General features: G+C 43.5%; 2 long non-coding RNA genes across 2 annotated transcripts; both read right to left on the bottom strand.

Annotated features, from left to right (window-relative positions):
- Positions 1-22,524: 22,524 nt before the first annotated feature.
- LOC144095032 (uncharacterized) lies at positions 22,525-23,291 on the bottom strand. Its single transcript, XR_013306674.1, has 2 exons — positions 23,244-23,291; positions 22,525-22,792 (listed from the first exon to the last, which is right to left on the bottom strand). It is a non-coding gene; the product is annotated as an uncharacterized LOC144095032 (long non-coding RNA).
- A 3,827-nt stretch (positions 23,292-27,118) lies between these two features.
- LOC144094137 (uncharacterized) lies at positions 27,119-49,038 on the bottom strand. The gene is made up of 4 exons (XR_013306427.1): positions 48,707-49,038; positions 47,570-47,692; positions 33,667-36,400; positions 27,119-27,272 (listed from the first exon to the last, which is right to left on the bottom strand). It is a non-coding gene; the product is annotated as an uncharacterized LOC144094137 (long non-coding RNA).
- Between the last annotated feature and the right edge of the window lie 23,051 nt (positions 49,039-72,089).

The following is a 72,089-nucleotide window of genomic DNA, read 5'->3' on the forward strand; positions in this document are numbered from 1 at the left end:
TGGATAAACTCCACTTTGTAAAAGCTCCCTGAAAGAGAAACTGCATGTTGGAGAACCTCCCTGTTGCAGAAACTCCCTTTTGAAGAAAGTTCTTTTTGGAAGAACACTATGTTGGAGAAAATTCCTGTTGGGAAATCTCTATGTTGGAGAAAATTCCTAGTGCAGAAACGTGCTGTTGGTGATCTATATTTTGAAGAAACTCCATGTTGGATAGGCTCCCTGATGGTGAAAATCCAGGTTGGAGACTTTTTCAGAAAACTGTGTTGAAAATTTCCCGATTGAGAATTTCCTTGTTGGGGAAACTCCAGATCCCTGTTTGAGAAACTCCCTGTTGAGGAACTTCATGCTGGAGAAATTCCATGTTGGAGAAACTGTCTGCTTGAGAAATTTCATGATTGAGAAACTCGATGTCGCAGAATCTCCCTGTTGGACAAAACTCTCTCTGAAGAAACTCTCTATTGGTTATACTCTATGTTGGAAAAAATTCCTGTTGGAGGAACTCCATGTTGGAGAAAAGTTTTGGCGCAGAATCTTCCTGTTGGTGAAACTATGTTGAAGAATCTCCATGTTGGGGAGACTGCCTGTTGGAGAAAATTCCTGTTGAGAAACTTCATGTTGGAGAAACTCTAGGTTGGAGACTTTGTTGGCGAAACTGTGTTGCAGAAGTTCGCTTTGAAGATTCTCCATGTTGGAGAAAATCCAGGTTAGAGAATATGTCGGAGAAACTACCTGTTGACGAAAATTCATGTTACAGAGACTGCTTGTTGGAGAAACACACTTTTCGAGAAACTTTCTTTTAGAGAAACTATCTTCTAGAAACTTTTGGAGGAATTCGCTGTTGGAGAAACTCCATAGTGGAGAAACTCCCTATTGGAGAAACTTCATGTTGAATAAACACCACGTTGGAGAGATTCCCTTTTGGAGAAACTTCATGCGGGAGAATCTCCCCGTTAGAAAAACTCCAATTTGGAGAAGCTTCATGTTGCTGAAGATCCCGGTTGGAGAAACGTTATGCTGTAGATATTCCCTGTTTGAGACACTTCATATTTGAAAAACTTTCTATTGAAGAAAGTTCCTGTTGAGAAACACCATCTGAAAAAATTCCCGTTTGGAGAAACTCCCTGTTGGAGAAAATCCATGTTGGAGAAACTCCATTTTGCAGAAACACCCTGCTGGAGAAAATCCCTGTTGAGGGACTCCATGCTGGAGAGGCTTCAGGTTCGAGAAACTCCCTGTTGGAGAAACACTCTGCTGGAGACACTCCATGCATGATAAATTCTCTGTTCGAGACCCTTCATGTATGAGAAACTCCCTGTTGAAGAAACTGCCTGTTGAGAAACTCCGTGCTGGAGTAACTGTAGGTTTGAGAAATTCATGTTGTAGAATCTACCTGTTGCGAATCTTCCTGTTAGAGGGACTCCCTGTTGAGGAACTCCATGCTGACGAATCTCCAGGTTGGAGAAACTCTGTTGTAGGAGCTCCCTGTTTAGAAACTACTGTTGGAAAAACACCCTGTTGGAGGAACTCCATGCTGGAGCAAATCCTTGTAGCAACTCCTTGCTGGAGAAACCTCTGTTCGTGACACTTAATGTTTCACAAACTCTATTTTTGTAGGAACATCCTGTTGAGAAAATCTGTGCTTTAGAAACTCCAGTTTGGGGAGTTTCTTGTTGAAGAAATTCGATGTTGGAAAACTCTGTGTTGAAGCCACTCAATGTTGGAGAAACTGCATGTTGTAGAATCTTCCTTTTGCGGAATCTCCCTTTCGAATAAACTCCCTGTTGAGGAACTCCATATTGGAGAAACTCTCTGGTGAAGAAACTCCCTGTTGGATAAACTCAATGTTGGAAAAGCTCCCTGTTGAACACCCTTTTCGGGAAACTTCCGGTTAGAGAACCCCTATGTTGGAGAAAATTCCTATTGGAGAACGTCGCTGTGGGAGCAACTCCTTTTTGGAGGAAATTCGTGCTGTAGAAGCACCCTGTTAGAGAAACTATGTTCTAGAGACTCCATGCCGGAGAAGCTAAAGGTTGGAGAAAGTCCCTGTTGGAGAAACTTTCTGCTGGAGAAACTAGATGTTGGGGAGACTCCGTGTTGGAGATTTAATCTGTTGGAGAAACAATGTTTCAGTAACTCCCTGTTGGAGAAACTCTCTTTTTTGAAATTCTAAGTTGGAGAAACTTCTCGTTGGAGAAACACCCCGTTGGAAAAACTCCATGCTGGAGAAATTTCTTTTTCGAGACACTCCTTGTTGGATAAACTCCATGCCGGAGAAATTCCTTGTTCGAGGCACTTCATGTTTGAGAAACTTCCTGTTGCGAAACTCTATGATCGAGAAACTCCATGTTGAAGAAAGTCCATGTTGGAGAAATTTCCTGTTCGAGACACTCCATGTTTGAGAAACTCCCTGTTGCGAAACTCTATGAAGGAGAAACTCCAAGATGAAGAAACTCCATGTTGAAGGAAATCCATGCTGGAGAAATTTCCTGTTCGAGGCACTTCATGTTTGAGACGCACCCTGTTGAAGTAACTGCCTGTTCAGAGACTGCATGTTGGAGAAACTGATGTAGAATCTCCCTGTTGGAGAGACTCCCTGTTGTAGAAGTTCTTTATTGGAGAAACTCTCTGTTGAAGAAACTTTATGTTAGATAAATTCCACGTTAGAGAAGCTCCCTGTTAGAGTAACTTCATGTTTGAGAAACTCCCTGTTGAAGAAACTCCCTGCTTGAGAAATTGCATTTTGGGGAAATTCCATGTCGCAGAATCTCCCTGTTGGAGAAACTCCGTTTTGAAGAAAATTCCTGTTGGAAAACTTTATGTTGGCGAAAATTCCTCTTGGAGAAACTCCAAGTTGGAGAAAATTCTAGGTGCAGAAACTTCAGTTGGTGGAACTCCATTTTGGAGAAAATCGCTGTTGAGAAACTAGACATTAAAGAATCTCCAGGTTGGCGATTTTGTTGGAGAAACTCTCGGTTGGAGAAACTCTGTTGGAGAATTTTTGTTGAGAAGCTTCATGTTGAAGAAGCTCCAGGTTAGAGACTATGTTGGAGAAACTCCCTGTTGACGAAAATTCATGTTGGAGAAACTCCCTCTTTGAATTACACTTATCTAGAAAATTCCGGTTAGAGAAACTTTGTTGGAGAATCTTCCTGTTGGAGAATTTCGCTGAAACTCCATATTAGAGAAATTCCCGGTTCGAGACACTCCATGGTTCACAAACTTCCTTTTCTAGAAAATTCCTGTTGAGAAACTCTATGCTGGAGAAACTCTAGGTTGGAGAAACTCCCTGTTGGAGAAATGCTATGTTGGAGCTACTTCCTGTTGGAGAAACTAGATGTGCGATAAACTCCGTGTTGGAAATTCTCTGTTGAAGAAACTATGTTGCAGAAACTATCTGTTAGAGAAACTTCATGTTGGAGAAACTTCATGTAGAAGATCCCTGTTTTAGAAACACCCTGTTGGAAAATCTCCCCGTTGAGAACATTCATGCTGGAGAAGATCCAGGTTGAAGAAACTCTAGGTAGGAGAAACTCCCTGTTGGACAAACACCCTTTTCGAGAAACTTCCTGTTAGAGAAACTATATGTTAGAGAAATTCTTTGTTGGAGATTCTCGCTGTTGGAGAAACTCCTTATTGGAGAAACTCCATGTTGGATAAACACCACGTTGGAGAAACTCCTTTTTGAAGAAACTTCATGCTGGAGAAGCTCCCTGTTAGACAAACTCTACGATGGAGAAACTTCATGTTGCAGAAGCTCCCTGTTGGAGAAACTCCCTGTTGAGGAACTCCTAGCTGGAGAAGCTCCAGGTTGGAGAAACTCCCTGTTAGGAAACTTTATGCTGGAGAAATTCTCTGTTTCAGAATTTTCATGTTTGTGAAACCACCTGTTGATGAAACTCCCTGTTGAGATATCCCATGCAGGAGTAACTCCAGGATAAAGAAACTCGCTGTTGGAGAAACTTCATGTCGGATAAACTCCATGTTGTAGAATATCCCTGTAGGAGTATCTCCCTGTTGGAGAAATTCCATATTGAAGAATCTTCATGTGGTATAAACTGCACCTTAGAGAAGCTCCCTTTTGGCGAAACTCTATGTTGGAGAAGCTCACTGTTAGAGAAACTCCATGTTGAAGAATCTCCATTTTGCAGAAACTCCCTGTTGGAGAAAAACCCTATTGAGGAACTCCATCCTTGAGAATCTCTAGGTCGGAGAAACTACCTGTTGGAGAAACTCGCTGATTCAGAAACTCAATGCTAGATTAATTCTCTACTCGAGACACTTCATGTTTTTGAAGCTCCCTGTTGATGAAACTGCCTGTTGAGAAACTCCATGCTAGAGAAAATCCAGGTTCGAGAAACCCGCTGTTGGAAAAACTCCATATTGGTGAAACATCCTTTTGAAGAAACACCATGTTGGAGAAATTCCATGTTGTAGAATCTCCCTGTTGGAGAAACTCCCTTTAGAAGAAATTTTCTGTTGGAAAAAATCTATTTTGAAGAAAACTCCTGTTGGAAAACTCTATGATGGAGAAAATTCTTGGTGCAGAATCTTCTTGTTGGTGAAATTCCAGGTTGAAGAAACTCCATGTTGGACAAACACCCTTTTCAAGAAACTTCCTGTTAGAGAAACTCTATCTTGGAGTAATTCATTTGGAGCAAATCGCTGTTGGAGAAACTGCATAGTGGAGAAACCCCCTATAGGAGAAACTCCATTTTGAATAAACACCACGTTGGCAAAACTCCCTTTTGGAGAAACTTCATGCGGGAGAATCTCGCTGATAGTAAAACTCCAAGTTGGAGAAGCTTCATGTTGCAGAAGCTCTCTGCTGGAGAAGTTCCCTGTTTAGGAACTCCATGCTGGCGAATATCCAGGTAGGAGAAACTCTCTGTTGGAGGAACTCGCTGTTGGAGAAACTCCAAATAGAGGAACTCCCTGTTAGAGGAACTTTATGTTGGAGCACATCCTTTCAGGAGAAACTGCATGCCGGAGAAATTTTCTGTTCGATACACTTCATGTTTTAGAAAGTCTCTTTTGAAGAAAATTCCTGTTGAGAAACTCAATGCTGGAGAAGCTCCAGGTTGGAGAATTTCCCTATTGGAGAAACTTTAGGTTGAATAAACACAACGTTGGCGAAACTCCCTTTTGGAGAAACTTCATGCGGGAGAATCTTTCTGTTAGAAAAACTCCAATTTGGAGAAGCTCAATGTTGCTGAAGCTCCCGGTTGGAGAAACGTTATGCTGTAAATTTTTGCTGTTTGAGACACTTCATATTTGAGAAACTTTCTATTGAATAAACTTCCTGTTGAGAAACACCATGCTGGAGAAACTCCAGGCTGGAGAAACTCTCTGTTGGAGAAACTCCGTTTTGAAGAAACTCTCTGTTGGAGAAACTCCATGTTGGAGAAGCTCCCTGTTAGAGAATCTCCATGTTGGAGAAACTCCATTTTGCAGAAAAACCCTGTTTAGAAATTCCCTGCTGAGGAACATTATGCTGGAGAGGCTTAAGGTTGGAGCAACTCCCCGTTAGAGAAAAGCTCTGCTGGAGACACTCCATGCTTGAGAAATTCTCTGTTCGAGACACTTCATGTTTGAGAAACTCCCTGTTGAAGAAACTGCCTGTTGAGAAACTCCGTGCTGGAGTAAGTCTAGGTTTGAGAAATTCATGTTGTAGAATCTACCTGTTGCGAATCTTCCTGTTGGAGAGACTCCCTGTTGAGGAACTCGATGCTGACGGATCTCCAGGTTGAAGAAACTCTGTTGTAGGAGCTCCCTGTTTAGAAACTCCTCTTGGAGAAACACCCTGTTGGAGGAACTCCATGCTGGAGCAAATCCTTGTAGGAACTCCTTGCTGGAGAAATTCTCTGTTCGAGACACTTCACGTTTCACAAACTTTCTCTTTGAAGGAACTTCCTGTTGAGAAACTATGCTGGAGAAACTCCAGTTTGGGGAACTCCTTCTTGAAGAAATTCGATGTTGGAAAACTCCGTGTTGGAGAAACTCCATGTTTAGAATCTTCCTGTTGTGGAATCTGCCTTTCGAAGAAACTCCCTGTTGAGGAACTCCAAATTGGAGAAACTCTCTGGTGAAGAAACTCCCTGTTGAATAAACTCAATGTTGGAAAAACTCCCTGCTGAAGAAACACCCTTTTGGGGAAACTTCCGGTTAGAGAAACTATGCTGGAGAAAATTCCTGTTGAAGAACCTCGCTTTGGGAGGAACTCCTTTTTTGGAGAAAATTCTTGCTGTAGAAGCACCCTGTTAGAGAAACTCTATGTTTTAGAGACTCCATGCCGGAGTTAGCTCAAGGTTGGAGAAAGTCCCTGTAAACTTTCTGCTGCAGAAACTAGATGTTGGGGAGACCCCGTGTTGGAGATTTATTCTGTTGGAGAAACAATGTTTCAGAAACTCTCTGTTGGAGAAACTCCTTTTTTTAAACTCCAAGTTGGAGAAACTTCACGTTGGAGAAACACCCTGTTGGAAAAACTTCATGCTGGAGAAATTTTTTTTTCGAGACACTCCTTGTTGGATAAACTCTGTGCTGGAGAAATTCCCTGTTCGAGACACTCATGTTTGAGAAACTCCCTGTTGCGAAACTCTATGATTGAGAAACTCCATGTTGAAGAAAGTATATGTTGGAGGAAATTCATGCTGGAGAAATTTCCTGTTCGAGGCAATTCATGTTTGAGAAACTCCATGTTGAAGAAACTCCCTTCTTGAGAAATTTCATTTTGGGAAATTCCATGTCGCATACTCTCCCTGTTTGAAAACTTTATGTTGGCGAAAATTCCGCTTGGAGAAACACCAAGTTGGAGAAAATTCCAGGTGCAGAAACTTCCAGTTGGCGAAACTCCATGTTGAAGAAACTCCATGTTGGAGACACTCCCTGTTGGAGAAAATCCCTGTTGAGAAACTAGACATTGAGAATCTCCAGGTTGGCGAATTTGTTGGAGAAACTCTCGGTTGGAGAAACTCTGTTGCATAATTTCTCTGTTGAGAAGCTTCACGTTGAAGAAGCTCCAGGTTAGAGACTATGTTAGATAAACTCCCTGTTGACGAAAATTCATGTTGGAAAAACTCCCTGTTTAAATAACACTTTTCTAGAAAATTCTGGTTAGAGAAACTATGTTCGAGAAACTTTCTGTTGGAGAATTTCGCTCTGGAGAAACTACATAATAGAGAAATTCCCTGTTCGAGACACTCCATGTTTGACAAACTTCCTTTTGAAGAAAATTTCTGTTGAAAAACTCTATGCTGGAGAAACTCCAGGTTGGAGAAACCCCTGTTGGAGAAACGCTATTTTAGAGCAACTTTCTTTTGGAGAAACTAGATGTGGGATAAACTCCGCGTTGGAAATTCTCTGTTGGAGAAACTCATCATTCATTCATCATTCATCATCAGCCTTACTACACCCACTGCAGGGCAAAGGCCTCTCCCATGTATCTCCAATTGACCCTATCCTTTGCCAGCTGCATCCACCCTTTGCCTGCAAACTTCTTAATCTCATCCGCCCACCTAACTTTCTGCCGCCCCCTGCTACGCTTACTTTCTCTTGGAACCCACTCCGTTACCCTTAAAGACCAGCGGTTATCCTGCCTTCGCATTACATGCCCTGCCCAAGCCCATTTCTTTCTCTTGATTTCGACCAGGATGTCATTAACCCGTGTTTGTTCCCTCACCCACTCTGCCCGCTTCCGATCTCTTAACGTTACACCTATCATTTTTCTTTCCATGGCTCGCTGCGTTGTCCTTAACTTAAGCTGAACTCTTTTCGTTAGCCTCCACGTTTCTGCCCCGTAGGTGAGTACCGGTAAGATTATGCTGTTGTACACTTTCCTCTTGAGGGAAATTGGTAAACTGCCACTCATGATCTGCGAGAATTTGCCATATGCGCTCCACCCCATTCTAATCCTTCTAGTTATCTCCCTCTCATGATCCGGATCAGCTGTCACTACCTGCCCTAAGTAGACGTATTCCGGCACAATTTCTAGGCTCTCGCTGCCAATTGTGAACTGTTGTTCAATTGCTAGGCTGTTGAACATTGCTAGGTTGTTGGAGAAACTATGTTGCAGAAACTCTCTGTTAGAGAAACTTCATGTTGGAGAAACTTCTTGTTGTAGAAATTCCCTGTTTTAGAAACACCCTGTTGGAAAAACTCCCTGTTGAGGAATTTCATGCTGGAGAAGATCCAGGTTGAAGAAACTCTCTGTTGGAGAAACTCCCTGTTGGCCAAACACTCTTTTCGAGAAACTTCCTGTTAGAGAAACTATATGTTAGAGAATATCCCTGTTGGAGAAACTCGCTGTTGGAGAAACTCCTTATTGGAGAAACACCATGTTAGATAAACACAACGTTGGAGAAACTCCTTTTTGAAGAAATTTCATGCTAGAGAAGCTCCCTCTTAGAGAAACTCTACGTTGGAGAAACTTCGTGTTGCAGAAGCTCCCTGTTGGAGAAACTCCCTTTTGAGGAACTCCTAGCTGGAGAAGATCCTGGTTGAAGAAACTCTCTGTTGGAGAATCTCCGGGTTGGATTAAAACGAAGTGGATAAACTTGATGCTGGAGAAGCTACAGGTTGGAGAATCTCCCTGTTGGAGAAACTCCATGCTGGCGAAATTCTCTGTTCGAGATACTTCATGTTTGAGAAACTCTCTGTTGAAGAAAATGCTTGTTGAGAAACCCCATGGTGGAAAAACTTCCTGTTGGAGAAACTCCATGTTGGAGAAAATCATGTTGTAGAATCTTCCTGTTGACGAATCTTCCTGTTGGTGAGACTCCCTGTTGGAAAAATTCTATATAAAGAAAATATGTTGAAGAAACTCCATGTTGGATAAATTCCACGTTGGAGAAGCTCCCTGTTCGGGAAAATAGAGCAGCGCGTAACAAAACAGGACACAAAGGAGAGACACGGAACGACACGAGCGCTAACTATCAACTGTTTATTTCTTGCTGTCGCTGCGTATAAATACATGAGCCTCAACTCGAAACGAAAAACAAAAAAAATTGATGACACTCCTTTGTATCCTGTTTTGTTACGCGCTGCTCTATTTTCATGGATCACCAACTCGCCCAACAAGCAACACCCCTGTTAGGGAAAGTCCATGTTAGAAAAACTCCCTCTTGAAGAAACTTCCTGTTGGAAAAACTCTATGTTGGAGAAAATTTCTTTTGGAGAAACTCCATGATGGAGTAAATCCCTGGTGCAGAAACTTCCTGTTGGTGAAACTGCATGTTGAAGAAACTCCATGTTGGAGACAATCCATGTTGGACAAACTTCCTGTTGGACAAACACTCTTTCGAGAAACTTCGTCTTCGAGAAACTCTATGTTGGCGAAACACTCTGTTATATAAACTTGGTGCTGGAGAAATTCCATATCGGAGAAACTCCCTATTGGAGAAACTCCATGTCAAATAAACACCACGTTGGAGAAACTCCCTTTTGAAGAAATTTCATGCGGGAGAATAACGCTCTTAGAAAAAGTCGAAGTTGAAGAAACTCCTTGTTGCGGAACTCCCTGCTGACGAACCTCCAGGTTAGAGAAACTCGGTTGGAGGAACACCCTCTTGGAGACACTCCAGTTCAAGAAACTTCGTGCTGGAAGAACTCCATGCTGGAGAAAATACTTGTAGGAGAAACTACTTGCCGGCGAAATTCCCTGTTCGAGATACTTCATGTTTTAGAAACTCCCATTTGAAGAAAATTTCTGCTGAGAAACTCTATGTTGGAGAAACTCCAGGTTGGAGAAGCTTCCTGTTGGAGAAACTAGTGTTAGAGATTATCTCTGTCGGAGAAACTGTTGCAGAAACTCTCTGTTGGAGAAACCCTCTGTTTTAGAAACTCCAAGTTAGAGAAACTTCATGTTGGAGAAACACCCTGTTGGAAAAACTCCCTATTGAGGAATTCCATGCTGGAGAAGCTCCAGGTTGGAGAAACTCTATGTTGGGGAACTCTCTGCTTGAGAAATTCGATGTTGGAGAACTTCATGTCCCAGAATCTCCCGGTTGGAGAAAGTATTTGAAGAAACCCTCTGTTGGAAAAACTATGTTGGAGAAAACTCCTGTTGGAGGAACTCCATGTTGGAGAACATGTTTGGCACAGAAACTTCCTGTTGGTGAAAGTCTATGTTGAAGATACCCTATGTTGGAGACACTGCCTGTTGGAGAAAATTCCCGTTGAGAAACTTTATGTTGCAGAAACTCCAGGTTGGAGACATTGTTGGAGAAACTCTCTGTTGCAGAATTTTGATGTGGAGATTCTCCATAATGGAGAAACTCCAGGTTGGAGGCTACGTCGGGGAAACTTCCTGTCGGCGAAAATTATGTTCGAGAGACTCCCTGTTGGACAAACACCCTTTTCGAGTAACTTCATGTTAGAGAAACTGTATGTTGGAGAAACTATTTTTTGGAGAAATTCGTTGTTGAAGAAACTCCATATTAGAGAAACTCTCTATTGGAGAAACTCTATGTTGGATAAACACCACGTTGGAGAAACTCCCTTTTGGAGAAACTCTCTTTTGGAGAAACTTCATGCGGGAGAATCTCCCTGTTAGAAAAACTCCAAGTTGGAGAAACTCCATTTTGCAGAAGCACCCTGAAGGTGAAACTCCCTATTGAGGAACTCTATGCTGAAGAATCTCCAGGTTGGAGAAACTCTGTTGGAGGAACTTTCTGTTTAGAAACTCCAATTGGAAACACCCTGTTGGAGAAACTCTATGCTGGAGCAAATCCTTTTAGGAGAAACTCCTTGGTGGAGAAATTCCTTGTTCGAGACAGTTCATCTTTGAGAAACTCTTTTTGAAAAAACTTCCTGCTGAGAAACTTTATGCTGGAGAAAATCAAGTGTGGGGAAATCCCTGTTGGAGAAATACGATGTTACAGAAGCTCCCTGTTGAAGACAGTCCATGTTGGAGAAACTCCATGTTGTAGATTGTCCCTGTGGGAGAATCTCCATTTCGGAGAATCTACCTGTTGAGGAACTCCATATTGTAGAAACTCGGTGTTGAACACTCTTTTCGAGAAAATTCCTGTTAGAGAAACTGTATGTTGGAGATACTTCCTGTTCGAGAAACTCGCAGTTGGAGAAACTCCTTTTTGGAGAAGCTCCGTGCTGGAGGAAATTTATGTTGGAGAAACGCCGTGTACGAGAAATTCCATGCTGGACAAATTACCTTTTCGAGGCGCTTCATATTTGAGAAAATCCCTTTTGAAGAAACTCCCTGTTGAGAAACTCTATCCTGGAGAAACTCCTTTGTTGGAGATACTTTCTGTTGGAGAAACTAGATATTGGAAAAACTGTGCTCGAGATTTTATCTGTTGGAGAAACAATGTTGCAGAAACTCTCTGTTGGAGAAATTCTCTTCTTTGAAACTCCAAGTTGGAGAAACTTCATGAAGGAAGAACAACCTGTTGGAAAACCTCCATGCTGGAGAAATTTCCTGTTCGAGACTCTCCCTGTTGGGGAAACTCCATTCCGGAGAAATTCCCTGTTCGAGACACTTCATGTTTGAGAAACACTGTTGAGAATCTCTACGATTGAGAAACATCATGTTGGAGAAACTTCATGTTGGAGGAAATCCATATTGGTGAAACTCTCTGTTGGAGAAACTGCATGTTGGATAAACTCCTTGCTGGAGAAACTCCATGTTGCAAAACTCTCTGTTGAGGAATTCTATGCTAGAAAAGCTCCAGGTTGGGGAACTCACTGTTGGAGAAACTCCATGTTGGATAAACTCCACTTTGGAGAAGCTCCCTGTAAGAGAAACTGCATGTTGGAGAAGCTACCTGTTGCAGAAACTTCCTTTTGAAGAAACTTCCTTTTGGAAGAACATTATGTTGGGGAAAATTCCTGTTGGGAAATTTTTATGTTGGAGAAAATTCCTGGTGCCGAAACGTCCTGTTGGTGATCTCTATTTTGAAGAACCTCTATGTTGGATAGGCTCCCTGTTGCTGAAAATCCAGGTTGGAGACTGTCAGAAAGCTCTGTGTTGAAGATTTCCCGACTGAGAATCTCCATGTTGGTGAAACTCCCTGTTTGAGAAACTCCCTGTTGAGGAACTTCATGCTGAAGAAACTCCAGTTTGGAGAAACTGTCTGCTTGAGAAATTTAATGTTTGAGGAACTCCATGTCCCAGTATCTCTCTGTAGGAGAAACTCTTTCTGAAGAAACTTTGTGTTGGATAAACTCTATGTTGGAGAAAATTACTATTGGAGGAACTCCATGTTGGAGAAAAGTTTTGGCGCAGAATCTTCCTGTTGGTGATACTCTATGTTGAAGAATCTCCATGTTGGGGAGACTGCCTGTTGGAGAAAATTCCAGTTGAGAAACATCATGTTGGAGAAACTCAAGGTTGGAGACTTTGTTGGCGAAACTGTGTTGCAGAATTACGCTGTGGAGATTCTCTATGTTGGAGAAACTCCAGGTTGGAGACTATGTCGGAGAAACTACCTGTTGGCGAAAATTCATATTAGAGAGACACCTTGTTGGACAAACACCCTTTTCGAGAAACTTCCTGTTAGAGAAACTCTATCTTGGAGAAACTATTTCGGAGGAATTCGCTGTTGGAGAAACTCCATAGTGGAGAAACCCCCTATAGGAGAAACTCCATGTTGAATAAACACCACGCTGGAGAAACTGCCTTTTGGAGAAACTTCATGCGGGTGAATCTCCCTCTTAGAAAAACTTCAATTTGAAGAAGCTTCATGTTGCTGAAGCTCCCGGTTGGAGAAACGTAATGCTGTAGATATTCCCTGTTTGAGACACTTCATATTTCAGAAACTTTCTATTGAAGAAATTTCCTGTTGAGAAACACCAACTGAAGAACTTCCAAGTTGGAGAAACTCCCTGTTGGAGAAACTCCATTTTGGAGAAACTCTCTGTTGGAGAAACTCCATTTTGCAGAAACACCCTGCTGGAGAAAATCCCTGTTGAAAAACTCCATCCTGGAGAGGCTTCAGGTTGGAGAAACTCCCTGTTGGAGAAAAACTCTGCTGGAGAAACTCCATGCTCGAGAAATTCTCTGTTCGAGACACTTCATGTCTGAGAAACTCCCTGTTGAGAAACTCCATGCTGGAGTAACTCTAGGTTTGAGAAATTAATTTTGTAGAATCTACCTGTTGCGAATCTTCCTGTTGGAGAGACTCCCTGTTGAGGAACTCCATGCTGACGAATCTCCCGGTTGGAGAAACTCTGTTGTAGGAGCTCCCTGTGTAGAAACTCCTGTTGGCGAAACACCCTGTTGGAGGAACTCCATGCTGGAGCAAATCCTTGTAGGAACTTCTTGCTGGAGAAATTCTCTGTTCGAGACACTTCACGTTTCACAAACTCTCTTTTTGAAGGAACTTCCTGTTGAGAAACTCTATGCTGGAGAAACTCCAGTTTGGGCAACTCCCTGTTGGAGAAATTCGATGTTGGAAACCTCCGCGTTGAAGCCACTCCATGTTGGAGAAACTTTATGTTGTAGAATCTTCCTGTTGCGGAATCTCCCTTTCGGAGAAACTCTCTGTTGAGGAACTCCATATTGGAGAATCGTTTTGGTGAAGAAACTCCCTGTTGAATAAACTGATTGTTGGAAAAACTCCCTGTTGAACAAACACCCTTTACGGGAAAGTTTCGGTTAGAGAAACTCAATGTTGGAGAAAATTCCTGTTGGAGTACCTCGCTGTGGGAGGACCTCCTTTTTGGCGAAAATTCATGCTGTAGAAGCTCCCGGTTAGAGAAACTCTATGTTTTAGAGACTCCATGAAGGAGAAGCTTAGGGTTGGAGAAAGTCCCTGTTGGAGAACCTTTCTGCTTGAGAAACTATATGTTGGGGAGACTCCGTGTTGGAGATTTAGTCTGTTGGAGAAACAAGGTTTCAGAAATTCTCTGTTGGAGAAACTTCCTTTTTTGAAACTCTAAGTTGGAGAAACATCACGTTGGAGAAACACCCTGTTGTAAAAACTCAATGCTGGAGAAATTTCTTTTTCGAGACACTCCTTGTTGTATAAACTCTATACCGGAGAAATTCCCTGTTCGAGACACTTCATGTTTGAGAAACTCTCTGTGGCGAAACTCCCTGCTTAAGAAATTGCATTTTGAGGAAATTCTATGTCGCAGAATCTTCCAGTTGCAGAAACTCCGTTTTGAAAAAAATTCCTCTGGAAAATTTTATGTTGGAGAAAATTCGTCTTGGAGAAACTCCAAGTTGGAGAAAATTCCTGGTGCAGAAACTTCCAGTTGGTGAAGCTCCATGTTGAAGAAACTGCATGTTGGAGAGACTCGCTGTTGGAGAAAATAACTGTTGAGAAACTAGACGTTGGAGATTCTCCAGGTTTGCGATTTTGTTGGAGAAACTCTCGGTTGTAGAAACTCTGTTGCAGTATTTCTCTGTTGAGAAGCTTCATGTTGAAGAAGCTCCAGGTTAGAGACTATGTTGGAGAAACTCCCTGTTGACGAAAATTCATGTTAGAGAAGCTCCCTGTTTGACAAACACTTTTCGAGAAAATTGCGGTTAGAGAAACTTTGTTGGAGAAACTTCCTGTTGGAGAAATTCCATGTTAGATAAACTCCACCTTGAAGAAACTCCCTTTTGGCGAAACACTACGTTGTAGAAGCTCCCTGTAAGAAAAACGTAATGTTGAAGAAACTGTTTGAGTAACTGTTTCCTGTTGAGTAACTATATGCTGGAGAAATTCTCTGTTCAAGACACTTCATGGTTGAGAAACTTGCTGTTGAAGAAACTGCCTGATGACAAACTCTATGCTGGAGTAACTACAGGTTGGAGAAACTTCCTGTTTGAGAAACTCTATGTTGGAGAAAATCAAGTTGTAGAATCTCCCTGTTGGCAAATCTCGCTGTTGGAGAGGGATCCTGTTGAAGAAACTTCATATTGGAGAGACTCTTTGCTGGAGAACCTCCATGTTGGATAAATTCCACGATAGAGAAGCTCCCTGTTAGAGACTTCATGTTGCAGAATCTCTCTGTTGGAGAAACTCCTTGCTTGAGAAATTCCATGTTGGGGAACTTTATGTTGCAGAAGCTCCTGTTGGAAAAAGTGCCTGTTTAGGAAATCCATGCTGGAGAAGCCCCAGGTTGGAGAAATGCCCTGTTGGAGAAACTTCATGCAGGAGAAAATCTATGTTTGAGACACTTCATGTTTGAGAAACTTCCTGTTGAAAAACTGCTTGTTGAAAAACTCTATGCAGCAGAAACTACAGGTTCGATAAATTCTACAATGTTCGATAAATTCTACAATAGAGAAGCTCCCTGTTAGAGACTTCATTTTGCAGAATCTCCCTGTTGGAGAAACTCCCTGCTTGAGAAATTCTATGTTGGTGAAATCCATGTTGCAGAAGCTCCCTGTTGGAGAAACTCCCTGTTGGAGAAACTCCATGCTAGTGAAAATCTCTGCTTGAGAGACTTCATGTTTGAGAAACTTCCTGTTGAATAAACTTCCTGTTGGAGAAACTTCATGTTGGAGATACTCTCTGTTGGAGAAACTCCATTTTTGATAAACCCCACCTTGGAGAAACACCCTTTCAGCGAAAATCTAAGTAGGGGAACTTCGCTGTTAGAGAAACCTTATGTTGAAAAACTAAACTTTGCAGAAACTCCCTGTTGGAGAAAATTCCTGTTAAGGAACTTCATGCTGGACAAGCTCCTGGTTTGAGAAACTCCGTTGGAGAAACTCCATGCTAGAGAAAATCCCTGTTCGAGACATTTCATGTTTGAGGGACTCCCTGTTGAAGAAACTGCCTGTTGAGAAACTCCTTGCTTGAGTAACTACAGGTTGGAGAAACTCCCTGTTTGAGAAACTCCACGTTGGAGAAACTCAAGTTGTAGAATTTCCTTTTGGAGAGAGACCCTGTTGAAGAAACTCCATATTGGAGAAACTCTTTGCTGGAGAAGCTCCCTGTTAGAGATTTCATGTTGCAGAATCTCCATGTTGGAGAAACTCCTGCTTTAGAAATTTCAATTTTGGGAAACTTCATGTTGCAGAAGCTCCCTGTTTGAGAAACTGCCTGTTGAAGAACTCCATGCTGGAGAAGCGCCAGGTTGGAGAAACTCCCTGTTGGAGAAACTTCATGCTGGAGAATATCTCTGAGACACTTCATGTTTGAGAATCTTCCTGTAGAAAAAACTCCCTGTTGGAGAAACTCCATATTGAAGAAACTCCATTTTGGATAAACTCCACCTCGAAGAAACACCCTTTTGGCGAAACTCTATGTAAAAGAAGCTCCCTGTTAGAGAAACTTCATCTTGAAGAAACTGAATTTTGCAGAAACTCCCTGTTGGAGAAAATTCATGTTGAGGAACTCCATTCTGTAGATGCTCCAGGTTGGAGAAACTCCCTGTTGGAGAAATTTCCTGCTGGAGAAATTCTCTGTTTGAGACACTTCATGCTTAAGAAAGTCCCTGTTAAGAAACTCCATGCTGGAGAAACTCCCTTTTGGAGAAGCTCCACCTTGCAGAAAATCAATGTTGTAGAATCTCCCTGTTCGTGAATCTCCCCGTTGGAGAAACTCCCTGTTGAAGGAATTTCATATTGGAGAAACTCTCTGTTGGAAAAAGTCCATGTTGGATAAACTTCACGTTGGCGAAATTCCCTGTCGGTCGAGCACTTTTTTCGAGAAACTTCCTCTTAGAGAAACAATATGTTAGAGAAATTCAATGTAGAAACCCGCTTTTGGAGAAACTCCTTATTGGAGAAACTCCATGTTGGATAAACACCACGTAGGAGAAACTCCTTTTTGCAGAAACTTCATGCTGGAGAAGCTTCCTGTTAGAGAAACTCTACGTTGTAGAAACTTCATTGTCAGAAGCTCCCTGTTTTAGAAACTCCCTGTTGAGGAATTCCTAGCTGGAGAAGATCCAAGTTGTAGAAACTCCCTTTTGCGGAAACTTTATTCTGGAGAAATTCTCTGTTTGAGACTTTTCATGTTAAAGAAACAACCTGTTGAAGAAACTCCCTGTTGAGATTTTCCATGAAGGAGTAATTCCAGGGTGGAGAAGCTCCCTGTTGGAGAACTTCATGTCGAAGAAACTCCATGTTGTAGAATATTCCTATTGGAGTATCTCCCTGTTGGAGAAAGTTCTTATTGAAGAATCTCTATGTGGGATAAACTGCACCTTAGAGAAGCTCCCTTTTGGCGAAACTCTATGTCGGAGAAGCTCACTGTTAGAGAAACTCCATGTTTAAGAAACTCCATTTTTCAGAAGCTCCCTGTTGGAGAAAAACCCTATTGAGGAACTCCATTCTTAAGATTCTCTAGGTTGCAGAAACTCTCTGTTGGAAAAGCTCGTTGATTCAGAAACTCAATGGTAGATAAATTCTCTGCTCGAGACACTTCATGTTTTTGAAGCTCCCTGTTGAAGGAACTGTCTGTTGAAAAACTCAATGCTAGAGAAAATCCAGGTTCGAGAAACTCCCTGTTGGACAAACTCCATGTTGGTGAAACTTCCTTTTGAAGAAACACCATGTTGGAGAAATTCCATGCTGTAGAATCTCCTGTTGGCGACTCTCGTGTTGGATAGACTCTCTGTCGGATAAACTTCATATTGGAGAAACTCTCTGTTGGAGAAACTTCATGTTGGATAAACTCCACATTGGAGAAGCTCCCTGATAGAGAAACTGTATGTCGCAGAATCTCCCTGTTGGAAAAACTTGCTTTCGAAGAAACTCTCTGTTGGAAAAAATCTATTTTGAAGAAAATTCCTGTTGGAGAAACTCGATGTTGGAGAAAATTCTTGGTGCAGACTCTTCTTGTTGGTGAAATTCCAGGTTTAAAGAACTCCATGTTGGACAAACACACCTTTCGAGAAACTTCCAATTAGAGAAAATTTATTTTGGAGAAACTCTCTGTTGGAGAAATTCGCTCTTAGAGGAACTTCATATTAGAGAAACTTCGTATTCGACAAACTGCATGTTGGATAAGCACCACGTTAGTGAAACTCGGTTTTGGAGAAACTTTATGCGGGAGAATCTCGCTGAAAGAAAAACTAATTTGGAGAAGCTCCATGTTGCAGAAGCTCTCTGCTGGAGAAGTTCCCTGTTGAGGAACTCTATGCTGGCGAATATCCAGGTAGGAGAAGCTCTCTGTTAGAGGAACTGCCTGTTGGAGAAACTCCAAATGGAGGAACTCCCTGTTAGATGAACTTTATGTTGGAGCACAACATTGAAGGAGAAACTGCATGCCGGAGAAATTCCCTGTTCGATACACTTCATGTTTTAGAAACTCCCTTTTGAAGAAAATTCCTGTTGAGAAACTCAATGCTGGAGAAACTCCCTATTGGAGAAACTCCAGGTTGAATAAACACAACGTTGGCGAAACTCTCCTTAGGAGAAACTTCGTGTGGGAGAATCTCTCTGTTACAAAAATTCCAATTTGGAGAAGCTCCATGTTGCTGAAGCGCACGGTTGGAGAAACGTCATGCTGTAGATATTCCCTGTTTGAGACACTTCATATTTGAGAAACTTTCTATTGAAGAAACTTCCTGTTGAGAAACACCATGCTGGAGAAACTCCAGGTTGGAGAAACTCCCTGTCGGAGAAACTCCACTTTGGAGAAACTATCTGTTGCAGAAACTTCATGTTCGATAAACTCCACGTTGTAGAAACTCCTTGTTGGTGAAGCTCCGTGTTAGAGAAACTCCATGTTGCAGAAACTTCATTTTGCAGAAACACCTTGTTGGAGAAAATTCCTGTTGAGGAACTCTATGCTGGAGAGGCTTAAGGTTGGAGAAACTCCTTGTTGGAGAAACACTCTGCTGGAGAAACTCAATGCTTGAGAAATTCTCTGTTCGAGCCACTTCATGTTTGAGAAACTCCCTGTTGAAGAAACTGCCTGTTGAGAAACTCGGTGCTGGAGTAACTCTAGGTTTCAGAAACTCCCAGTTCGAGAAACACCATGTTGGAGAAACTTCATGCTTGGAGAAGTCTCCTGTTAGAGAAACTTTATGTTGGAGAATCTCCATGTTGCAGGAGATCGCTGTTTGAGAAACTCCCTGTTGAGAAACTCCATGTTGGAGAAGCTCTGCTTGAGAAATTCTATGTTTGAGAAAGTTCATGTCCCAGAATCTCCCTGTTGGAGATACTCTTTTTGAAGAAAATCTCTGTTGAATAAAAGCTATGTGGAGAAAATTCCTGTTGGAGGAACTCCATGTTGGAGAAACTTTTTGGTGCAGAACTTCCTGTTGGTGCAGAAACTTCCTGCCTGTTGGAGAAAATTCCTGTTGAGAAACTTCATGTTGGAGAGAGTCCAGGTTGGAGACTTTGTTGGCGAAATTCTGTTGCAGAAGTTCGCTGTGGAGATTCTTCGTGTTGAAGACTATGTCGGAGAAACTTCCTTTTGGCGAAAATTCATGTTGGAGAGACTGTCTGTTGGACAAACACCCTTTTCGAGAAAATTCCTCTTAGAAAAACTCCAATTTAGAGAAGCTCCATGTTGCAGAAGCTACCGGTTGAGGAAACTTCATGCTGGAGATTTTTCTTGTTTGAGAAGCTTCATATTTGAGAAACTTTCTATTGAAGAAAATTCCTGTTGGAGAAACTCCATTTTCGAGAAACTCTCTGTTGGAGGAACTCCATGTTCGATAAACTCCACGGTGGAGAAACTCCATGTTGGAGAAGCTCCCTGTTAGAGAAACTACATGTAGGGGGAACCCTGTTGGAGAAAATCCCTGTTGAGAAACTCCATGCTGGAGAGGCTTCATGTTTGAGAAACTCCTTATTGAAGAAACTGCCTGTTGAGAAACTCCGGGCTTGAGTAACTCTAGGTTGGAGAAACTCCCTGTTCGAGAAACTATGGTGGAGAAATTCATGTTGTAGAATCTCCCTGCTGGCGAATCTCTCTGTTGGAGAAACTCCCTGTTGGAGAAACTCCATATTGGAGAAACTCTGTTGGAGAAACTCTATGTGTGATAAATTCCACGTTGGAGAAGCTCGCTGTTTGAGAAATTCCATGTTGAAAAATCTCCCTTTTGGGGAACTCTGCTTGAGAAATGCCATGTTGAAGAAACTTCATGTCGCAGAATCTCCCTGTTGGAGAAACTTGCTTTAAAAGAAACTCTCTGTTGGAAAAACTCTATGTTGCAGAAGATTCCTGTTGGAAGAGCTCGATGTTGAAGAAAATTCGTGGCGCAGAAACTTCCTGTTGGTGAAACTTTATGTTGAAGAAACTCCATGTTGGTAAGACTCTCTGTTGGAGAAAATCCCTGTTGAGAAACAGCATATTGGAGAAACTCCAGGTTGGAGACTTTGCCGGAGAAACTCTTTGTTGGAGATTTTCGCTGCGGAGAATCTCCATGTTGAAGTAACTCCAGGTTGGAGACTATCTTGGTGAACCTTCCTGTTGGGGAAAATGTAACTTGGAGAAAATCTCTGTTGAACAAACACCCTTTACGAGAAACTTCCGCTTAGAGAAACTCTATGTTTGGGAAACTCTCTGTTGGAGAAATTCGCTGCTGGAGAAACTCTATATTGGAGAAACTTCCAATTAGAGAAACTTCATGTTGTATAAACACCACGTCAGAGAAACTTTATGCGGGAGAATCTCGCTGTTAGAAAAACTCCAAGTTGGAGAAACTTCATGTTGCAGAAGCTCCCTGTAGGAGAAACTTCCTGTTGAGGAACTCTATGCTGACGAATCTCCAGGTTGCAGAAACTTTGTTGTAGGAGCTCCCTGTTTAGAAACTCCTGTTGGAGAAACACCCTGTTGTAGGAACTCCATGCTGGAGCAAATCGTTGTAGGAACTCCTTGCGGGAGAAATTCTCTGTTCTACACACTTCTTGTTTGATAAACTCTCTTTTTGAAGGAACTTCCAGTTGAGAAACTCTATGCTGGAGAAACTCCAGTTTGGGGAACTCCCTGTTGGAGAAATTCGCTGTTGGAAAACTCCGTGTTGAAGCCACTTCATGTTGGAGAAACTTGAGAAACTTTCTGGTGAAGAAACTTCCTGTTGAATAAAATTAATGTTGGAGAACTCCCTGTTGAACAAACACCCTTTTCTGGAAACTTCCTGTTAGAGAACATCTATGTTGGAGAAAATTCCTGTTGGAGAAACTCGCTGTTGGAAGAACTCCTTTATGGAGAAACTTCCTATCAGAGAATCTTCATGTTGGAGAAACTCCCTTTTGCAGAAACTTTATGCGGGAGAATCTCGCTGTTAGAAAAACTCCAAGTTGGAGAAAGTCCATGTTGCAGAAGCTCCCTGTAGGAGAAACTCCCTGTTGAGGAACTCCATGCTGTCGAATCTCCAGGTTGGAGAAACTGTTGGAGGAGCTCCCTGTTGGAGAAACTCCCTGTAGGAAGAACTCCATGCTGTAGCACATCCTTGCAAGAGAAACTGCATGCCGGAGAAATTCGCTGTTCAATACACTTCATGTTTTAGAAACTCCCTTTTGAAGAAAATTCCTGTTGAGAAACTCAATGCTGGAGAAACTCCAGGTTGGAGAAACTCCCTGTTGGAGAAACTCCATGTTGGAGAAACTTCCTGTTGGAGAAACTTGATGTTGGAGAAACTTCGTGTTGGAGATTCTCTCCGTCGGAGAAACTGTTGCAGAAATTCTGTTGGAGAAACCCCCTGTTTTAGAAACTCCAGAATGGAAAACTTCACGTTGAAGAAACACCCTGTTGGAAAAAATCTCTATTTAAGAATTCCATGCTGTAGAAGCTCCAGGTTGGAGAAACTCTCTGTTGGAGAAATTCTATATTGAAGAAACTCTTGGTTTGATAAACACCACGTTGGAGAAACTCATTTTTGGAGAAACTTCATGCTTGGAGAAGCCCCCTTTTAGAGAAACTCCATGTTGGAGAAACTCCATGTTGCAGGAGATCGCTGTTTGAGAAACTCCTTGTTGAGGAACTTCATGCTTGAGAAACTCCATGTTTAAGAAACTGTATGCTTGAGAAATTTCATGTTTGAGAAACTCCATGTCCCAGAATCTCCCTGTTGGAGAAACTCTTTCTGAAGAAACTCTCTGTTGGATGAACTATATGATGGAGAAAATTCCTGTTGGAGGAACTCCATGTTGGAGAAAAGTTCTGGCGCAGAATCTTCCTGTTCCCCAGTAGTACTAATGGGGCTCTGAACTGCGGGACCTTGTGGGCCCGGCACGGGCTGCCTATAGGGGCCCCAGGTGGGATGTGAGCGGGATTTGCATCTGCGCAACGGGGGGACCCTCAAGGGCTGCCCAGTGGGCTTACTGCATACCCCACAAGGCTCCGCACTGGATCCCCTTGGGCCTTCGTGGGCTGACCGTGCCGGGCCTCCGTAGGCTGGCCCGTGCCGGGCCTGCGTGGGCTGGCCCGTGCCGGGCCTGCGTGGCCTGGCCCGTGGCGGGCCTGCGTGAGCTAGCCCGTGCCTGGCCTGCGTGAGCTAGCCCGTGCCGGGCCTCCGTGGGCTAGCCCGTACTGGGCCCGTGGTGTAGCCCTTCTGATCCCAGTGGGCTTCCTAGGCGATAACTTGCGGAAAGTCGACTAAGGTAGCCCATACAGAACCAATAGCTGTATGCCTTTGGGCCCACCGACCCAATTAGACTTAAGGCCCACCTTGCCAACCCAGAAAGGCTTTATTCACTTCATCAGTATTTTTTGTGTACATGTTACTACTGAAATTACAATGCAAATAAGAATGCTTCTTAGTTATTTGTTTGTTTTGCAAGACATTTTGGGCAATCTTGCGTACAAAGCCCCAATTACTGGGCTGAAGTGCCCGCCACCTTCATCCGAACTTTCCGACCGCCATCCCAGTCTCTCGCCCCCAGCACGAACGCAGCCACTCTGTTGTTGCCTTCCATGGTGGCTGTTGAAATTCTGTGCTGCATAGCAGATGTAAAAGTGAACGAATAAACACACATCAAATTGATATTCAGTAAGGTGGATAAAAATCACTTTCCAAAGTATTACGGTCACATCTTTCAGGAAATGCTTCATGGCCGTATGCAATGCTACAATGTGCAATACTTGAAATATCAGCAAATTTCGTATGCTGTTAATATCCGTAACCATAATAAATTTAAACAACCAAAATAAGAATAACAGAAAGGTGCATGAGCCATTAAAGAAATATAGACACCTAAATTTATTGCGTGTTTTATAAAATACTTGGATTACCAGGTAGTACTTGCCTACAACCCCGCTAAATAATTTATAATTGAATTTGTTCTCTCATGCTGTTTTGGTTTCATCGACTGAACGCCGACTGTCGTCAAGTTGATGTTTTGGACACCGGATGCAACTCGAAAAACTAATACAATCGCTGATACGTACCTTTAATTGACTACGACATTTATTCCAGCCTCTTCCAAGACCAGGAATGACAAAAAAAGACCTGTTAGCAATAATATAACCGATTTTTTATGCCTCATGTGAATTAAACGCCAACTTCACGCCACAGTCATCGTTCGACTGATGAAACCGAAACAGCGTCAAGAAGAAATTAAATTGCATAAAAACTGCACACTGCGCTAGTTGGTGTTGATGCATAGTGGTGGTTCAAAAGCGCAAACACACACGGACCATGTATGAGACGAGACACACAAACCAGCGCTGAAGTTACTACAGATTTTTTATTAGGAAGAAGCACGTCATATATACACACACGAAAAAACAACGCACATGCGCAGTGTCAACAAGACTCCTATTGCTAGCAGAAGGAGAAAACTGCTTTAAAACACGTGAATATCCGCAGAACCACTACACACTAAGTAGCATATTGATTTCTCGAAGCCGTAATGTAACAGATGGCATACTCACGCACCGATTACTTTTTCTGATAACCTGAAACGCCTCAGCCACTTCTCTAGTGCGCCGGTCAGAATGAGCGAACAAGACATCAGTATCGTAAAAAAATGGCGTACATTTGCACGTGAAACAATGCTTAGCTAGGTTAGTTTCTTTCCTAAAGAATTAGCGAGCTTCATTAGCCGCACGTTAACGCAGCGGCCAAGTTTGACCTATGCAGGTAAGGCCACAGGACTGAGGGATTTGATACACTACGCCAGTCTTACAGGGAACATAACTATTTTCATGATTTATGTTGCAAGCATTTCTTCTGCGCCCTTCATGCTTTCTTTGAACTGCCGCTCCCACTCTCTAGCTTGTTAGGTGCAGTGAACAGAACCTTTAACCCATGCTTGCTTCCCACTCTTTTTAATCCGGTGCGAAAGCGTTTGGACATATGGCGTAACCCACTACCTTTCTTCTCCCTTCTTCCGAACCCTTTTCCAGCCCCGATGTACTTGCAGACGATTTCAGCTCATGGAGGACTTGTCTGCACTCGAAACGAGAACTGAGTCCCAGAAACCAGCTTCCCTACATCTGTCTATTTGGGCTAAGAGACTGGGCATTATTTTATAAGATTTCTTTACTGCCATGCTTAAGCATCCCGTAAACATGCCACTTTTTGCAAGCTTTGAAAGAAAAGACCTGTAATTCAAAATGGACTTTTCACTTCTTGGGGAATACTGCCAACAGACATGGTAAGATTCTTTCTTGAGGGACTTTATGTGTGAACCTTAGCCCCGACCAATTATGTGCAAAACTATGAACATTTGACACAAATTCGGGATTCACGGACCAAGGCAGCACCAGGTAATCTGGCACATAACAGAAAATGCATATGCAATAACCGGCTAGATCAGTCTCAACTGTCATATCAACCTTGCTTAGATAAATGTCTCTGAGAATGGGAGCTACTTTAGCACCTATGAACAAACTCGATTTTTGCATATAAAGATGAACAACCCACTCAACAAACGTGTTACTCAGGTAGTAAGATAACAGTTAAAGAAAGGATCCTGTTGTGATCCCACACTCATTTTGGAACACGCAATCATCGCTCATCCGTAATAATTTGCTGAACATACTGGATTAGTTCAAAGTGTGGAAGAGAATAAAACAAATCAACATCTACGCTAAAACCATCACATAGTGCCCGGCTCTCATTTCGGAGGAAATCCGCTACTGCCTCAGAATTAGGTACGAGAAACGGATCCTTTACGCGAAGTGACGACAAATGTTTGTGAAGATAGGTAGACACAAACAACTGCCAAGAATTGTGCTCAGATACGCTTGCCCGGAAAGGAACTTTAGGCTTGTGCATCTTAGCACTAAAGAAAATTTCTAGCACCGATTGTACAGCTTCCTTCACTTTTTTGCTATACCTTCATACTTTAAACTTCGGAAGTAAAGTCATCGCCTTTTCTGAAGATCGGTGCTAGAAATTTCCTTTAGTGTTAAGATGCACAAGCCTAACGTTCCTTTCCGCGCAATCGTCTCTGAGCACATTTCTTGGCAGTTGGTTGTGGCTACCTATCTTTGCAAACATTTGTCGTCACTTCGCGTAAAGGATCCGTTTCTCGTACCTAATCCTGAGGCAGTAGGTGATTTCAACCGAAATGAGAGCCTGGCAACATGTGATGGTTTAAGCATAGATGTGGTTGATTTGTTTTATTCTGTTCCACACTTTGAACTAATCCAGTATGTTCAGCAATGTATTACGGAGGACAAAAATGAATGCGTGCTCCAAAATGAGTGTAGAATCACAACAGGTTCTTTTCTGGAACTCTTATCTTACTACCTGAGTAACACGCTTGTTGAGTGGGATGGTCGACCTGATATGCAAAAATCGGGTGTGTGCATAGGTGCCAAGGTAGATCCCATTCTCAGTAACATTTATCTAAGCGTGGTTGATATGAAATCTGAGACTGATCTAGCCGGTTATTGCATACGCATTTTCTGTTATGTGGACGATTACCTGGTGCTGGCTAGGTAGGTGAATCCCGAAGTTGTGTCAAATGTTCTTGATTTTTTTTGCACGTATTGGGTCTGGGCTGAAGTTCACACATGAAGATCCTCAAGAAAATATCGCAATTCCTTGATTTAAAATTCTCTTTCAATCCCAACCATGTCTGTTGGCAGTATTCCCCTAAAAGTGAAAAGCCTATTTTGAATTACAGGCCCTTACATTCAAAGCTTGTAAAAAGTGGCACCGTTACGGGATGCTTAGGCATGGCAGTAAAGAAATCTTATCAGAAAATGATGCCCAGTCACTTAACCCAAATAGACAGACCTAGGGAAGCTGGTTTCCGGGACTCAGTTCTCATTTCGAGTGCAGACAATGTCCTCCATGTGCTGAAATCGTCTGCAAGTACCTCGGAGCTGGAAAAGGGTTCGGAAGAAGGGAGAAGAAAGGTAGTGGTTGTGCCATATGTCCACACGCTGTCGCACCGGATTAAAAAGAGTGGGGAGCAAGCATAGGGTAAAGGTTCTGTACCCTGCACCTAACAAGCTAGAAAGAGTGGGGGCGGCAGTTCAAAGAAAGCATGAAGGGCGCAGAAGAAATGCTTGAAACATAAATCATGAAAATATGTTCCCTGTAAGACTAGCGTAGTGTATCAAATCTCTGTCCTGTGGCCTTACCTACATAGGCCAGATTGGCCACTGCGTTAACGTGCGGCTAATGGAGCACGCTAATTCTTTAATAAAGAAACTAACCTAGCTAAGCAATGTTTCACCTGCAAATGTACGCCATTTTTTGACGATACTGATGTCTTGTTCGCTCATTCTGACCAGCGCTCTAGAGAAGTAGCCGAGGCGTTTCATATTATCAGAAAAAGTAATCGGTGCATGAGTACACCATCTGTTACATTATCGCTTCAAGAAATCAATATGCTACATAGTGGGTAGCGGTTCTGCAGATACACACATGCTTTTAAAGCGGTTTTTACCTTTTACTAGCACTAGAAGTCTTGTTGACATCGCACATGTGCGCTGTTTTTCCTTGTGTATATATATGTCGTGCTTCTTCCTAATAAAAAAATCAGTTGTAAGAACAGTGTTGGTTGTGTGTCTCGTCTCTTGGTCCGTGTGTGTTTGCACCTTTGAACCACAACTATGAAATTAAATATTAAATTATTTAATGGTCGTACAAGTATAGAATGTCTAACGCTTAGTTTGAAGGAAGAAAACGAACAAGCAAAAATTTAGTACCTATAGTCTTAAATTTGGATCCCTACTCAGTAATTGATAACGGAAGTGCTGAAAACCACACCAGGTAGATTGAAAGTAGCTTTTTCCTGTTAGTAGATGGTGTGTTCACAAAGTGTCTATAACCTTCAGAAGATTCACATCTACTCACCAAAAATTGCGCTGTACAGCCGTAGGTTCTTATATGCTTCTTTTTCGCCCCGCCCCTTCAATGTGTACATAAGGGCAACAGGAGTCTTCACTAGTCTTCATAATAAGTTTTGTAGCCTCATCAGCTGGCTCACTCTCAATGAGTGCTAGCTTTTTGATCTGAAATAGATTATACAGATTATACAAAGTGAACTATGCCATGAAAACCATACATTGAACCATTCATAAAACTCCCTCTTCGGGGAACCATGTGCAAGTCAACAAAAAATTCAGAAGGATGTAGAACAGGATAATACAGAGGACTCAAAGAGACCTATGATCACAGTGGTGTGACTCAGCTTAATGATAATAGAATTCTCTGTTGTCTTCTAAACGCCCATCTTTGCATCATCATATTGTTACGGGGATGTTACGGCGGTAAGTCTATATGGGCGGCTGCTCTGAGATGGCCAGCACTCAGCTCAGAACCGAGCGCCCAGCTACCAACTGTCAACGTCGTCGTCGTTCAGCGCACCGCCACTTCGTTCATGATTCGTCCACTTGTAACACTATCCCCCTCGGCTGAAGGCAACGTCACGGTGCGTGTTAGGCGTACGATGTCGATGGTGGGTGATAGGGCTTGAGGCGAGCTACATGAACGACTTCGGACTTCAGTGGAGCGGACGTCGGCTTTGGGTGCAGCGGCGTGATTTCATACGTTACGTCGGTCACTGCCCGTAATACACGATAAGGACCTGTGTAGCGCGGCAGAAGTTTTTCACATAACCCCACCCGACGGGATGGGAGCCACAGCAAGACGAGAGATCCAGCAGGGTATCGCACATCACGGTGCAGGCCATCGTAGCGGTGTTTTTGAGTCTCTTGGGAGGCGGAGAGCTTGTGTCGAGCAACCTGGCGGGCGGCGTCTGCTCGGGCGATAGCGTCACGCGCATATGTAGTGACAGGGCCAGCTGTGGGCAGCAGAGTAAGGGGTCTCGTATAAAGAGAAGATAGAAGGGCGAGTAACCAGCGGTATCATGGCGCGAAGAGGTGAGGCGAAGGTGACAAAAGGCAAGCTTATGTCCCAGTCCCGGTGGTCGTCGGATACGTACATGGCGAGCATGTCTGTCAGCGTGCGGTTGAGACGCTCCGTAAGGCCGTTCGTCTGAGGATGATAAGCAGTGGTGAACTTGTGACGAACGGAGCACGAACGAAGGATTTCGTCAACAACTCGGGAAAGGAAGCAGCGGCCACGGTCGGTAAGGAGTTGACGGGGAGCGCCATGGTGTAATATGACGTCGTGCAGAAGGAAGTCAGCGACGTCAGTGGCGCAGCTGGTTGGAATGGCGCGACTGATCACGTACCGCGTGGCATAATCGCTGGCGACGGCAATCCACTTGTTCCCCGTGGAGGACTCCGGGAAGGGCCCAAGTAAATCTAGCCCAACACGAGAAAACGGGTCGGTCGGGATGGGGATCGGCTGCAGGTGTCCAGACGGCAGGACAGCGGGCTTCTTTCGGCGCTGACAGACGTCGCAAGCGGCGACGTAGCGTTGGATGGAGCGGTACAGACCAGGCCAGAAGAAACGCCGGCGCACGCGGTCGTACGTACGGGAGACACCAGGATGACCAGCCGTAGGTGCGTCATGCAGTTGTTCGAGGATAGCGGACCGTAGGTGGCGGGGAACAACGAGCAAGTGCTCAGCGCCATCAGGTCGCATGTTGCGGCGGTACAGCGTGTTCCCGTCCAGCAAAAACCGGGCCAGAGAAGTGTCGCGGCGGTCGGTGCTGAGGCGGTCGATGAGAGAGGTGAGGGTGGGATCCAAGCGCTGTTCGTCGGCAATGTGGGAGAGGTCGGAGATGGAGAGGACACAGGCATCCGACTCACAGTCTGTCGAAGGAGGATCGACGGGATAGCGGGAAAGGCAGTCTGCAACTTGATGGAGGCGACCGGACTTGTGAACCACGGAAAAGGTGTATTCTTGCAATCGCAATGCCAACCGGCCAAGACGGCCAGTAGGGTCCTTGAGAGATGAGAGCCAACACAGGGCGTGGTGGTCGGTTATAACAATGAATGGGCGGCCGAACAAGTATGTGCGGAATTTTCCAATGGCCCAAACAAGAGCCAGGCACTCGCGTTCTGTGATGGAGTAATTCTTCTCGGCGGAAGAAAGAAGACGGCTGGCGTACGCAATCACGCAGTGCTGGCCGCGTTGTCGCTGAGCAAGGATGGCGCAAATTCCGTGACCACTGGCATCGGTGCGAAGTTCAGTCGGGGCAGACGGGTTGAAATGGGCAAATACAGGAGGGTTGGTGAGGACGGCGATAAGGCTGGAAATTCAGTAGCCTGCTCTGGGCCCCAGGAAAAAGGAACGCTTTTCTGCAACAGATTGGTGAGAGGGCGAGCGACGGCTGCGAAGTTCGGGACGAACCGGCGAAAGTAGGAACAGAGACCGATGAAGCTGCGGACATCACTGGGCGAGCAGGGGACAGGGAAAAGCACTGACGGCACGAACTTTATCAGGGTCAGGTTGTATGCCACTCGCATTCACCAAATGGCCGAGGACTTTGAGTTCGCGGCGGCCGAAAGTACATTTTTTAGTTGAGTTGAAGACCCGCGCGGCGGAAAAGTGCCAAGATGGACGAAAGGCGAAGCAGGTGGGTTTCAAAAGAGGGCGAGAAAACAATTACATCATCTAAGTAACAAAGGCAGGTCGTCCACTCTAAGCCCCGGAGTAACGAGTCCATCATCCGTTCAAATGTGGCAGGGGCGTTACAAAGGCCGAAGGGCATGACCTTAAAATGGTAAAGGCCATCAGTTGTGACGAAAGCTGTTTTCTCGCGGTCTCTTGCCTCAACAGAGATTTGCCATTGCCCGCTACGAAGGTCGATGGAAGAAAAGTAGCGGGCGCCATGTAAACAGTCCAGGGCATCATCTATGCGCGGAATGGGATAGACGTCTTTCTTCGTGACCTTGTTGAGATGACGATAGTCGACGCAAAACCGCCAAGTTTGGTCTTTCTTTTTCACGAGCACGACAGGAGATGCCCAAGGGCTGTTTGAAGGCTCGATGATATCGTTGGCCAACATCTTGTCCACCTCCCGCTGGATGATCTGGTGCTCTGGTAGCGACACACGATAAGGCCTCCGGTGTATCGGTCTGACATCGCCGGTGTCAATGCGGTGAGTCACTACCGATGTTTGACCCAGAGGAGCAGAAGCGAAGTCAAAAATGTCGGAGTAGGACACCAAAAGGTTGTGAACATCCTGTGCATGCTCGGGGCTCAGGTCAGAAGCAATCATCGCAGAAATGGATTGCGGAGCGTTAGCCGGGATGTCGGCCGCTTGAGAGACAGTAGAAGGCGGTCCAGGTGAGAGAGCAGTGACGGTACAGTCGGTGAGAGAAGACAAAGTAGCAAGCGATATGCCTGCAGGAAGAACTTGTGGTGGCAAGCTGAAGTTGAGGACAGGAAGGGAGGTGCTATTCTTGGTGACGGTCACGATGAGGTTCGGAAAAACAACATTGCGGGAGAGAACGACATCGGCGAGTGAACAGGCAAGATAATCCCCATCAGGAACCGCAGGAAATGGGGACATTGGCAGATAAACGGCAGAGTCGGGGGGCAGGCGAGCGTACTCGGTGGAGCGAAGGCGGGGCGTGGAGCTTGAGGGTGTGTCGGCTGAGCTGAGAGGCTGGTCCAATCGTAGAAGGCCGCTGGAGCAGTCGATAAGGGCAGAGTGAGCGGTTAGAAAGTCTAGACCAAGGATCACATTGCGAGGTCAGTGTTCGAGGACGGTGAACAAAACTGGGATGTGACGATCGGCAAGAGTGACGCGGGCAGTGCACAGGCCAGTGACGGCAGCAGTGCTGCCATCGGCAACGCGAACGGTGGGCGAAGCGGCAGGGGTCTGAACTTTTTTGAGGCGACGGCAAAAGGATGAGCTAAGAACCGAGACTTGGGCACCAGTGTCAATGAGGGCAGAAAGAGGAACACCGTCCCCAAAAACGTCGAGCAGATTACAGGGCGAAGGCTGGGTCAGTAGAGGATTTTCAGGTCGGGGCACCAACGCAGCATCACCTCCGGGAGCTGCACTGGCTAGTTTCCCGCGAAGCGGCCTGCAGAGGACGGTGAGTAACTGCGGTGCGGAAGAGGTGAGCGGGAACGGTGGGCTGTCTGGGAGGGAGAGCGGCTGGTTCTACGAGAAGGCGGTGTGGACTCGGCGCTGGGTGGGTCATTCCGAGGCGTGAAGCGACGGGGTCCATAGTCATAACGGCGGTCGACGTAGGGCAAAGGTCGGGGAGGTGCGGACCAACGGCTGCGGCAGTGGCGGGAGATGTGGCCTACACGCGAGCACGTAAAGCAGATCGGCCGGTCGTCAGGGGTACGCCACTCATCCGGATTGCGATACCTTGTGTAACTTGGGACGAAGGTGTTGCGGGCCGTAGCAGTAGCGACCACGGGAGAGATGGGGCGCGCACTCCGAGGTTCGACGGGACGATGGCTGGAGGGCATGCCCAAGTTGGCGACCTCCTGGCGGACGACAGCTTGAATAAGGGATATTGTGGCCAGGGTGTTGGCCGACAAGGGCGCGTTGGGCGTAACAGGAGCCAGCGCCTCCAGTTCACGGCGCACGATGCGAGTCACGTGGTCGGGGTTGGAAGGCTGCCTTAGTGTCGGAAGATCCTCGCACGTGGACCTGGCAGCTGTGTTAGGCAGGCGGTCGAAGCGGTGTGCAATGCGCCGGTGTTTGGCCTGCTCGAAGCGTCGACAAACCTGCAGAACGGAGTCAACCGTAGAGCAGTCCCGGCATAGAAGAAGGTGGAAGGCATCGTCGGCAATGCCTTTAAGAATGTGGCCTACCTTATCGTCTTCGGTCATGTTGGGATCGACCTTTCGGCACAGTGCCAAGACGTCTTGAATGTATGTAATATATGATTCAGTGGCCGTTTGGGCGCGAGCTGCAAGTTCTTTTTTGGCAGCAAGCTGACGGCCAACTGGTTTCCCAAACAGGCCGTGGAGCTTTTGCTTGCAGGCATCCCACGTGGCAATCTCTTCTTCGTGGGTTTCGAACCAGACGCGTGCGGTGCCAGCGAGATAAAATATTACATTGGCCAGCATCAGCGTGGCGTCCCACCTGTTGTGCTGGCTAATACGCTCATAAAGCGAGAGCCAGTCCTCGACGTCCACGCCATCTGTACCGCAGAATGTGCCCGGGTCGCGAGGGTGGGCTACGACGACAGTTGGCGTGGCAGGCGCAGACGGAGGGGCCGAGTCGGTAGTCATCTAGCCGGTTCGGCCCGTCGTCTTGTCGGCTCGTCGGGTCGTCGGCATGTCGGCTCGAACCCGCGACCTCCACCAAAAGATGGTACGGGGATGTTACGGTGGTAAGTCTATATTGGCGGCTGCTCTGAGATGGCCAGCACTCAGCTCAGAACCGAGCGCCCAGCTACCAACTGTCAACGTCGTCGTCGTTCAGCGCACCGCCACTTCTTCGTTCATGATTCGTCCACTTGTAACAATATTATCTTCCTTTTATGCACGACTCAATGGCATATGCTTCCCAAACAATAAGATAAGGGGGAAAAAGTGAAGCCATTCCTTTAAGGCCACCTTGAACTATGGCAAAATTGTAGTCTGGAGCTAAATGAGTGATGTAAGACATAACCATCAGCTGCCACTATGAACAGCAAGGCTAATTCTTGTGCTAATTTCTTGTAGTAGGCTATATATTATATACAGCAAATTCTCTTTCAAATACACTTGTACAAAATGAAGCTTTCAGGTCTACAAATCCAAATGCAACATGAGGAAATTTTGAAGTCCCAAGTTAGTCTGAAGTGGACTCACCATATGTAGAGGGCTCAAATTAAACTACAGCTGAACAAAACACTATGCATCAAAATTATTTTAAAAGGAATCAATACGCTGCCAGTAGTTCATAGGCACAATTGAAAGAAATGCCATATACCCATTCGAAAAAAAAACACCAGCCCGTTTCTGGTGTTTACACCAAACTGGCTTTTTTAGACACGGGTTCTGGTGTGACCGTGTCTGGTGATCCGACCAGACCAGGATTTTCAGACACGGGTCCTGATGTGGCGTAGTGTGGTGTGCTTTAGTGTGTTCTGGTCTGGCTTTCTGTGCTGTGACCCGGTTGTCTGATACCGGCTCTGGTGTGGTTTCGTTTGGTGTTTCCTGGTGTGGTCGATGTACCATTCGATTTGGTGTGGTTGGTATACTGTAGAATGTCTTGATTGAGATGCTGTGAGCTTGGACATACTATCGTAAGAAAAATTAAGAGATCCCAGTGAATGTATGCAAATGGTGTAAAACGGCAAGCACTCCTGATGTCGAGTCATGTGCACTAACATCCATCAATCTCGCTGCGCCGGCCTTGATGGCACGAGCATTTCATCAGATAACACCTGCACGCAGTTAGGCATAGTGTGGCACACACTCGTAGCGTCATAATTTTTCAAATGATTGTACACTGGAGCATGCACATAACCACATCATTTCTGTTCTTGCCGAAGACGAAGAGCAAGCACATATCGTAAACAAAAAAATGATCACATTTGCACAAAAGCATCCTTAGCTTCATTGGTAGACAAAATTGGCAGAATAACCAAGATGGAGGCCCCTAGCATCTTAGCATGCATCTTTTTTTTGACAAAGTCGAATAGGTTGAATTTCCTGATAGCAGCTTGACTTCAGCTGTGTAGCCACAATGCCTGAAGAACAACAGAACAAAATCACGAATTTGTGTGAAATACACTATAATAATCACAGTGCAAAGACAACCAGCAAATACTGCTATAAAATTTAGCTCAGTGGTACAAACATACAGTACACATTCAATACGACTTGCAATGCCTCTGCAGTAAATCAACTGTCTTCTACTTTATAGTAAATCAATGCTACTCACATAAAGCACCCCACATGCATTAATTTGCTTGAAATCAGTGTCTGGATCAGCAAGTATTTTACACTTTCATTCACACAGTACAACGATGAACACGGACAAGGGGGAAGACACTGAAAAACACTGAGGTGCCTCCTCCCTTGCCCCTGTTCATCATCATGCTGTGTGAATGAAAATGTGAATTATTGTGTTGTGTTTTTCTTTTGTATTCATAGCTAACTGCATATATTTACAACACAGTTGGGTACGCCTGCTTCATATTCTGAATTCCTATCATATTTTGGCATTGCAGCTGATATTGAGCATGACAGTCCTTCTAACACAGTAAGGCTTTCTGAGACAATCAACAGCACTCTAGCATCTCCGGTAATTTCAATCATTACCATGCTCAGAGATACTAATACTTGGTAGCCTGGAGAAATAAATTGATATGGAAATTCTACTGCTGCAGAAAACAAAAATAAGAGAAATTAGGGAATTACAGAAATGATTACAAGATGCCCATAAAGATGGGCACAAAAAGGAGATAAGATGTAGTTCGACTAAAAAAATATATGATGCGTGTATGTTTCAGGGTGACAAAATCTATGTATTGAGACTTTATGCGCACAGGGTGCAGAACTGTAAAGCACTGCATGGCCGGCTGCATCTATTTAGAAGACCATTCCTCTTCATTTCTTCCAAAAAAGTGGCAAAAAAGTGACATGAGTTTTGTTTAGGTATAGCTTGCTATACACATCCTGATCCTCTGGTGCAGCTGACTGCAGAGTACCTGCAGACACTTGCACACATACAATACCCACACTAGATTCTGCGTACTGTGCATTGCCCACTAGAGTGCCTAGCATGCTCTGTCTTCCAGTGAGATGCACTTCTTTTGGTGCATCCAGGCGTTAGGGTTCCAGTTATAAAAAATGTCCGAGTTGATTATGAGTTAAGTGAATAAGCTTAACAAGTTGACTGGTTCTAAGCAGGCAGATCACTTGCAAGAGCCGCTTCTCACAGCAAGGCAGAAAACAATAATGGCTTCAGGACACTGTAGTGCAGGTCTCCAAATTAGTTTAGACCAAGTGGGGTTCGTTAAGCTTCGCTGACATTGTATGGCAGACCGGCGCCTTTTCAAAAGTAGCAATGTTTACTGCCACACATATACGTAACTCACAAGTCGCGTGATTCTTCCCAACATGTAAGTGTAAAAAAGTGGCCAAGATATGCTTTGTCATATTCAATGCTACAAACTATTTTTACAAAGCATGCGGCAAAGCTAGCGAAAGAGTGCTCAAGCACACCTATGCTTGAGTAAAAAGTAGCCAAAATCTTTTTACATATAAACTGAAGTAGCCGAAGTTAGAACGTGACTTGTAAATCTGTATGCAAAACAGCTAGACAAGAGAGCATAGAAGGTAAGAGCAAACAGGGGCTCATAATGGGCTACATGATGGACTCTAACAGTCGCTTCCATCATGGCATCTGACAGTTAAACAATAGGCCAGCTAGCATTCAATTCAAGCTTATTTCCATGCAAAATGCTTTCACCGATGGCTACAAGTTATAACATAAAAATTTTCGTTGTTAAGTAGAGGCAACCACAGGATTCATGGACGATGGCAAATGTGGCGGCACCCAAGAATGCCTATACTGAATCAGCATCCCTTAGGCCTCAGTACCTAAATTCCAAGCTTCAGGGCAAATGACTGCTAAGTACCATCCGTCTTCTGTTTCCATGGCATGAGAAGTACATATTCACTAAAAGTTGTTCATTATGAGTAATTTCATTGATTCTGCACTGCCGCACTGCACATAGAGCCTAGGCTTTTAAGCTGCTTTTATCCTCACACGAGCTAACTGAACCCATCAATTAACCTCCTGTAAATAAACTTTCACATGAAGACAACATCTACAATTATTTGATCACGTCTTGTATGTTTGGCATTATCCTTTGTTTGGTGCTTTCATATTATAAACCACTAACAAACCGAGTCGTAATTCTCACATACACTGACGGAGTGAGTATATGCCCCTGAGATATATCCGGATACAGCTAGCAATTACCTCTCAGTGCATACATTTTTCGCACTCCAGCGCACAAAAATACATGAACGAAGAGGATAGGCACCATGGACACCGGACATATTTTTTGTGCGCTGGAATGATGTCTCACAATTCTTCCCAGAACCGACTATCCCAGCCCTCTATGCTTAGCCTTGTGGAGAACATTTTCCTTGCCTTCCGCTGTCACCTCCTGAGCACTTGCCACTGGAACTGCATAGTACAACTGCTTCTGTTGACCAGATGGGAACGGCAGTTCTCTTGTGAAATACTGCATCCTTTGGGATTCCCTTCACGGTGTCATACATTGCCTTCTATACCTTAAATTCAGATAACCTAAATTAAAAAGAACACGCATATAAAAATTCTTAGCCATATTTGCAGCCAGGAATATGATAATAATTGTATTTGTACACTTCACAGCAACAACAGCAGTATGCTTAAACGCCTGTTGAAGCAAGAAAGTAAGAAATCATTCCGTTTATTACCAACACAAGACTTGCACCTTGACGTTGATGGTGCCATGCAATAGTGGTGAGTTCTGATAGCAGTGTGAAGTAGAAAAGGCAACTGCTTGCTTCGAACTTTAGAACATGCAACTTTAACTGCACAATTATTGAAAAAAATGACTTCATTCTTGAAAATCGCAGATTCGTATGTATGGCAGCAAATACTGAAAATAAAAATAGTAGAAGCACTGCCTGTGTTTAAATCAACACGCGGTGACTGGTTTGGTTTATGGTTTGTTTTATATGGGTTCAACGTCCCAAAGCGACTCAGGCTATGAGACACCGTAATAAAGGACTCCAGAACTTTCGACCACCTGGGGTTCTTTAGAATGCTCTGACACCGCACAGTACTCGGGCCTCAAGAATTTCGCCTTCATCGAAATTTGACCGCCGTAGCCGGGATTGAATTCACGTCTTTCGTGCCAGCAGCCGAGTGCCATAACCACTCAGCCACTGCGGCGGCTTCGCAGTGACTGGTAAGAGCAATTTTCTAATTGCAGTTCTTGCCCATGCGCTTGTCAAGCAAGGAACTAATGCCGGTTGACCTGTAGTAAATCGAATGTGTCCTCAACATGCTGCCTTGTTAGCAAAGTTCTAGTAGTCAAAATTGAACGAAACATTACTTATTTTTTCAGCTAGAAGCGCATGGGCTATTGATATAGTCCAAGGCAAACAACTTAGTGTCTTAGAATAGTGTTCAACGAGGAGCCCACACGCAGATGCACTTGACTTGCCACTGTTTCCTTATACAATGTAATACAGGAGTGCATGGCCTGTGGTTCATGCTAAGAAATACAAAATATAAATAGAAACAAAACTGAAGTGCAAAGAAAAATGACAGACAAGTTCTGTCATAACACCTTATGTGACACTAGAGAGTACATGTTCATAAAGAAGTAGTAAAATGAACATTTTGAAATTTTGCAATAATCATTTGTCATGAGCACAGTCAGTATGCCTTTTCTTCAAACAAAAGGTTTCCAGCGGCTCCAGTGCACTTCAGTTTCTTTTTAGTACAGTGCCTTTAAAAGACAGAAATTGGTCAAGGGCCACAAAATGGTAATAACTGTGTATCACCGGTTTCACATCTAAGCTTCATTACTTTTTAAAACAACCTCCAATATGACCCACATGATTTGCTGCAGGAGCAGGATTCCAGTGTGCACGACTCACGCTAAATGAAGGACCTGGCTGCCTTTTCCAAGTGTTATACTAATTTTCACAATGAAAGTGCCGTTGAGCGAGCTTGGCAGCAAGCAAAAACATGATTTGAACCCAATACCATCAGGAAATTTTAAAGTGGTCCGTAACATTATGCTTTTTACAAGACCACTTCATGTGTCAATACTCATCAAAGTTGCCATCAGATCTCAGCTTTGGTGTGCTCATAAAGGGAGGGTGGGGTGCTTAGTTATAATGACCGATTGTCACGGCTGGTACATTGTGCTACCTACTTCAATGATGAAGGATGTGACAAACTATCCTCCAAAATGTGACATCTGGCGTAAAGGCTGAAAAGCAAAAGCAAATGAAGGACCACTCAGACCTGAAATTATTTCCTACTTGAACAATTATGCACATCATAAAGAAAGCTGACAAACGGCACGAAGTTATAGTGGTATTTTGGCCTCAGATGCTCGCTCATTTGAGCCTCAGTATACTAATGGTGTCTTCGACTGGTCGCTCCCGCGATCCGGTTTGGATCTGGCAGAGTGGGAGCCGCTCTCGCTCCGAGCGCATAGCGAGACTGGTCAAGCCGAATGGTCTGCGAATTCTTAGAGCGGAAGCGCAGGAGGCAGAAGGGGGCCGTCACTTCCGGAACCCCGCCGCGGCACCGTGGACATTTTTTTTGTTTCACACAGCGCGGCCCACGCAAAACACAACTCAGCAAGGACGCTACAAATGCGTGACTACACCAAAAGCCGACACTTGCTTCTGCCTTCGAGTAGGGAATGCCAACTAAGAGACCATGTACAAACTATACACTGTAAATGCACAAACTCTACATGAGAGCAAAGCATGCCCTGCACTTCTGAAACAAATTTGTGTCAATGTAAGATTCTTGGCAACAGTAGGCATCACCATTAATGGCATGTGCTAAAAAGGAAGAGGGCACCTTAATGATGCTGTAAATTTAGAAATCAGCCTTTTAGTAAACTATATTTTGTCTAGTACCATGAGCACCGTCAGAGCAGAAGGCAAAAATGAAAGGAAAGCTGCCAGCTGTCATGAGGCCTGCCACAAAAAAAAACAATGAACAGAAGTGGTGCACAAACAAAAAAGAAGGGATGCACTATGCGGTTACAGAACACAATATAACACAGGAAAACAGGGCCCAACCAATGAATGAAAAGAGAACAACAAAAAGAAGGTAAGCAGTACTGAACACTGCTAACTCTGCAAATTGAGAACACTGAAATATACAACACCTAAAAAATAAGTTTCAAGGACTACAAAAACGTAACTTTGGTCAAATATTTTTTAAACGCTGCATTAGACATTAGAAAACACGAATCCCAAGTGGTATTTGCCTACCATTAAATAATTTATAATTCCATTTCTTTCTCTGATGTTGTTTAGGCTTGATCAGCCGAATGACTGCTGTGATGCCTAGTTGGACTTTAGGTCTGCTGAGGCATAAAAAAGGCTACAATAAAAATGTTCATATGCAGTTTTAATTCACTACAGCATCTAAAACAGCCTGAAACAACAAAGAGAGACACAATTATAAATTATTTACCAGTCGCAGAGCAAATATCACAAGGTGGTCCATGTACAGGTGCAGACAGAAGTAAACGGAACGCGCCGCACAAGAACTGCGTGTCAGCGCCGGCTAGCCAAACCAGGTGAAAGCTCGAAATCGCCACGCGCATGTGTAGGCCCGCTTCCGGCGCGACCCTCTCAATGCTCCGCTTGCCTCGCATTCGTCCGGCGTCAGTGTCGTGCTGATGATGATCATGATCGGATGGTCATGCTCTGTGCAGCTAGCGAACATTTCGGAAAACAAAGACCGCTGTCTTGAAAAGGCAAATTGCGCGGGGACGGCTCTACCATTAAGCCGCTTCGTTTCAGACAGCTGGAGGCGTGTTTGCGCCGCAAACAACCCGCGTGTTTCGAACTTTTGCTGCCGCTGGGACTCTGCTGCGTCTCACTCGCAAGCAAACGCGCTCAAAACACTCGGCATACTGCCGCAGTTTTGTGTTAATTTTCTACAGTTATCACTGATGATTCGCCTTGTCCCTACCAGGCGCTTACGCAGCACTAGTGCATGCACCCTGCCTGTCTCCCTCGAAACAAACTGCCCCTATACTGGATCCTGCTCTTACCACCACCGAGACAGTGCGCTGCGTATCGCTCTGTCATGTGCGGAGCAGAGCTCATGGTAATCACTTTGCGTGCACCTTCGGATCTTAGGATGACTACAAGCACCCGCTGTCTCACCCACACGAATGCCGCGGCAGCAGTGCGTCACTGTTGCGTGCCCCGCGTGCGAAATTCGGCATATAAGTACCCGTGATCACCCACTAATCAGAGTATGAGCCACGACAGAACCCGGCAAGCGATCCAAACTCTTCTGTGCGAGCTGTATTACTTCACTGCTACCGGTTACATATAGACATTGGTCTGTTTGAGAATATAGGTGTGGAAACCCAACAGCTGCACCCAGCACATTTGGAAGCAGTCACTATCCTTGAGACGCTGGATTGCGCTGTAAAAAGCGCGAAGAGCTGCGGTTTCATCTCATTTTAAGCTGACCTCCTAGGCGAGGTTCCAATGCAGGAGCACTGTGGTGAAGTACAGACACACAGGGTGCATGATTTGCAGCTCCGTCGGTTCCTCGTAGGAGTAAGCCGAAAATGAACGGTAACTGTATGAAAAGAACCCGAAACTGCGGTAGTGGATCGAGTGTTTTTAAGTTTATTTGGTCTAAAGCGAGATGGAAATGATTCCCAGAGGCAACTAATGTTTGAAATACGCGCGCTATTTGCGATGAAAACGCGCCTACAGCTGTCACAGATGAAGCGACATAATGATAGCGTCGCCCCCGCGGGATTTGTGGCATCAAGGCAGCGGTCTTTGCACTCCGAAATGCCCGCTCGCTACTAAAGGCGCAACCATCCGACCATAATCATCATCAGCGTGACCCTGACTACAGCCGAATGTGAGGCGAGCGGAGCAATGAGAGGGTTGCGCTGGTAGGGGGCATGCATATGCGTGTCGCGATTTTGAGCTTACGTGTGGTTTTGCTAGGCGGCGCTGAAAAGCAGTTCTTTCTTGTGCGGCACGCTCTGTTTATTTCTGTCCGCGCTTGAACATTAATGTCTAAGGCATTTGAAAAAAGCCGCAAGCAAACATCTGGTGTCCATAGTATATGCAGTTTCTTTCAAGCTTTGTTGAACTATATCAGGTAGCATGCCGAAAGGCTGAGTCAAACAGGTCACTACAAGCTCCTAATTTCCTGTAAGTGTATTAGAGCAAGTATATTCACTGAACTTGCACAGTGTCATCACCAAGCAAGTGAAATGGCAACAAAAAAATAAAAACTGACCAAGATTATCACAGAGGTAACAATTTATGATGAACATTTACCTTTTCTCATTTAGCACTTTTAGCTTTTTTGTGCACAGGCTATAATTCAACAGACCTTTAAGTAGTTTGCAGTACACGTTGCTTATTTTCCACTTGTATCTAGAGGCAGTAAAAATATTGAAACTACATTGAACAGTTCATTTAACAGTACCTCTTGCTGGACTAGTTGGTGTAACATTTTGTAACAAAAGTAAAAACAGCGCTAATTTTTAGATAAACAACACAGAAAGAACATACACGACAGTGCCCGTTCTGTTTGTTCTTTCTGTGTTGTTTATGTAAAAATTGGCGCTGTTTTTACTTTCGTTATACAGTGAGAGGCCACAGAAGAGAAGCTGTCAAGTCCAATTAATGTTTCTCATCTTTGAGGTGCATTCATAGCTGCACTATATAACACCATTCATATTCTTTTCATCGTGTGAAATAAGACGTATTCGCTGGACCAGTCTCTGAGGAGTGCCATGTGACACCGGCATTACTGCAGAAGCTTGACATGGTTATCCTTCTACTATGATTGTCTATGAGGAGTGCCATGGAAGATGGATACTAGAGGAAAAAAGAATAAAAGCATTGTTCTCATGCTGTAATATCACCTTAGAATGCTGCCCTGTAGCCCATTACTTCATAATTGCATTTTTTAAAGCCTGGCTGCATTGAAGGGGGTCTCTAGTGACTCGAGAAATGGTGGGGAGGGAACTAGAGAGAGAGAGAGAGAAAGCGGCTGAGCTGACGCTATGCCAGTGTGCTCGTTGTTGCTGTGTAGCCTTGGAGCTGAGCGGCCAGCTCTGGACTCACTCATGGTATGAGGGTGCGGGTTTCCCTTTTTCTTCCACCCTGTGTGCTGTGCTGTCAACTTTGCATTTTTTCGTTTCGGCTTCAAGAAAACGTGTTAATGATTCTTGCTAAAAATCACCACGAAATTTTATAAATGACAGCAGAAATGTTGCAACCACCACTAACAAGAAAAAGAAAATTGGTTGCTTGCTTCGGATTCATACATTTCATTTCATTTCATTTATTGGTTTTGTTTGGCCAGTACAGAGACTGCAAACAAGGAAGAGCAAGCTAAAGGTGCCTAGTACCGCCTGACAGAGGCCTGTCCTCCCCATGTAAAAAAAACAAAACAAAGTTGCACTTGGCAATGGTACAAAATTTCCATAAGTAACAGAAACTAGAAAAGCAGCGGATTTATTGACAACGAAACAGAAATAAGTCATGCATAGAGCTAAGCACAACAAAACTAAGAGCAAAACATAACAAAGACAAAAACTGATTAGGTAAAAACACACCACAACTAGATATAACAAAAATATTCATGAACAGATTTCCTAAATCTGACCTCGGACATATTTTGTACTGACAATTCTGTTAAGTATGGATAGGCGTTTAATGTATGAGGAATTATGTGAGTTAGTTTTTGGAACCCATAGTTTGTACGGGATTTTGATGCATGGTATTGAGGGTGCCTTAGACTGTAAGCTGTTTGGGCAATTAAATATGTGCTCTCGAAGGTCTGCCAGTTTCCTTTCATAAGGTTTCTGATATAAACAGCAAGCTTCTTGTGGTAAGCGGCCGTGATGGTTAGCAGTCTATGGTTGAGGAAGGAAGGACCCGTGCTCTCACTGTAATGTAAATTATCAATCGCTCGTACAGCTCTTTTTTGTAAAGTAAGTACTTTCACAAGATTGGTTGAGGTAGTCGTTCCCCAGATCAACAAACAATATTGTACATGCGAAAAGACTAGAGAGAAATAAATTTGTAGTTTGAATTTTCGAGGCAGTATTTATTTATTTATTTATTTATTTATTTATTGATACTGCAGGCCAATAAACTGGCCCTAGCAGGAGGGGCAATACAGTAAAAAGTGTGACAATGCAAAACAACAATAAACACTAACGAAAAATAATGCTGGGTGTAGCAGTGTTACTCAATGAATACGCTCTGGCACCAGCACAATAACGAACAAAACATGAAGAGTGGCACATGTGAAATAACAAACAGGCGGGCAATTTTTACTCAGAACAACAGAACTGTTTCTGGGAAAAAAAAAAGGCATCACAAAGTGAAGGAGTTAGGAAAACATAACAGATTGTGAACACTGGTTTTGTTTCAGTTAGTTTATGGAAGAAAGATGTTTTTCCAGCTCTTCTGCAAAGTTTTGTGACTGCAATACATCGACAGGTATAGAATTCCATTCATGTATAGTACGCGGAAAGAAACTATTCGTATGGGATTTTGTTTTAGAAAATATTGGCGTAAGTGAAAGGTTATGTCTGTGTCTTGTCTGGCGTGAACTTAGAGGTTTTACGCAATGAGGCTGCTGAAGTGCGCTTTTTCCATTTATAATGTTATGTAAAAATTGGAGACGACTTATCTTCCGCCTGTTTTCCAGCGTACTGATTTTATTTGCAAGCATTATTAAAGACGGAGAATCCTCTCTTTTATATTTACTAAAGATGAATCTGATAGCCTTCCTTTGAACACGCTCTAAATTCATTATATTCTTTTTAGTATGAGGACCCCATACAACTGCTGCATACTCCAGTTTGGAACGGACAAATGTGTTGTATGCTAACATTTTGGTATTTGCAGGTGCATTTCTAAGTTTCCTTTTCAAGAACCACAATTTGCGCAATGCTGCTGAACATGTAATGGAAATATGGTTTGACCAAGAGAGTTTACTGTTGAATGTGAGACCCAAATACTTGTATTTTTCAACCTCAGATATTATTGTGTTGTTAAGTACATAAGAAAATACACTAGGTTCTTTTTTCCGTGTGACTCGCAGCAAAACTGTTTTGTGCGAAATTTATTTAGGATACCAACAGAGCGAGCCATTTTAGTGCAAACGTAGTTTACATGATCTGTCCAGAGTAAGTGTTCTTCAAAAATGACTCCAAGGAACATTGTAGAGCTGACACTAGTTATAACAGCTTGTTCGAAGTGAATTTGAAAGTTGTTCGAACTTCCGTATTTTTGGCTCTAAACAGTATGTACTTTGTTTTCCTGACATTAAGTTCTAACTTATTTGATTTTAACCAAACAGACAATTGGGATAACCAACTATTGGAGGCTGCTTGCAAAATATTACTATCTTGCCCTGAAAAAAATACGTTAGTGTCGTCTGCATAGATTATAATGTTGTCTGCTGGACGAAGGTTGACGATATCAATAATATATAATAAGAACAACGTTGGTCCTAGAACGGAGCCCTGTGGCACACCAGACAACATCTGACCAATCCCAGATGAAATACCGCTAATGATAGTTGTTTCAGATCGGTTGTCAAGGTAGCTAGCAAATAAGGTTAAAGGAACGCCTCGTATTACATAACACTGCATTTTTTCAAGCAATATCTTATGGTTAACCGAGTCAAACGCTTTCCTCATATCAAGGAATATGCCAACTGTTAGCAGTTTATTTTCTATGTTTCCAATTAGCTTTTCTTTGATTTCCAGTAAGGCGGCCTCAGTTGTTTTGTTTTTTTGAAATCCGTACTGTTGCTTGGAGATACATGGTTTTTGTCGAGATATTGAGAAAGACGTGTGTTGATTGCAAGTTCCGCAATCTTAGAGAAAACTGAAAGAATGGAGATCGGCCAATAATTATTTAAATCATTAATGTCACCCCCTTTATGAATGGCAGTGACACGAGCTATTTTCAACTGATGTGGAAATGTGCCTGTCGTGAACATTAGGTTGACTATATGTGCTAATGGTATCGCAATGACATCTGCTACTTTCTTGATCGGGACTGGAGCTATGCCATCTACACCTGGAGCACTATTACTGCGTAAGGAGTGAATAATGGTAATTATTTCTGAGTCAGTGCATGGTAACAAAAACATGTAATTACTTTGTTTACTGGTTATATAGACTGAGGCATCTTGATATGGACCATCAGTAGATTTTCGTGGAAAAACAGATAAGAAATGCCCATTAAATTCATTCGCTAGGTCAGCGCCATCAATGTTCGCAGCATGAATGTGGAGTGAAACGGGTGCGTTGGTTCTGTTTTTAAATAGAAGATCGTAAGTGTATTCCATGTTCCCTTCGAGCCATCAGACATGGAGAACTTTCTCGCGTAATAATCTCTTCTTGCTTTTTTTAATGTCAGCGCCTAACTTATTGCGGAACGTTTTGAATTGACGGAGAATGTCAGTGTCTTTTGTTCTCACAAAACGAGAAAAAAGTCTGTTCTTTTCCTCTATGCGGTCATATAGTTGTTTTGAAATCCACGGCTTTCTTGATTTTCTATGAGTTCTGTGCGTTGCTTGCGGAAATGCAGTATTATAGTGTTCTTGAATAGTAGATATAAAATTTGTGTACGATTGGCATGCATCCTCCTGTCTTAAAATATTACTCCAATCTGTGCTAGCACAAAGACGTCGAAACTCTGATAAGCTGTTTTCACAAATTCTTCTAAATGTAGAAGTTTCCGGTTTACTCCTGTGTTGTTTTGGTTGACTCGGAACTATACAGAATATAGGCATATGGTCACTAATGCTTAATGTCAAAACGCCAGCCGGGACATCACTAGTGCAAATATTCGTAAAGCACACATCAATAAGCGTTTCAGGGTTATCAGTAACTTGTGTTGGTGAGAAAATTAAGTTCACAAATCCATAGCTGTTGTACAAATCTAGCAGATTTCTCGTAACGGACGTTTGACCCAGAATATCAACATTTATATCACCAAGAAAAACCACTTCATAATTATTAAGAGAGACATATTCCAAAGTTTTTTCAACAAAGTTAGAAAACGCAGATACCGAACCTGAAGGCGGTCTGTATAAACCTATAACAACAATGTTTCCGCAGCACAAAGACAAAGCTTCTACATCTTCATTCATTTCACAGCATTCAGGTAAACAGTGATAGCCGATTTCCTTCCTCAAATAAATTGATAAGCCCCCTCCTCTTTTCTCTTGTCGAGCCAAAGATACGCATTTATAATTATCAATGTTAGGAGCATCATTATCATTGCTAAACCTGGTTTCAGAAAATACTAATACATCCCACTTTAACCTCAAAGTTGACAGCAACACAACCATTTCATCTATTTTGTTTTGCAGACTTCGTGCGTTTAAATGAAAAAACTGAGAGAATTGTTGAGAGACTTTCCAGAATTCAGCATGTACTTATTGAAAGAATCAATATCAAAATAGGTCATGATAGGTTTCTTTTTTCCCACAGAAAATCAGCGCGAATGAAAACCTAAGGCTACCGAATGTTTACCAAGTCGTCTTCGCAAGCAATGCAGATTGCATTCTCTCCGGTTCTGTTCCTGACAAATATTTTGCCACTTCTCTGCCAGGTATACTGGTAGCCACACTGCTTTGCCTTTGAACGTGCCAGCCACAAGAGTCGCCTGTTGAAGGCTGTCAGGTTGTCAAAAAGGCGTATGTCAGATTGCTTACCTTTCAGATCTTTTACTTTTGCTAGCCATTGATCTTTTGTTTTCCGGCTGACAAAGCGGATCAGCACAGGAGGCGTTTTGTCCTCATTTTTCCTCTGAGGAAGTCTGTGCACACCTTCAATTTCACTCTCAGTGACCGGTTCAAGGCTCAAAGACAATGCAAGGTCGTTCACAACAGCTAACACCTTTTTGTTCTCAGTGTATTTCAGACCATGGATCTCAAGATTCTGGCGTCGTCCATACTGTTCAAGGTCATTTATTTGCCTTTTCAATCGACCCACCTCAGCCTCAGATCCCACCGATTCTACGACTTCAAGCCGTTTGTTCAGATTTTGTATTTCCGTATCGTGTCGTTTTTGCGTTTCTAGAAGCTCGTCATACTTGGCTGACATCATCTGCACTGACTGTTCAAGACTTTCTATAACTTCTTTCAAGCTACTTAGAGCGTCGACTTTCTCTTTCATCTGCAAGAGAACAGTTAACTTGGCGTTGATTTGCAATAGTTCAGCCTTGTGCTCACATGCCTGTTCATTTTTCGACTTTTCATTCGACTTTCCCCCTCTGGTTCTGGCAAGTATGCAAGTCGAACACTTCCAGGTGGCCTTGGAGGTTTTCCCCTTTGTACTTTTTACATAACCTCCAGAACAGTTTCCATTGTGATAACTGCAACTGCATTCGTCACAAGTGATACACTCGTCGCGATCATCAAGGTTCTCTTTACATACAGGGAGTCTAAGATTCCTCACTAGTTTTGTAAGGGTTCCGAGGCCAGCCGATACCCCCCCCCCCGTATTTAAGCACTGCTTCTTTCTGAGCATGAAACTGGCACTATCTGATGATGACCTACTAAGAAGAGACACGCACGTTATTTAGAATAGGGGAATGCCAATACATGCAATCAACGTTCTGCTCCAAAGCAGACATTACAACACACTGACCTCAATGCAGAGGTGAAAAAAAAATAGATCTGAGAAAACTCGACACATACTTGTGCTCTGCAATGTACGCTGAACGGGCACAGACAAGAACAGCCCCAAATCTGGACAGTGGAGACATCTTCTCCGACGAAGCTCTTTCAGACCTCTTCACTACTGAGGAGAAGGCACTTCACCTGCATAACATCATACTTTCCAGCTGTCTATTTTGCACCCACAAAGCCTGGCACTTCCTGATAATTATTTGTATAGCTGGCATTTCACACAACCACAAGAAAATGTATAAACAGCCAAACTTCAAATACATAGCGCCACTTGCTCACACTAGTTTTTATCATAAGCTCAGTAGTACTTAGGTTATTCAAAACCAATTAATTTGAAAGGGCTACAAAGCGCTCTTTTTCTAGGGCTACTTCTTCGTCATCATTTAGCAATCATTTTTATTCACGGCCGCCAGCAACTAAAAGAATTTTACAGCTGCAGGAAACGTTACCAATGTTACAAAAGTGATCGAGCAGGCAGCTACCTGTTGTGGTATCGCAGTGACGAGTCGCTTCAATTCTCAAAGTCGCTTGCATGCCTTGACGCGTCACACCCCTCCCACTCTGAGCTTGACAGCTGGTGTAATCAGCTCGTAGAGGTGTGTTCTAACCTTAAGACGCCACATCAGATCACTATAAAGACAAACATACGCGTAGCGAATAACAGAACGCTAAACAAACCGAGCGGCGCACGCTATCGGCAGTCCGCAACGGGCCTCAAAAACACGCGTGAATGCAGTGCACGATCACGTCCCACATCTAATAATGAACAGGAAGTCGGGAAACCACCTCAACGAAAGCCCAAAACATAGTCACGCGCCTTGCTGGGCGGTATACAATTGCCACATTTACATTTAGGACTCCTACGCGTGCCTGCCATTCAGTAAACGCATCTATGCATACACCTCGGCGCTCGCGTCGCAACGCATACACTGTGAACACTGACGGACCAGCAGTTTGATGATTCGATGTGGAATGCACTTTGCTGCCGCGGAAACAACCAGTGACTCACGCGCAATGCCGAAGGGAAACTTACAGGACCGAGCTGACTGAGCCTCGTCCGTTCCGCTTCTTCTCGCCTTTGCGCTCGCTCGTTTATTTTCGCGGTCGCAAATTGCACGCACTCTTGCGCTACACTATGGATCTCACCTGGAAACGAAGACTACGCATTCCAGTAACCGCTTTCGTCTCTTGCTTCGCGGTTGCTATGGTTGAAGTCGAACGTGTTGTGGAAACGAAGACTCGACGCATTCCAGTAACCGCTTTCTTCTCTTGCTTCGCTGTTGCTACGGTTGAAGCCGAACGTGTTGTCAATATGAAACGGCTCCATGCTTCTCGGCGTGGTACTTTTCACAAAGTACGCGAACGGCTGCATTGCTGACACGCGGCGCAAGCTGCGATAAGCAGGAAATCCAAACGGAAGTTTGAAGGAACGATTTTGAAATCAGACACAAACAGCACACGAACAGCAGCAGCACGGAGCACGGTACGGCGCGGCGTAAGGCCTAGCCGGATATCATTCCGGAATGCACCGAGAGAGAGGAGGGTGTGCTGCGACCTGCCACGTGACCTGGCAGCAGCGCGCTGGATTTGAACGGCGTTGGGAAGCACGCTAGGCGCTGGCGCGTGGCTAATAGCGTGTCTATTAGCGTCATGGTAAATATATACTGCAAACTGTTAGAAAATTGCAGTTAGACTAAGGCGCTCCGCGCCTCTGTGCATCATTGCCGTGCAGTTTTCATGTCAAAAGCAGGCGACAATGTTTCAGCTTCTTGCAGAACTTTACAAATTGTTTTCTTAGCTTTTCTCTTTTCTTTCTGGTCTTTTGCCGACCGGATTAACGAGCTTTTCCTGCATATTTCTTTAACACAGCACCAAGTTTCTCGTAAACCACATTTCGCCTTATTTTTCATTTCATTTCATTTATTCATACTGTCAGCCCTGGCCGGCTATTACAGGAGTGGATACCAAACTTGAAACAGAAAAAGAAAACATTAAACAAACACTGAGATCAACACTAAATTTCATACATAAGTGTGTTTGCCACTTGAACAAAACAAAAACATTGTCATAGAAATCATGCAGAACATAAAACATTGTGCAGTTTATCTAAAAATTCGCTAAGTGATTGTGACGTGACAACGGAGTTTGGTAACATATTTCATTCCTTAATGGCTCTCGGGAAAAAACTAAATTTAAAGCAATTATTTCTGACAGGCGGCATTGGGATGTACAAACTGTGACGTTGGCGTGAAGTTCCCCCTGTTTTAATTTCAAAGTATTTTGTTTGATCGATTTTCAAGTAGTGGTTAGCGATCTGGAAAAGAAACTTGAGTCTGCCGCATTTGGTTCTAATGTCAAGTGTTTGCAAATCAGCAGATTTACACAAAGAAGTTGGAGAATCAGAATAACGATGCCTATTAAATATAAACCTTGCTCCGAGACGCTGGATTCTTTCCAGCTTAGAATAGTTGGAAGCAGTGTACGGGTCCCAGACAACTTTTGCATATTCGAGGATAGGCCTAACTAGGCTTTTGAAAACCAGACTTTTTATTTCAGGAGTTGCACTGCACATATTGCGTCTCAAGCTCAAGAGTGCCTTGGAAGCCTTAGTACATACATTATCTATGTGAATTCCAGCGTAAGTCAGATGTGAGTGTTACTCCAAGGTATTTAATATTACTTACTCTAGTTAGTAATCTACCATTATTGCTGTAACTGTAATCAAGGACAGTTTTCTTTTATGTAATGGTCATAAAAACTGTTTTGTTTGAATTTATTACCATCTGCCACACCTTACACCATTCATGCATTTTCTGCAAGTTTTGATTGAGTTCTGCCTGATCTTCTGGAGTATTATTTTTTTATAAACGATGCAGTCGTCTGCAAACAGTCTAACTGGAACGCTCAAACCAACAGGCAAGTCGTTGATGAAGATCAAAAACAAGAGAGGGCCCAGAACACTGCCCTGGGGAACACCGGAATCGACTGGCGTGATGTTTAATTTATACTCTTGAACCTGAACATACTGTACTCTAGACGAAAGATATGACCTGAACCACTTAGGTATAGTTTCATTTTTAAATATGGCACTGATTTTAGTAATAGCTTAGGGTGCGAAACCTTATCAAACGCCTTTGCAAAGTCAAAAATTACGATGTCTGTTTGCATGCGGGAATTAATTGACTGGGAAAGATCATGTACAGTTTCCATGAGTTGTGTGATGGTAGAAAGCCCCTTGCGGAAGCCATGATGGTTTACAAATAGGTGATTGTTACTCTCAAGAAAAGTTGATAAGTGAGCGTACATAATATGTTCGAGTAACTTGGAACACGTGGTAATGAGGGACATGGGTCTATAATTTTCAACGTTAGAAGTGGGACCATTTTTGTGCACAGGCACTATTATCGCACATTTCCAGGCAATGGGAACACAACTACTGTCGATAGACGATTGAAAGATTTTGGTAAGAAATTTAGAATTCCACTCTGCATATCTATATAAGAATTCATTCGGGATACCGTCCGGTCCTGAGTTCTTTTTAGTGTTGATATTCAAAAGGAGTTTCAGAACTCCTTCTTCACTTATTTCTAAATCGGGTATAGGAGGGCAACCTGGAGGCTCAAAAAACGGTGATTCGCCGTCATCTTCAGTGAAAACAGATGCAAAAAATGAATAAAACTATCAGCCCATTGGGGGCTCTCTTCTTCATTAGAATGGTGAGGTTTACCGCCGCCGTTTATATATCGCCAGAACTTACTGGGCGCTTCAGTAAGAAATCTGGTGAGAGTCTGACTGTAAATGGTATTTTTACTTTCTTTGATGAGTCGCTTTAATTCTTGGCTCATACGACATATGGAGGTTTTTAATTCATGGCTTGGGTATTGTGAGCATCTTTTTCGTTTCCTTTTGAGCTGTCGTTTTTTGTGAATAATGTCTCTATTATTCCAAGGATGCTTCCTTTTTGTTATTTTTGTGGTTTTAGGAATGAACATCTCAATTGCTTTCGCTGTCATGTTTGCAAAAAAATTCCACAACTCATCTGTGGCAAGTCCGTCTTGATATAAACACATGAATTCATCAAACGAGATTTCAAGGTAGTCCAGTAATCCGACATCATCGGCAGCCGCAAAATTCAAAACAGTCTTTCTGCAAGATTTGTGACATATTTCGTGAGTCATATTGAGCGACATAATCACCATTTTATGGTCAGACATTCCTTCTTCAACATCACAACTCAGCAAAAACTCTAGTAGACCAGATGACAAAAAGACAAGGTCTGGTATCGAGGATGTTGTCGTACATACTCTCGTACTCTTTTCAACAATCTGAGTCAAACCATAGCAATAGGCGAGTTCGATCAGATGTTCACTGCTAGCTGTATCAACTCTGCCGGGAGAAAGCGACATCCAATCAATTCCTGGCAAATTAAAATCACCTGTCAGCATAATATTGTCACCAAAGTGTACATTTAGGTCCAGTAACCTTTTTAGGTTATCAAGCACGTCTATGGTTGAATTGGGAGCTCTGTAGAAAGCACCCACTAAGACAGTACGACCATTCAGTCTGGTTTTAATCCATGCAGTTTCTAAATCATCAAACCCTTCTATAACTCAGAATACTATATTACTCTTAACCAGTATTGCAACGCCGCCACCCCTCCTTTCACGGTCTTTTCGTACTATGGAGTAGTTTGGGGGAGCAACATCACAGTCTCTAATATCATTATGTAGCCATGTCTCTGTGATTACCATAATATCGGGTTCATGTTCAAGGCATATACTTTCTATGGCGTCAACCTTGTTAAGCATGCTCCTAGCGTTCATATTTATAATTTTAAAGCAGATCGTTTTATGATTGTTTAGTCACTCATTGCTAGTGCTAGTGGCAACCTGGCATTTGAACCGCTGCTTGGTCTCCTCATTCCATGCGTATAAGGTATTCTTGACTTTTAACTTATCAAAAATTAACTTAGCTTTCACGCCGTTCTTTCGTTCATCGGCACAGGAATTTCAAAGGTTTATTCGTATTTCCACAACCCTTTTAGAAAAATCTTCATTTACACTAAATTGAGTGCCTTTTAGGTTGAAACAGTTACTCATTATTTTCATCTTATCCCTAAAGTCAATAAGTTTAATAATAATCGGACGGTCTCTACCTGGTTCCCTCTTTCCACGTCGGTGAATCCTTTCAATAGTGTCCAACCTTTGTTTCAGAATTTTATCAAAGATGTCATTGTTTACTTTTTGCAGTAGGTCCTCTTCACTCTCTGATTCCTCCTCCTTGACTCCGCGTACAATCAAGTTATTGCGCCGCGAGCGGTTTTCGAACTCATCAAGTTTTCTCGAAACTGTACTCATTTCTATGTCACATCTTTCAGCAAAAGTTTCTAGTTTCGAAAGCCTCGAAAGTTTCGAAAAGTGTACAACAGCATAATCTTACCGGTACTCACCTACGGGGCAGAAACGTGGAGGCTAACGAAAAGAGTTCAGCTTAGGTTAAGGACAACGCAGCGAGCCATGGAAAGAAAAATGATAGGTGTAACGTTAAGAGATCGGAAGCGGGCAGAGTGGGTGAGGGAACAAACATGGGTTAATGACATCCTAGTCGAAATCAAGAGAAAGAAATGGGCTTGGGCAGGGCATGTAATGCGAAGGCAAGATAACCGCTGGTCCTTAAGAGTAACAGAGTGCGTTGCAAGAGAAAGTAAGCGTAGCAGGGGGCGGCAGATGGTTAGGTGGGCGGATGAGATTAAGAAGATTGCAGGCAAAAGGTGGATGAAGTTGGCAAAGGATAGGGTTAATTGGAGAGACATGGGAGAGGCCTTTGCCCTGCAGTGGGTGTAGTAGGTCTGATGATGATGATGATGATGATGATCCCGAGACTCGTCAAAGGTTTGTAGCTTTTGTTCTATAGAAGACAGCCTGGATTGCATGTCCAGAATTCTTGCTTCAGACGATGTTTGGTTTTCCTGTATTTCGCCTAATTTGCTGAGGATTTCAGTTTGAGAAGCAATTACTTGTTGAATCATTTCCATTGTATCCGGGCCAGGATTTTCCTCAACATCACCGGATAACTTCAGCAACAGGACTACAATTGAGATACAATCACTAAAGCAAACCAGCAATGTGCGTGGACACGGCAACACGATCGAAAAAAGGATGTTGCTACGGCAGCAATATTTTCGTCCACCAACCTGCACAAATAGTGGCACATCAGTTGACATTGTCACGACGGGGTTGCCGTGTCCACTGTTAATGGAAGGCGCAGGCGTCCCTTTTATAGACAAAAACCGGGCTGGAAGTGTGGATGACGTCGCTGTGCTCGAAGAGGGTGCGCAGAAGGCAGTATCCACGTGCCACGACAGCAGCTCGCAGTGTGAAAAATGTACGCCCCCCGCGCACGGCAGTCGAAAGGCATCGGCAGAAGCTGGGTGACGATTGAAGCCGCTGTCTGCGCTTACTGCACGGCCCAAGGCGATGGAAAAGAATCCGGTAAGTACCTGCACAAATAGTGGCACATCAGTTGACATTGTCACGACGGGGTTGCCGTGTCCACAAAGATATGATCTGCAGAACAAGTCTGCTTTACTCAACTTCAAAAAAAGTTAATCTCAAAGGTGCTATTGTAGATTTCAACAAAATGTGTATTACTGCAAAATCTCATTAAATCGAACATGAAGGAACCATAAAAAGTTCAAATTATCAAATGACCCCCAAGAAAACTGAAAAGACCATTTGTACCAGAGTATAAGTCGGAAGAGGGGACCGCCTCAGTTATTGCTGGCAGCCGGAACTCGTCTACCTATATGCTTTGCCATCTTGAAGCGCATATAACTTAAATTACTTGCTTAATTGCATATTCTATGCAGAATATATTTAGCTTGAACGCGGGAATGCAAGTTATTTGCCCACATTTGTCTGGCTTCATCAACGTGCTGAGTGGCAGCCCATATACTAAGCATATATATATATAATTATATATATATATATATATATGTATGTATATGCCCGCACTTTACCCATGCGCCCATGCTCCATCGCTGTGGTACCCATGCAGCCCTTTTACATGTAATGTAGGATATGCAGCCAGGCTAATGTAACTGGAACTACATGTCTATAGGTGTCGCCTGGCAACGATCGGTAACATTACGCGTTATGTTTCTGCACTGCAAACTCCAGAATAATCGACGCAGGACTTACGAAGGCTACAGGCTGAAATATACTCCTGTTTCTACACACAGTGTCGTCAGAGTGATGCACGGCAAGCCCCCATCGCGGTTGCCCGCAATTCAACGTCGTATAGCCCAGGTTCACGCACACACATTTTGCCACTGCACAGTCCACACGTAGACCTTTTCTACCACTTATGTAGGCGGGGAAGGTGTGGGAATGGCTGAGATATGCCCATGCGCCGCCCACGTATTTTCTACTCAGTGCCTTTGTGGGCTGTAGGCGGGAATATTGTATGTTTGCCCACACGCAGTTAGCCTCCTTGGATCCTTGAGGGTGCTGCACGGGCCGCCTCTATTGGGTTTGCCAGCACTTCACCATCATGTAACCCCATATTTTATGCACACGTACGGCATGCAGCCCATGCTTAGCCCTTTCATACCCTGTTTAGAATAGGGTCGGGGAAGATGTAGAAATGACAAATGTGCCCACGCCTAGCCCATGCGGGAACAACGGAGGCGTTGCTCAGACAGCCCAAACTGCATGCCTACAACGCTTCGCCGCTGTGCAGCCCAAAGTTTAGCCCCTGTAGTTTCCATACATTACCCGTGTAGGCAGAAGGCGGGAGTACTATCTCTCTGCCCACACAAACCACCGTAGCTCCCTCAAGGCGTTGCATGGGCAGCCCCAAGAGGGACTGCCCGCACTTCGCCATGATAGAGCCCGCACTGTTGCCCGCATGTATCTGAGGTGGGACCCATGTGGGCTGGCCGCTCTTTTTAAGCCCATGCGTAGCTGTCGAGGGGCCCACTCAGGCATAAAATGGGCAGCCCAAAACTTTTTTGCCAGCACTGCGCCCACGAGGAACCCATGTAGGTTTATTGCGGGCACCCACCAGCCCTCATTGTCCATGTCGGACCCGCTTGGGCCCGCCACGTTGTGCTACTTGGGTTGGTGAAACTCTATGTTGAAGAAGCTCTATGTTGGGGAGACTGCCTGTTGGAGAAAATTCCTGTTGAGAAACTTTATGTTGGAGAAACTCCAGGTTGGAGAATCTGTTGGCGAAAGTGTGTTGCAGAATTTCGCTGTGGAGATTCTCTTTGTTGGAGAAAGTCCAGGTTGGAGACTATGTTGAAGAAATTTCCTGTTTGCGAAACTCTGTTAGAGACTCCTTGTTGGACAAACACCCTTTTCGAGAAACTTCCTGTAAGAGAAACTCTATCTTGGAGAAACTGTTGGAGGAATTCGCTGTTGGAGAAACTCCCTATCGGAGAAACTCCATGTTGAATACACACCACGTTGGAGAAACTCCCTTTTGGAGAAACTTCATGCGGGAGAATCTGCCTGTTAGAAAAACTCCACTTTGGAGAAGCTCCATGTTGCTGAAGCTCTCGGTTAGAGAAACGTAATGCTGGAGATATTCCGTTTGAGACACTTCATATTTGAGAAACTTTCTATTGAAGAAACTTCCTGTTGAGAAAGACTATGCTGGAGAAACTCCAGGTTGGAGAAACTCCCTGTTGGAGAAACTCTATTTTGGAGACACTCTCTGTTGGAGAAACTCCATGTTCGATAAACTCCATGTTGGAGAAGCTCCCTGTTAGAGAAACTCCATATTGGAGAAACTCTATTTTGCAGAAATACCCTGTTGGAGAAAACCTTTGTTGAGGAACTCCATGCTAGAGAGGCTTCAGGTTGGAGAAACGCCCTGTTGAAGAAACTCCCTTTTGAGAAACTCAGTGCTGGAGTAACTCTAGGTTTGAGAAACTCCCAGTTCGAGAGAAACTCCATGTTGGAAAACCTCCCTGATGAAGAAACTCTATGTTCGAGAAATTCATGATGTAGAATCTCTCTGTTGGGAATCTTCCTGTTGGAGAAACTCCACATTGGAGAAACTTTGTTGGAGAAACTCTATGTTAGATAAATTCCACGTTGGAAAAGCTCTCTGTTAGAGAAAGTCCATGTTGCAGAATCTCCCTGATGAAGAAACTCCCTTTTGAAGAAAATTCCTGTTGGAAAACTTTATGATGGAGAAAATTCCTCTTGGAGAAACTCTATGTTGGAGAAAATTCTTCGTGCAGACTCTACCTGTTGGTGAAATTCCAGGTTGAAAAAACTCCATGTTGGACAAACACACTTTTCGAGAAACTTCCTGTTAGAGAAACTTTATTTTGGAGAAACTCTGTTGGAGAAATTCGCTGTTAGAGAAACTTCATATTAGAGAAACTTCCTATTCGAGAAACTGCATGTTGGATAAGCACCACGTTAGTGAAACTCGGTTTTGGAGAAACTTTATGCGGGAGAATCTCGCTGAAAGAAAAACTAATTTGGAGAAGCTCCATGTTGCAGAAGCTCTCTGCTGGAGAAGTTCCCTGTTGAGGAACTCCATGCTGGCGAATATCCAGGTAAAAGAAACTCTCTGTCGGAGGAACTCCCTGTTGGAGAAACTCCAAATGGATGAACTCCCTGTTTGAGGAACTTTATGTTGGAGCACATCCTTGCAGGAGAAACTGCATGCCGGAGAAATTTCCTTTTCGATACACTTCATGTTTTAGAAACTCACTTTTGAAGAAAATTCTTGTTGAGAAACTCAATGCTGGAGAAGCTCCAGGTTGGAGAAACTTCCTTTTGAAGAAACTCCAGGTTGAATAAACACCACGTTGGCGAAACTCCCTTTTGGAATAACTTCATGCGGGAGAATCTCCCTGTTAGAAAAACTCCAATTTGGAGAAGCTCCATGTTGCTGAAGCTCCCGGTTGGAGAAACGTCATGCTGTAGATATTCCCTGTTTGAGACACTTCATATTTGAGAAACTTTCTATTGAAGAAACTTCCTGATGAGAAACACCATGCTGGAGAAACTCCAGGTTGGAAAAACTCTGTTGGAGAAACTTTATTTTGGAGAAACTCTCTGTTGGAGAAACTGCATGTTCGATAAACTCCACGTTGGAGAAACTCCATGTTGCAGAAGCTCCTTGTTAGAGAAACTAAATGTTTGAGAAACTCCATTTCGCAGAAACACCCTTTTGGAGAAAATCCCTGTTGAGGAACTCTATGCTGGAGAGGCTTAAGGTTGGAAAAACTCCCTGTTGTGGAAACACTCTGCTGGAGAAATTCCATGCTTGAGAAATTCTCTGTTCGAGACACTTCATATTTGAGAAGCTCCCTGTTGAAGAAACTGTCTGTTGAGAAACTCCGTGCTGGAGTAATTCTTGGTTTGAGAAACTCCCAGTTCGAGAAACTCCATGTTGGAGAAACTCCCTGTTGGAGAAACTATATGTTCAAGAAATTCATGTTGTAGAATCTCTCTGTTGCGAATCTTCCTTTTGGAGAGACTCCCTTCTGGAGAAACTAGATGTTGGAGATTCTCTCTGTTGGAGAAATATTTCAGAAACTCTCTCTTGGGGAATTCCCATTTTTTGAAACTTCAGGCGGCAGAATCTTCACGTTGGAGAGACACCCTGATGGAAAAACTCCCTATTGAGGAATTTCATGCTGGAGAAGCTCCAGGTTGGAGAAACTTTGTGTTGGCGAAACTCGCTATTGAAGGCACTCCTGGTTTAATAAACACCACGTTAGAGAAACTATTTTTTTGAGAAACTTTATGCTTGGAGAAGCCCCCTGTTAGAAAAACTCTATGTTAGAGAATCTCCATGTTGAAGATCGCTGTTTGAGAAACTCCCTGTTGAGGAACTTCATGCTGGAGAAGCTCCAGGTTGGAGGAACTGCATGTTGATGAAACTGTCACCTTGAGAAATTTCATGTTTGAGAAACTCCATGTCCCAGAATCTCAGTGTTCGAGAAACTCTTTCTGAAGAAACTCTCTGTTGGGTAAACTCTATGTTGGAGAAAGTTCCTGTTGGAGGAACTCCATGTTGGGGAAAAGTTGGCGCAGAGTCTTCCTGTTGGTGGTTGGTGAAACTCTATGAAGAAGCTCTATGTGGGGAAGACTGCCTGTTGGAGAAAATTTCTGTTGAGAAACATCATGCGGGAGAATCTCCCTGTTAGAAAAACTACAATTTGGTGAAGCTCCATGTTTCTGAAGCTCCAGGTTTTTAGAAACGTCATGCTCGAGATATTCCGTTTGAGACTCTTCATATTTGAGACTTTCTTTGAAGAAACTTCCTGTTGAGAAAGACCATGCTGGAGAAACTCCAGGTTGGAGAAACTCTCTGTTGGAGAAACTCCATTTTGGAGAAACTCTGTGTTAGAGAAACTCCATGTTGGAGAAGCTCCCTGTTATAGAAACTCTATGTTGGAGAAACTCCATTTTGCAGAAACACCCTGATGGAGAAAACTTTTGTTGAGGAACTCCATGCTAGAGAGGCTTCAGGTTGGAGAAACTCTCTGTTGAAGAAATTGCTTGTTGAGAAACTCAGTGCTGGAGTAACTCAAGGTTTGAGAAACTCCCAGTTCGTGAAACTCCATGTTGGAGAATCTGCCTATTGGAGAAACTCTATGTTCGAGATATTCATGTTGTAGAATCTCCGTGTTGGGAGTCATCCTGTTGGAGAGACTCCCTGTTGGAGAAACTCCATATTGGAGAAACTTTGTTGGAGAAACTCTAGGTTAGATAAATTCCACGTTGGAGAAGCTCCCTGAAAGAGAAACTCCCTGGTTGAGAAGTTCTATTTTAGGGAAACGCGATGTCGCAGAATCTTCCTGTTGGAGAAACTCGCTTTTGAAGAAAATTCCTGTTGGAAAATTTTATGTTGGAGAAAATTCCTCTTGGAGAAACTCCATGTTGTATAAATTCCTGGTGCAGAAACTTCCTGTGGGTGAAACTCCATTTTGAAGAAACTCCTTGTTGGAGAGACTTTCCGTTGGAGAAAATCCTTGTTGAGAAACTAGATGTTGGAGAATATCCAGGTTGGAGACTTTGTTGGAGAAACTCTGTTGCAGTATTTCCCGGTTGAGAAGATTCATGTTGAAGAAGCTCCATGTTGGAGACTATGTTGGAGAAACTCTCTGTTTGACAAACACTCTTTTCGAGAAATTCTGGTTAGAGAAACTCTATGTTGGAGAAACTCCATGTTGCAGAATTTCGCTCTGGAGAAACTCTATATTGGAGAAACTCCATATTGGAGAAACTTTATCTTAGATAAACATCACGCTAGAGAAACTCCCCTTTGCAAAAACTTCATGCGGGAGAATCTTGCTCTTAGAAAAATTCCACGTTGGAGAAACTCCCTGTAGAGGAACTCCATGCTGACGAACCTCCACTTTGGAGAAACTCTGTTGGAGGAACTCCCGGTTGGAGAAATTCCCTATTCGAGACACTCCATGTTTGAAAAACTTCCTTTTGAAGACAATTCTTGTTTAAAAACTGAATGCTGGAGAAACTCCCTGTTGGAGAAATTCGATGTTGAAGAAACTTCCTGCTGGAGAAACTAGATGTGGGATAAACTCCATGTTTAAGATTCTCTCTGTTGGAGAAACTATGTTGCTGAAACTCTCTGCTAGAGAAACTCCATGTAGGAGAAACTCCATGTTGTAGAAGATCCCTGTTGGAAAAACACCCTGTTGGAAAAACTCCCTATTGAGGAGCTCCATGCTGGAGAAGCTCCAGGTTGAAGAAACTCTCTGTTGGAGAAACTCCATGTTGGATAAACTCCACGTTGGAGAAACTCCTTTTTGGAGAAACTTACTGCTGGAGAAACTATGTTCAAGAAATTCATGTTGTAGAATCTCTCTGTTGCGAAGCTTCCTGTTGGAGAGACTCTCGTTTGAAGAAACTAGATGTTGGAGATTGTCTCTGTTGGAGAAACTCTTTCAGAAACTCCCTGTTGGAGAATTACCATTTTTTGAAACTCCAGGTGGCAGAAACTTCACGTTGGAGAGACACCCTGTTGAAAAAACTCACTATTTAGGAATTCCATGCTGGAGAAGCTCAAGGTTGGAGAAACTCTCTGTTAGCGAAACTCTCTATTGAAGATACTCCTGGTTTGATAAACACCACGTTGGAGAAACTATTTTTTTGAGAAACTTCATGCTTGGAGAAGCCCCCTGTTAGAGAAACTCCATGTTGGAGAATCTCTATGTTGCAGGAGATCGCTGTTTGAGAAACTCCCTGTTGAGGAACTTCATGCTGGAGAAGCTCCAGGTTGGAGGAACTGCATGTTGGAGAAACTGTCAGCTTGAGAAATTTCATGTTTGAGAAACTCCATGTCCAGGAATCTCCCTGTTGGAAAAACTCTTTCTGAAGAAACCCTCTGTTGGATAAACTCTATGTTGGAGAAAATTCGTGTTGGAGGAACTCCATGTTGGGGAAAAGTTTTGGCGCAGAGTCTTCCTGTTGGTGGTTGGTGGAACTCTATGAAGAAGCTCTATGTGGGGAAGACTGCCTGTTGGAGAAAATTCCTGTTGAGAAACTTCATGCGGGAGAATCTCCCTGTTAGAAAAACTCCAATTTGGTGAAGCTCCATGTTTCTGAAGATCCAGGTTTTTAGAAACGTCATGCTGGAGATATTCCGTTTGAGACACTTTATATTTGAGACTTTCTATTGAAGAAACTTCTCTTGAGAAAGACCATGCTGCACAAAATCCAGGTTGGAGAAACTCCCTGTTGGAGAAACTCCATTTTGAAGAAACTTTCTGTTGGAGAAACTTCATATTCGATAGACTCCATGTTGGAAAAGCTCCCTGTTAGAGAAACTCCATGTTGGAGAAACTCCATTTTGCAGAAACACCCTGTTGGAGAAAACTTTTGTTGAGGAACTCCATGCTGGACAGGCTTCAGGTTGGAGAAACTCCCTGTTGATGAAATTGCCTATTGAGAAACTCAGTGCTGGAGTAACTCTAGGTTTGAGACACTCCCTGTTCGAGAAACTCCATGTTGGAGAAACTACCTATTGGAGAAACTCTATGTTCGAGAAGTTCATGTTGTAGAATCTCCCTGTTGGAAGTCATCCTGTTGGAGAGACTCCCTGTTGGAGAAACTCCAAATTAGAGAAACTTTGTTGGAGAAACTCAATGTGGGATAAATTCCACGTTGGAGAAGTTTCCCTGATGGAGAAACTCCCTGCTTGAGAAGTTCCATTTTAGGGAAACTCGATGTCGCAGACTCTCCCTGTTGGAGAAACTCGCTTTGAAGAAAATTCCTGTTGCAAAACTTTATGTTGGAGAAAATTCCTCTTGGAGAAAATTCATGTTGGATAAAATTTCTGGTGCAGAAACTTCCTGTTGGTAAAACTCCTTGTTGAAGAAACGCCTTGTTGGAAAGACTCCCTGTTGGAGAAGATCCTTGTTGAGAAACTAGATGTTGGAGAATCTCCATGTTTGAGACATTGTTGGAGAAACTCTCTGTTAGAGAAACTCTGTTTCAGTATTTCCCGGTTGAGAAGATTCATGTTGAAGAAGCTCCAGGTTGGAGACTATGTTGGAGAAACTCTGTTTGACAAACACTCTTTTCGAGAAATTCTGGTTAGAGAAACTCTATGTTGGAGAAATTCCATGTTGCAGAATTTCGCTCTGGAGAAACTCTATATTGGAGAAACTCCCTATTAGAGAAACTTCATGTTAGATAACCACCACGCTAGAGAAACTCTCCTTTGCGGAAACTTCATGCCGGAGAATCTCGCTCTTAGAAAAATTCCAAGTTGGAGAAACTCCCTGTAGGGGAACTCCATGCTGACGAACCTCCCCTTTGGAGAAACTCTGTTGGAGGAACTCCCGGTTGGAGAAATTACCTGTCCGAGACACTCCATGTGTGAGAAACTTCCTTTTGAAGACAATTCTTGTTTAGAAACTCAATGCTGGGGAAACTCCAGGCTGGAGAAACTCCATGTTGTAGAAACTTCCTGTTGGAGAAACTAGATGTGGGATAAACTCCGTGTTTGAGATTCTCTCAGTTGGAGAAACTATGTTGCTGAAACTCTCTGTTAGAGAAACTCCATGTTGGACAAACTCTATGTTGTAGAAGATCCTTGTTGGAGAAACACCCTGTTGGAGAAACACCCTGTTGGATAAACTCCACGTTGGAGAAACTACTTTTTGGAGAAACTTCATGCTGGAGAAGCTCCCTGTTAGAAAACTGTTGGAGCAACTCCATTTTGCAGAAATCCCTGTTGGAGACGATCCCTGTTGAGGAACTTCATGCTGGAAAAGCTCCAGGTTTGAGAAACTTCCTGTTGGAGAAAGTTCATATTAGAGAAACTCCATATTGGAGAAACTCTGTTGGAGAAACTCTATGTTGGATAAGTTCCACGCTGGAGAAGCTCGCTGATAGAGAAACTCTATGTTAAAAAATCTCCCTTTTTGGGAACTCAGCTTGAGAAATGCCATGTTGGAGAAACTCCGTGTCGCAGAATCTCCCTGTTGGAGAAACTTACTTTCAAAGAAACTCTCTGTTGGAAAAAATTTATGTTGCAGAAGATTCCTGATGGAAGAGCTCTATGTTGAAGAAAATGCATGGCGCAGAAACTTCCTGTTGCTGAAACTCTATGTTGAAGAAACTCCATGTTGGTAAGACTCTCTGTTAGAGAAAATCCCTGTTGAGAAACAGCATGTTAGAGAAATTCCAGGTTGGAGACTTTGTTGGAGAAACTCTTCATTGGAGAATTTCGCTGCGAAGAATCTACATGTTGAAGTAGCTTCAGGTTGGAGACTATCTCGGAGAATCTTTCTGTTGGCGAATATGTATGTTGGAGAAACTCTGTTGAACAAACACCCTTTTCGAGAAACTTCCGGTTAGAGAAACTCTATGTTGGTGAAACTCCCTGTTGGAGAAATTCGCTGCTGGATAAACTCCATACTAGAGAAACTTCCAATTAGAGAAAATTCATGTTGGATAAACACCAAATTAGAGAAATTTTATGCGGGAGAATCTCGCTGTTGGAAAAACTCCAAGTTGGAGAAACTCCATGTTGCAGAAGCTCCCGGTTGAGGAACTCCATGCTGACGAACCTCCAGGTTGGAGAAACTCTGTTGTAGGAGCTCCCTGTTTCGAAATTCCTGTTGGAGAAACACCCTGTTGGAGGAACTCTATGCTGGAGCAAATCGTTGTAGGAACTCCTTGCTGGAGAAACTCCAGTTTGAGGAACTCCCTGTTGGAGAAATTCGATGTTGGAAAACTCCGCGTTGAAGCCACTCCATGTTGGAGAAACTCCATGTTGTAGAATGTTCCTGTTGCGGAATCTTCCTTTCGGAGAAACTTCCTGTTGAGGAAGTCTATATTAGAGAAACTCTTAGGTGAAGAAACTCCCTGTTGAATAAACTCAATGTTGGAAAAACTCCCTGTTGAACAAACACCCTTTTCGGGAAACTTTCTGTTAGAGACTCTATATTGGAGAAAAATCCTGTTGGAGAAATTCGCTGTTGGAGGAACTCCGTTTTGGAGAAACTTCATGCTGTAGACGCTCCCTGTTAGAGAAACTCTATGTTTTAGAGACTCCATGCCGGAGAAGCTCAAGGATGGAGAAAGTCCCTTTTGGAGAAACTTTCTGCTTGAGAAACTAGATGTTGGGGATACTCCGTGTTGGAGATTAATTTTGTTGGAGAAGCAATGTTTCAGAAACTCTCTGTTGGATAAACTCCCTTTTTTGAAACTGCAAGTTGGAGAAACTTCATGTTGTAGAAACACCCTGTTGAAAAAACACCTATGCTGTAGAAATTTACTGTTCGAGACACTCCCTGTTGGATAAACTCCTTGCCGGAGAAATTTCCTGTTCGAGACATTTCATGTTTGAGAAAGTCCCTGTTGAAAAAACTGCCTGTTGAGAAACTCCATGTTGGAGAAATTTATGTTGTAGAAACTTCCTGTTGGAGAGACTCCTTGTTGTAGAAATTCTTTATTGGAGACACTCTCTGTTGAAGAAACTTGGTGTTGGATAAATTCCCCGTTGGAGAAGCTCCCTCTTAGAGAAACTTCATGTTGCAGAATCTCCCTGATGGAGAAGCTCCCTGCTTGAGAAATTCCATTTTGTGGAAACTCCAATTCGCAGAATCTCCCTGTTGGAGAAACTCCGTTTTGAAGAAATTTCCCGTTGGAAAACTTTATTTTGGAGAACATAATTCTTGGAGAAACTCCAAGTTGGAGAAAATTCCTGGTGCACAAACTTCCAGTTGGTGAAACTCCATGTTGAAGAAACTCCATGTTGGAGAAACTCCCTGTTGGAGAAAATCCCTGTTGAGAAACTAGACGTCGGAGAATCTCTAGGTTGGCGATTTTGTTGGAGAAACTTTCGGTTGGAGAAACTCTGTTTCAGAATTTCTCTATTAAGAAGCTTCATGCTGAAGAAGCTCCAGGTTGGAGACTATGTTGAAGAAACTCCCTGTTGACGAAAATTGATGTTGGAGAAACTCCCCGTTTGACAAACACTCTTTTCGAGAAAACTCCGATTAGAGAAACTGTGTTGGAGAAACTTCCTCTTGGAGAATTTCGCGCTGGAGAAACTCTATATTGTAGAAACTCCCTATTGTAGAAACTCCATGTTGAATAAACACCACGTTGGAGAAACTTCCTTTTGAAGAAACTCCATGTTGGATAAACTCCACCTTTGAGAAACTACCTTTTGACGAAACTCTACGTTGTAGAAGCTCCCTGTTAGAGAAACGTCATGTTGAAGAAACTCTATTTTGCAGAAACTCCTTGTTGGAGAAAATCAAGTTGTAGAATCTCCCTGTTGGCGAATCTCCCTGTTGGAGAGGGACCCTGTTGGAGAAATTCCATATTGGAGAAACTCTTTGCTGGAGAACCTCCGTTTTGGATAAATTCCACGATGGAGAAGCTCCCTGTTAGAAACTTCATGTTGCAGAATCTCCCTGTTGGAGAAACTCTCTGCTTGAGAAATTCTATGTTGTGGAAACTCTATGTTGCAGAAGCTCCTGTTGGAGAAACTCCCTGTTGAGGAACTCCATGCTGGAGAAACTTCATGCTGGAGAAAATCTCTGAGACACCTCATGTTTGAGAAACTTCCTGTTGAAAAAGCTCCCTGTTGAGAAACTGTATGCAGCAGAAACTCCAGGTTGGAGAAACTCAATATTGGAGAAACTCTCTGCTGGAGAAACTCCATATTGGAGAAACTCTCTGCTGGAGAAACTCCTTGTTGGATAAATTCTACGATAGAGAAGCTCCCTGTTAGAGACTTCATGTTGCAGCATCTCTCTGTTGGAGAAACTCCCTGCATGAGAAATGCTATGTTGGTGAACTCCATGTTGCAGAAGCTCCCTGTTGGAGAATCTCTCTGTTGAGGAACTCCATGCTGGAGAAGCCCGAGGTTGGAGAAACTTCATGCTATAGAAAATCTCTGCTTGAGACATTTCATGTTTGAGAGATTTCCTGTTGAAAAACTCCCTTTTGGAGAAACCTCATGTTGAAGAAACTCCCTGTTGGATTAACTCCATATTGGATAAACCCCACCTTGGCGAAACACCCTTTTGGCGAAAATCTAAGTAGGAGAACCTCCCTGTTAGAGAAACTTCATGTTGAAGAAACTGAATTTTGCAGAAACTCCCTGTTGGAGAAAATTTCTGTTGAGGAACTTAATGCTGGAGAAGCTCCTGGTTTGAGAAACTCAATGTTGGAGAAACTCCATGCTAGACAAAGTTCCTGTTCGAGACATTTCATGTTTGAGGAACTCCCTGTTGAAGAAACTGCCTGTTGAGAAACTCCATGCTGGAGTAACTTCAGGTTGGAGAAACTCCCTGTTTGAGAAACCCGATGTTGGATAAACTCAAGTTGTAGAATCTCCCTATTGGCGAATCTCCCTGTTGGAGCGAGACCCTGTTGAAGAAACTCCATATTGGAGAAACCCTTTGCTGGAGAAGCTCCCTGTTAAAGGTTTCATGTTGCAGAATCTCCGTGTTGGAGAAACTCTCTGCTTGAGATATTCCATGTTGGGAAAACTTCATGTTGCAGAAGCTCCCTGTCGGAGAAACTCACTCTTGATGAACTCCATGCTGGAGAAGCTCCAGGTTGGAGAAACACCCTGTTGTAGGAACTCCATGCTGGAGCAAATCGTTGTAGGAACTCCTTGCGGGAGAAATTCTCTGTTCGACACACTTCTTGTTTGATAAACTCTCTTTTTGAAGGAACTTCCTGTTGAGAAACTCTATGCTGGAGAAACTCCAGTTTGGGGAACTCCCTGTTGGAGAAATTCGCTGTTGGAAAACTCCGTGTTGAAGCCACTTCATGTTGGAGAAACTTGTGAAACTTTCTGGTGAAGAAACTTCCTGTTGAATAAACTTAATGTTGGAGAACTTGCTGTTGAACAAACACCCTTTTCTGGAAACTTCCTGTTAGAGAACATCTATGTTGGAGAAAATTCCTGTTGGAGAAACTCGCTGTTGGAAGAACTCCTTTATGGAGAAACTTCCTATCAGAGAATCTTCATGTTGGAGAAACTCCCTTTTGCAGAAACTTTATGCGGGAGAATCTCGCTGTTAGAAAAACTCCAAGTTGGAGAAAGTCCATGTTGCAGAAGCTCCCTGTAGGAGAAACTCCCTGTTGAGGAACTCCATGCTGTCGAATCTCCAGGTTTGAGAAACTGTTGGAGGAGCTCCCTGCTGGAGAAACTCCCTGTTGGAAGAACTCCATGCTGTAGCACATCCTTGCAAGAGAAACTGCATGCCGGAGAAATTCGCTGTTCAATACACTTCATGTTTTAGAAAATCCCTTTTGAAGAAAATTCCTGTTGAGAAACTCAATGCATGAGAAACTCCAGGTTGGAGAAACTCCCTGTTGGAGAAACTCCATGTTGGAGAAACTTCCTGTTGGAGAAACTTGATGTTGGAGAAACTTCGTGTTGGAGATTCTCTCCGTTTTAGAAACTGTTGCAGAAATTCTGTTGGAGAAACCCCCTGTTTTAGAAACTCCAGAATGGAAAACTTCACGTTGAAGAAACACCCTGTTGGAAAAAATCTCTATTTAAGAATTCCATGCTGTAGAAGCTCCAGGTTGGAGAAACTCTCTGTTGGAGAAACTCTATATTGAAGAAACTCTTGGTTCGATAAACACCACGTTGGAGAAACTCCTTTTTGGAGAAACTTCATGCTTGGAGAAGCCCCCTTTTAGAGAAACTCCATGTTGGAGAAACTCCATGTTGCAGGAGATCGCTGTTTGAGAAACTCTTTGTTGAGGAACTTCATGCTTGAGAAACTCCATGTTGAAGAAACTGTATGCTTGAGAAATTTTATGTTTGAGAAACTCCATGTCCCAGAATCTCCCTGTTGGAGAAACTCTTTCTGAAGAAACTCTCTGTTGGATGAACTATATGATGGAGAAAATTCCTGTATGAGGAACTCCATGTTGGAGAAAAGTTCTGGCGCAGAATCTTCCTGTTCCCCAGTAGTACTGATGGGGCTCTGAACTGCGGGACCTTGTGGGCCCGGAACGGGCTGCCCATAGGGGCCCCAGGTGGGATGTGAGCGGGATTTGCATCTGCGCAACGGGGGGACCCTCAAGGGCTGCCCAGTGGGCTTACTGCATACCCCACAAGGCTCCGCACTGGATCCCCTTGGGCCTTCGTGGGCTGACCGTGCCGGGCCTCCGTAGGCTGGCCCGTGCCGGGCCTGCGTGGGCTGGCCCCTGCCGGGCCTGCGTGGGCTGGCCCGTGCCGGGCCTGCGTGGGCTGGCCTGTGGCGGGCCTGCGTGAGCTAGCGCGTGCCTGGCCTGCGTGAGCTAGCCCGTGCCGGGCCTCCGTGGGCTAGCCCGTACTGGGCCCGTGGTGTAGCCCTTCTGATCCCAGTGGGCTTCCTAGGCGATAACTTGCGGAAAGTCGACTAAGGTAGCCCATACAGAACCAATAGCTGTATGCCTTTGGGCCCACCGACCCAATTAGACTTAAGGCCCACCTTGCCAACCCAGAAAGGCTTTATTCACTTCATCAGTATTTTTTGTGTACATGTTGCTACTGAACTTACAATGCAAATAAGAATGCTTCTTAGTTATTTGTTTGTTTTGCAAGACATTTTGGGCAATCTTGCATACAAAGCCCCAATTACTGGGCTGAAGTGCCCGCCACCTTCATCCGAACTTTCCGACCGCCATCCCAGTCTCTCGCCACCAGCACGAACGCAGCCACTCTGTTGTTGCCTTCCATGGTGGCTGTTGAAATTCTGTGCTGCATAGCAGATGTAAAAGTGAACGAATAAACACACATCAAATTCATATTCAGTAAGGTGGATAAAAATCACTTTCGAAAGCATTACGGTCACATCTTTCAGGAAATACTTCATGGCCGTATGCAATGCTACAATGTGCAATACTTGAAATATCAGCAAATTTCGTATGCTGTTAATATCCGTAACCATAATAAATTTAAACAACCAAAATAAGAATAACAGAAAGGTGCATGAGCCATCAAAGAAATATAGACACCTAAATTTATTGCGTGTTTTTTAAAATACATAGATTACCAGGTAGTACTTGCCTACAACCCCGCTAAATAAATTATAATTGAATTTGTTCTCTCATGCTGTTTTGGTTTCATCGACCGAACGCCGACTGTCGTCAAGTTGATGTTTTGGACACCGGATGCAACTCGAAAAACTAATACAATCGCTGATACGTACCTTTAATTGACTACGACATTTAATCCAGCCTCTTCCAAGACCTGGAATGACAAAGAAAGACCTGTTAGCAATAATATAACTGATTTTTTATGCCTCATGTGAATTCAACACTAACTTCACGCCACAGTCATTGTTCGACTGATGAAACCGAAACAGCGTCAAGAAGAAATTAAATTGCATAAAAACTGCACACTGCGCTAGTTGGTGTTGATGCATAGTGGTGGTTCAAAAGCGCAAACACACACGGACCATGTATGAGACGAGACACACAAACCAGCGCCGAAGTTACTACAGATTTTTTATTAGGAAGAAGCACGTCATATATACACAAACGAAAAAAACAGCGCACATGCGCAGTGTCAACAAGACTCCTAGTGCTAGTAGAAGGAAAAAACTGCTTTAAAACACGTGAATATCCGCAGAACCACTACACACTAAGAAGCATATTGATTTCTCGAAGCCGTAATGTAACAGATGGCATACTCACGCACCGATTACTTTTTCTGATAATATGAAACGCCTCTGCCACTTCTCTAGTGCGCCGGTCAGAATGAGCGAACAAGACATCAGTATCGTAAAAAAATGGCGTACATTTGCTCGTGAAACAATGCTTAGCTAGGTTAGTTTCTTTCCTAAAGAATTAGCGAGCTTCATTAGCCGCACGTTAACGCAGCGGCCAAGTTTGACCTACGTAGGTAAGGCCACAGGACTGAGGGATTTGATACACTACGCCAGTCTTACAGGGAACATATCTATTTTCATGATTTATGTTGCAAGCATTTCTTCTGCGCCCTTCATGCTTTCTTTGAACTACCGCTCCAGATTGGAGGAACTCCATGCTGGAGCAAATCGTTGTAGGAACTCCTTGCTGGAGAAATTCTCTGTTCGAGACACTTGTTTCATAAACTCTTTTTTTGAAGGAACTTCTTGCTGAGAAAATCTATGCTGGAGAAACTCCAGTTTGGTGAACTCCTTGTTGGAGAAATTCGATGTTGGAGAACTCCGTGTTGAAGCCAATCTATGTTGGAGAAACTCCATGTTGTAGAATCTTCCTGTTGCGGAATCTCTCTTTCGGAGAAACTCCCTGTTGAGGAACTCCATATTGGAGAAACTCTCTGGTGAAGAAACTCCCTGCTGAATAACCTCAATGTTGGAAAAACTCCCTGTTGAACAAACACCCTTTTCGGGAAGCTTCCTTTTAGAGAAACTCTATGTTGGAGAAAATTCCTGTTGGAGAAACTCGCTGTTGGAGGAACTCCTTTTTGGAGAAACTTCATGCTGAAAAAGGTCCCTGTTAGAGAAACTATGTTTTAGAGACTCCAAGCCGGAGAAGCTCAAAGTTGGAGAAAGTCCCTGTTGGAGAAACTTTCTGCTGGAGAAACTAGATGTTGGGGAGACTCCGTGTTGGAGGTTTATTCTGTTGGAGAAACAATGTTTAAGAAACTCTCTGTTGGAGAAATTCACTTTTTTTAAACTCTAAGTTGGAGAAACTTCACGTGGGAGAAACACCCTGTTAGAAAAACTCCATGCTGGAGAAATTTCCTTTTTGAGACACTCCCTGTTGGATAAACTCCATGCCGGAGAAATTCCCTGTTCGAGACACTCCATGTTTGAGAAACTCCCTGTTGCGAAACTCTATGATGGAGAAATTCCAAGTTGAAGAAACTCCATGTTGAAGGAAATCCATGCTGGAGAAATTTCCTGTTCGAGGCACTTCATGTTTGAGACGCACCCTGTTGAAGTAACTGCCTGTTCAGAAACTGCATGTTGGAGAAACTGATGTTGTAGAATCTCCCTGTTGGAGAGACTCCCTGTTGTAGAAGTTCTTTATTGGAGAAACTCTCTGTTGAAGAAACTTTATGTTAGATAAATTCCACGTTAGAGAAGCTCCCTGTTAGAGTAACTTCATGTTGCAGAATCTCCCTGATGAAGAAACTCCCTGCTTGAGAAATTCTGTTTTGGGGAAATTCCATGTCGCAGAATCACCTTGTTGGCGAAACCCCGTTTTGAAGAAAATTCCCGCTGGAAAACTTTATGTTGGAGAAAATTCCTCTTGGAGAAACTCCATGTTGGATAAAATTTCTGGTGCAGAAACTTCCAGTTGGTGAAACTCCATGTTGAAGAATCTCCATGTTGGAGAGACTCGCTGTTGGAGAAAATCCCTGTTGAGAAACTAGACGTTGGAGATTCTCCAGGCTGGCGATTTTGTTGGAGAAACCCTCGGTTATAGAAACTCTGTTGCAGAATTTCTCTGTTGAGAATCTTAATGTTGAAGAAGCTCCAGGTTAGAGACTATGTTGGAGAAACTCCCTGTTGGCGAAAATTCATGTTGGAGAAACTCCCTGTTTGACAAACACTTTTCGAGAAAATTCCGGTTAGAGAAACTCTATGTTGGAGAAACTTCCTGTTGGAGAATTTCGCTCTGGAGAAACTCCATATTAGAGAAATTCTCTGTTCGAAACACTTTATGTTTGACAAACTTTTTTTTGAAGAAAATTCCTGTTGAGAAACTCTATGCTGGAGAAACTCGAGGTTGGAGAAACTCCCTGTTGGAGAAACTATGTTGGACCAACTTCCTGTTGGAGAAATTAGATGTGAAATAAACTCCGTGTTGGAAATTCTCTCTGTTGGAGAAACTATGTTGCAGAAACTCTCTGTTAGAGAAACTTCATGTTGGCGAAACTCCATGTTGTAGAAGATCCCTGTTTTAGAAACTCCCTCTTGGAAAAACTCCCTGTTGAGGAATTTCATGCTGGAGAAGATCCAGGTTGAAGAAACTCTGTGTTGGAGAAACTCCCTATCGGAGAAACTTCATGCTGAATAAACACCAAGTGGAGAAACTTCATGCTG

Source organism: Amblyomma americanum, chromosome 6 (genome assembly GCF_052857255.1).
Source record: "Amblyomma americanum isolate KBUSLIRL-KWMA chromosome 6, ASM5285725v1, whole genome shotgun sequence".
NCBI lineage: Eukaryota > Metazoa > Arthropoda > Arachnida > Ixodida > Ixodidae > Amblyomma > Amblyomma americanum.